The sequence below is a fragment of the Muscardinus avellanarius genome, assembly GCF_963383645.1.
Source record: "Muscardinus avellanarius genome assembly, chromosome: 3".
Taxonomy (NCBI): Eukaryota; Metazoa; Chordata; class Mammalia; order Rodentia; family Gliridae; genus Muscardinus; species Muscardinus avellanarius.
In genome coordinates this window covers 111,477,716-111,538,663 of record NC_137788.1, presented here as the reverse complement: position 1 = coordinate 111,538,663, position 60,948 = coordinate 111,477,716, and the positions used below count along the sequence as shown (strand labels likewise).

General features: G+C 51.3%; 2 protein-coding genes across 3 annotated transcripts; both read left to right on the top strand.

Annotated features, from left to right (window-relative positions):
* Window positions 1-2,497: 2,497 nt before the first annotated feature.
* Window positions 2,498-34,751, top strand: CADM3 (cell adhesion molecule 3; the record flags this gene model as incomplete). Of its 2 annotated transcripts, XM_080691974.1 has the most annotated exons (10): window positions 2,762-2,837; window positions 21,281-21,382; window positions 23,746-23,886; window positions 24,960-25,112; window positions 26,138-26,275; window positions 26,585-26,755; window positions 30,135-30,225; window positions 30,470-30,636; window positions 33,467-33,592; window positions 34,633-34,751. In XM_080691974.1, 10 exons carry the CDS (start codon window positions 2,762-2,764, stop codon window positions 34,749-34,751), a joined length of 1,284 nt encoding a protein of 427 aa, XP_080548100.1. The 2 variants fall into 2 exon arrangements, with proteins under 2 accessions (XP_080548099.1, XP_080548100.1); XM_080691973.1 differs by lacking the exon at window positions 21,281-21,382 and having other exon boundaries at window positions 2,498-2,837.
* Window positions 34,752-39,048: 4,297 nt separating this feature from the next.
* On the top strand, window positions 39,049-40,953 carry ACKR1 (atypical chemokine receptor 1 (Duffy blood group); the record flags this gene model as incomplete). The annotated part of the gene is made up of 2 exons (XM_080691547.1): window positions 39,049-39,069; window positions 39,961-40,953. 2 exons carry the CDS (start codon window positions 39,049-39,051, stop codon window positions 40,951-40,953), a joined length of 1,014 nt encoding a protein of 337 aa, XP_080547673.1.
* Between the last annotated feature and the right edge of the window lie 19,995 nt (window positions 40,954-60,948).

Genomic DNA, 60,948 nt, shown 5'->3' with positions numbered 1-60,948 from the left:
TCCCTCATCTTCGTCTGTCCACCCGCACTGCCCGGCCCAGCCGCCTCTCCCCCTTAGCCCCAGGTCTCTGCGTCCCTCTGCCACGCCACCCCCTCCATCTTCACTGAGATTCCAAGTTGTCCCTGAATCCTAGCTAAGCAGAATGGTTTGCAGTCGATGAGACGCGTCAATCGGACAAATCAGATAGGCCAGGGTAGTCAATATCATCCTGAAAGAAATCCTGATAACTACCCAAGCACTTAAAGAGTATTCAAGAGACAGGCAGAGAGAGCTTCTCTAGAAATTGAAAACTCTACAAACGGTGTGTGTGTGTGTGTGTGTGTGTGTGTGTGTGTGTGTGTGTGTGTGCAGAATATTCTCTTTTCTTTACTGACCTTTTTTTTTGGTGTGTGTGTGGGTATGGGGATGGAGCCCAAGGGCATTTGACCTCCAAGCTACACCCCGAGCCTGATATTTATTTATTTATTTATTTATTTATTTATTTATTGGTGGTACTGGGGTTCCTGGAAACCCTTCTAGTATGGGGATAGAACCCAGGGGCATTTGACCTCCAAGCTATACCCCGAGCCTGATTTTTTCTTTTATTTATTTATTTATTTATTTATTTATTTATTTATTTATGTGGTACTGGGGTTCCTGGAAACCCTTATTCCTCTGGGCTACACTCCCAGACCTATTTTTTAGGTTTTTATTTGGAAACAAGGTCTCTTAAGCCAGCACGGCTGGCTTTCAACCTGCGTGATCCTCCTGTCTCTGCCTCCCAAGTGCGGGGATTACAAGCGTGTGCCACCGCGCCCGGCTTCTTTATTTTGAAACAGGGTCTCACTGAGTTGCAAAGGGCCTCACTAAGTAGCTGAGGCTGTCCACGAACTGCGATCCTCTTGTCTCAGTCTCCCAAATGCTGGGATTACAAGCGTAGGCCACCACGCCTGGTTTACTGACCGATTTTTATAGAACTTTACAGCTATATAAACAGCCCAGGAGTTAGAAGACAGGTACACAGCTATGTGTGGTGGGGCAAGCTTGTAATCCAAATATTTGGGAGGCTGAGACGGGAGGATCGCAGGTTCAAGGCCAGCCTCAGCTACGTAGTGGGCTCCACTGCAATTTAGTAAGACCCTGTTTCTAAATAAAAAATAAAAAATAGGGCTGGGAATGTCTCTGGGTTCAATCCTCAGTACTGAAAGAGGAGGCGCCCAAATCCCTCACCTAAGGACAAAATACCAGCCTTCTGGGATGGAAAGACACTGTAAAATCATGCTGTTTCGTATCTTAACCAATACTTGGGTATTTTACTACTAACTCTCAGCGTAACTTTGATAGGTCAGTTAAGTGCCTCTGATGTCCCCCTAGAATTAAGGGACAGTACGTTGAGAAACTCTTTTTCCCTGTGGTACTGGAAACCCAGGAACATTCTACCTTCGAGCTACACCTCCAGCTCTATTTTTATTTTTATTTTTATTTTTTTTAAGCAGGGTCTCACTGAGTTGCAGAGGGCCTCACTAAGTAGCTGAGGCTGGCTGCGAACCTGCAATCCTCCTGTCTCAGCCTCCCAAGTACTGGGATTACAATAGTGCCCCACCTCGAAAGAAACTCTTTATAAAGTGTCTAACATTCTTTGATTCCATGATTCTAAAATGTAGCAATTGATTCCCCAAAGCTAAGTTTCAACAAAACTAACTCGGAAAGATTCTTTCCTGAGATGTATCGAAACCCTTCCAGAGATAGGTACTCAGTTACAAAGATTGGAGGTGGGGACACGGTCCATCTCCTACCTGGCCTCAGGGATCAGTCACAGACTGGCCCCCAAGAGGTTCCTGGATCCGACATTTACCCAGGGATCCTGGAAATAAACTTGAGAAGCAAAAACCAGACCTTCTGAGAGATGGAGAGAGAAGAAAGGAAAAAATATTCACTGGAAGAGGGTTGCTGCGAGTGAAACAGAGTTCAGAAGAAAATACTGATTGCTTTGTGTGTGCCGGCTGGCTTAGGCGAGGGTGTGGGTGAGTTCCTGCGTTTAGCAGGTCATGTTTTTGGCAAGGGACTGCGAGGTTGCCCTGGTCCACAAATTGTCACTGGACAGATAACTAGGAGCTCAGGGCGAAGAGAAACGAGGGATGTTCCTGATTTGGAGAATGGCCAGGTTCACTAGTCACCCACCCAGGGAGTTAACTCTGGGCACGTTATTGGCAGGGGGACCCCCGGAGGGCTCTGGGGGATCCCCAGTTGCCAAAGCAGAAGGCGGGGCTGCAGGACCTCGGGCGAGTGGGCACGCCCTTGTCCAGGCCTGCAGTGGCCTCCCTCGCCAGCTGGCCCACCGCCCTGCCCCACTCCCCTCCCTCCACCCCTGGCAGAAGAGGGGTGCGCGCGGGGTCCCGCCGCCGAGCCGGCTCCCCCGCTCCGCTCCACGCCCGAGCAGGGCCGCGGGGCTCCCGGGGGAGAGGACGGAAGGTACCACCGAGGCGCGGGGGGGTGCGCCAGGCGGGGGGAGCGGGGCATGCGGCAGCCTGGCCCCCCCACGCCCGGCCCAGCCCCCCGCCACCCCCCTCCACCTCCAGCCGAATGGTTCGCTCCGAGCGCCCTATTTAATCCCCGCAACTGCAGCAGCGCCGGCTCCCTCCCGGTCCCCGCCTCGGCCCCGGGCTTGGAAGCGGCTCGGGGGCGCCCTTTGGGCCAGCGACGCCGTCAGCCCCCCGCCCCGCCCCAGCCCCCAGGACCCCAGGTTCGCCCGCGCCCAGCCCGGAGCCGGCCGGGAAGCGCGATGGGGACCCCTCTGGTCCTGCTCCTGCTGTTCGCCTGCCGCTGGGCGCCCGGCGGGGCCAACCTCTCCCAGGACGGTGAGTGGCGGGGGCGCCGGGGCGGGGGCGCCGGACCCCGCCGGGCTTTGTCTGGAGCGGGTGGGAGTCGCCGGGCGCGGTGGTACCCAGCGCCTGTCTCCTCCGAGCATCCCTGTCTCGGAGGACCGCGGGGTGTGCCGGCGTGTGCACCCTTGCGCGCGTGTGCCTGCGTGTGCACGGGGGCTGGATGGTCTCTTCGGAGCAGCCCCCGGGTCTCCTGGACGTGTTGATGTCCGCGCGCGCGCGTGTGTGCGCGTGTGTGCGTGTGTCTGGGTGTGCGCGACTGTGTTGGTGTCTGTCTGGATCCGCGTTTCCGTGTATCTATCTGTGTGCCGGTGTGTGTGTGTGTGTGTGTGTGTGTGTGTGTGTGTGTGTGTGTGTGTGTGCTGGGCGGCGTGAGGCTGGCCCCTGCCTCGCAGGGCGTGTGTCGGGTGTTTGTGTGTGTGTCTATGGGTTTGGGTGACCAGAGCTATCACCCCCTAACTGCTGTATGCAAACATTCCTGCTCCCGCCCGTCCCCCCACCCCACCCCCGCGGGCGAGCTCCGAGTGGGCAGCGAAGGGGTCTGGGGAGGGCTGAGGGGGCGTGGGCAGAGCCGGGGGGCTTCTCCTTGTAGCAAAACAACAACACTGGGCGGAGGACCGGGTTCGGCTGCATCCCTAGCGGTGGCTGAATTTGGGCAAAGAAACCCAGACAGGAGAGGAGGGGGGAGGTGGCGGAGAGGCTGAGCTCTGGGAGGGATGAGGAGGAAGGGGAGGGGGTCTGTGGACATCCTAGCGCTTTCCCGGGCTGAACCTCGATTTCCCCCAATTTGGGGTGGGGTAGCACCCCCGCCCAGCCTGCAACTCACACCTTCTTTGGCTGGTTCTGGGGAAGCCGGGAGGAAGGAGGCGGGGCCAGGGGCGAGGGGAATTGGGGATGGGCCCCTCCCGCCCGGGGCCAGCCTATGTAGGTCAGTGCTGTGGGGGCACCCCGGCCTTCCCTCGTACCGGCTGCTGGTGGCTAATGGGGTGCACGGGGCAGCCTGTAGGAGGGCAGGAAGGGGGCCTCGCTGGAGCCTCCAGTCTCCAGAGGAGGGAGCCTGGCTGAGGGACTGAAGGAATGCTCCCTCCTCCTCCAGCTCCCTGCCTCCGCCCCTCGGAGGTGGGCTGGGCGGGGGAGGGGGCGAGGGAGCAGGACCTCTGCGGAGGGAGCCAAGTGAAGAGAGGGTTGGGGGGAGGGTGGTGGCTATGCCCGGCCAGATGCCAACGAAAAACAGAAGAACCGCAGGGGAGGAGAAAGGGGAGGCGGCTCCCGGGCTGAGGACCCAGTGGCCGGCAGGGATGGGCCCAGGGCGGGGCGGTGGAGAGGGAGGGGTGGAAGCCGGGAAGGATGATGTAGAGGATCTCTTTGGAGGAAAACAGGCGGGGAGCCAGGGTGCTGGAGGAATTACAGCTCCACCTGGCCCAGCCTTGCTGGACCTCCCCGGCTGGCCCCATCACCATACAGAAGTGTCTCCTGGTGTGGGGGCCCTGGGGATGCCCTCCTCAGAGTTGGCTGGCGGCTCTTTCCAGCCTCTGCTTGTCAAACTCCCCAGGGGGAGTTCCAGCCCAGTCACCACAGAGACAGCACCCCTCCTTTACAAGGACTCCCTGGCCCAGAGGGCTCACTGGGCGATGGCCCTGTTCAAAGGAGGTGAGACGGCCCTTGGGGGAGAGCTCTCCTAGGAGAGAGCCAGCTAAGTTCAAGGCAGGGAGGCTGCTGGGAGTTGGCACCTTCATAATGTTGCCCTCCCACTAGGCCTGGCCTTTCTGCAGAGCAGCCCTTGGCCTTCCCATGGCAGGGCTGAGCTAGAGACACGGGGTGGCCCACATCGCCTCTGTTAGGCCCTGGCGGGGCTCCTATAAAGAGAAGAGATGTCATCCCAGAGAACTTTAAGCCCCTCCACACCCGGGTATAAATACCAGAGACCAGAGTGAATCTCTACACCAGCCAAGTCTTCGTCCGCTAACTGCCTGTTCTTTTTTGGTCCTGAACTCCGGGCCCCTGTACTCGGGCTTTAAGTTGGGAGAAAGTGACAAGCTGGGTTCTCCGATTTACAAACAGGCCCTTGGGCAAGCCAAGCGGGGGCTTTGGGGAAGAGAGGCGGTAACTTTTGAATGGGGAGTCTCAGAAGAAGAGGTCAGGACATGGTGGTTGGGGGGTCTCTTTCCAAGAAAAGTGAAGCCAAGTACTGATCTCCTTGTACAAGGTCCGGCCCACAGATGCCGGGCCTCTCTCTGGCGGGCAGTATCTCAGAGGTGTTGACAGATGAGGCATGATTGTAGTATCTTCCATCTTACACTCTGTCCCTTGGTTGCTGGGTCTAAGGAGGCTAGTTCCCAAGGTGGGAGCAGCTGTGTGTATTGAATGTCCGTGGGTGTCAGTCCTCAGACCATTCTGACCAAACTCAAGCACAAGGTGTGGCTAGTGTCTGCCTTGTCCTGGATCCCCTGGGCAGAGAATGAGCTGGTCCATATCTTCATCGGTGATTCTGGACCCAGACTAGGACCAGAGAAGTGGTAGGAAGGTTTCAGGACAAATACCTTGAGGTTGAATGGTCAAGGATGTTGTCAAGAAGCTGGCTCTTTCCATTTAGAATAAAGAAAACAAACTTCATACGCTGCTGGGATCTCGAGCTCCCTGGAGTACAGCATTAATTTTTTAAGCTTCACGAAGCTAAACAGAGGTTGAAAGCTGGAAGAAGCCAAATAGCTGCTGTCTGAACCGGGCCATTAGGGCTGTGGCCGTAAGCTTGGGATTTCACCACCTGCCTTTCCTTTTCCTCTTTCGCCCCCGGTAACCGTTGAAGTTGGCAACTCCAGGTTATGAACCAAATGTACCTTGTGGTCACTGTTGGTGGGCAGCTTGACATTCAACACTGTGGCCCCTCCTTTAAAATCCTTCCTTCCCAAGTTATTTTCAGCACTCCGTGATTTGACTTAGCGTAGAGACAGATGGATGCATTGCCTTATTTTGCTCGCGACCAGGTGATAGCGATTTAACCTCATGTTTCACTGTGGCGTACATGAATCTCATTTCCTTCCCAATGACCTTCTGTCCCATGCCATCCTCTCTGCAGCCCCCTGGCCAGGTGCCCAGCAGGGATATCGTGCCCATGCACTGGAGAAGTCCAGCAGGCATTTGCGCTAGTGCTGCCCACGGATCTGCCTGGCAGATCTGCTCCATCCAGTTTCTGTTCTTGTTGCAGCCGTCACTGTTCTCGTTCTGTTTCTGTTCTCTCCCCAGTTGCAGCTCTAACTCTTGAGAAAGATATGCCCCACTTAAGACACGTGTGTCTCCAGGCGCAGAAAGTAGAGACCATCACAGAGACCCCGGTACAGTCTAAGAGTTTAGTTAAGTCCAGGAAACAACCCAGTCTGTCTGATGTGGGGCCCAGTCTGAAGTGTTCTGGTTGACATTGAGAAGTAAGATCTGTAGCCTCTGCCGCCTCCTTCCAGACTCCCTTACCCTTCCTGGCATCTTTAGGGCACACCCTGGGGTTCTGCTCTACCATTCAAAATCCTCTGACGTAGGCTGGGAGGAAGGAGCCTGCTTCATGTACCCTTGGGCTTACGCAAAAACGGGAGTCCACATCAGATTTCTAGAGTGCCTGTTCACTTGGAGAGAGTGATTCATGATTCTGTCTCCATAAAATCCTACAGATGGTATCTTGTTGGTGTTCTGGTCACTTTGAAACAGCAGACTGGGTAATCGTGCCATTGCACTGTAGATTCTTAATCCTTCCCATGACTCTACTTCCTTGTAGTTCAGATAATGGCTATAATGAGACAGGAAACTGCCTTTCCTCAAGTCACATGCTAGAAAAACTATCTTCAGTGATTACCAGTGAAATAAACCTCCTGGAGTTGTGCCTCCACATATTTTTGTGGGGTTTTTTGGTACTGAGAATTTGACCCAAAGATACTCTTTCTCCAAGCTGCACTACTAGCCCTATTATATTCCTTTTTTAATTTTGAAATAAGGTTTTGCTAAGTTGCTGAGGCTGGCCTCAAACCTGCCATCCTCCTGTCTCAAGTACTGGGAGTAGACACTAATTAGATCTGTTATCTCATTCTTAGTAAGGGAACCTCATCTATGGATGCTGATCTGGGTCCCAACTTATCCTTGAAAGCTAGCTGGGGATTGGACCAGCTTTGTCCTGACTGTTGAATGAAAACTCCAGGGTATTAGGAAGTTTGGGTAATCATTTCTTGTTTTTTTTTTTTTTCGCATTAGAATTTAGCATTTCCTGTTTGACTGCTGGCTATCAGCCAGTATGGTGGAACACTTGGTTTGGGGTCATGCACTAGATTCACCCGTCAGCTATGAGAATAACTATCCCCATGGGAATGTTGGGGGAGTGGAATATGCAAATGAATCAGAAAAGAGACTAGACAGGCAAGTCATTAAGAAAAGATTCAGGTCTCTAAGAGTTCAGCCAAATTAAAGATAAATACTATGCCATGATAAAATGGAGGAAAACAAATTTCCAGGGCCAGAGACCTGTCTCTGCCTCCAGGAGCGTCCAGCAGTGACGATTCTTTACGAGGGCAGCACCAGCTGGTGCTCAGGGCACTTCTAACTATGCAAGTAAAAATCCTATCCTGTCCTCTTACATATAACAAGGAGAGTCTGTCTCTTCTAGCTGAGAAGCAAGCTCTCAAGAGTCATGACACATGAAACTGTTGAGAGTCCTGCAAAATGAGAGGCTCGGTAGAGCTGCGTGTTCTTTACTGAAGCGGCAGGCATTGAAGAAAGAACGTTTATCCATTTACCCGCGTCCTGAGCACCACACCCTTGCTTCTTAAGAGAAGCCTGACTCCATACTTCTCCATGTATGGCTGGCATGGGCTACTTTGTGAGTTTGGGTGTGTGATCCAGGGCACTGTGATCCATCACACCATCCACCTGGTGATAATACTCACTTGGGCTTCCTCGTGCCCTAGTGCCTTTAATGGAGGAACAGACTCCATGGACCATTTCCTTCTTTAGGAGATAAATTAATATTTATCTATAATGAGTTATAGCAAAATGGAGACCCCTGCCATGGCCGCCAGTATCTAGGTATTTGACCTAACTATAAAGCCTTGTGTTCACAAAGTTAAGCGTGGCGATGCTTCTCCTGTTTTGGCACGATCCCTTAGGTACGTATCTGACAGGTTCAAAGGACCTCAGGAGGCCTCTTGGCCCAAGGGATGGGTGTGTCCTGGTCCTAATGGACACCCTGATGTCTGTTCTTAAGGTCTGTGTGCATGGGAGCTGGCTGCTTGAACCTGCATCCCGGCTTCCCAGTTCTCTGTGGACCAAACTACCTGTGCTTTGAGCTCTCCATGGTGCTGGCCCCTGCCGGAGACACTCCAGGCAGCTTCTTGCTGCTCTCCATGGTGCTGCTTTACCTCCAAGCCTCAGATCTCTCTGCTCTCCACAGTGCAGCCCTGAAAACAGCTGGCGCCCCCTTCCCCCGCACCAGGACCATGCACATGGTCTTGGTGATGGTCCTTCACCTGCTCTGAGGGGGGCCAAACCCTGAGATACAGATCTGGCGAGTCCTTCTGGACATCTAATCAACTGTAGAAGGTAATAGAAACCAGCCAGTAATTCTCAGGCTCAAAATAAAGCATGGCCAGGCATGGTGGTGCATGCCTGTAATCCCAGTACCTGGGAAGCTGAGAAAAGAAGGATCATAGGTTCGAGGCTAGCCTCAGCAACCTAGCAAGACCCTGGTTCAAGAAACAAAAGATGTAAGCCCAGCTTGCAATCCCAGTACTTGGGAAGCTGAGACAGGAGGATCGCAGGTTCACAGCCAGCCTCAGCTATTTAGTGTAAGGCCTTTTTGCAACTTAGTGATATCTTGTTTCAAAAACAAAAAAATTAAAAATAGGGTTGGGTAGGGTATAGCTTGGAGGTAGAATGCCCCTGGGTTAAATCCCTGGTACCTTAAATAAATAAATACATACATACATACATACATACATACATACATACATACATACATAAATAAAGTAGCTCAGAGGTAGAATGCCTTTGGGTTCAATTCCCAGTACCAAAAAATAAAAAAGTGCATTTGAGATGCCCAGGAAATTAGGGTCCATCGTGACCTTAGGTGGCCTCAAAAGAACTAGATATTTTTGCTATCCTTGGACCTGAAGATTAAAAGCAGAATTAGTGATAGTCCCGTGTTAGACCTAGCCAGTACTGCTGGCACATGAGAGGTATGTTTACCTAGGCGTTGGGTGTGGGGGGTACCCTTCAGCTCATGAGTGTGCGCCTCTCCATCTCTGAGCCTGGCAGCACTCCACCTGCTGGGTCCTCGTGCTTATTTCCTTTGCCCTCAACCTTAGCAAATGCAAAGACAAGCCAGGCGTGGTGGCGCACGCTTGTAATCCCAGCATTTGGGAGGCTGAGACCGGAGGATCACGGTTCATGGCCAGCCTCAGGGACTTAGTGAGGACCTTTGCAACTCAGTGAGACCCTGTTTCAAAAGTAAAGAATGAAAAATCGGGCTGGGGGTGTAGCTCTGAGGCTGAATGCCCCTGGGTTCCATTCCCAGACTCACACACACACAAAAATGCAAAGACAATATATAATAATGGGTTTTTAGGACAGATAACAGAGAAAACCAATAGACGAGAGGCAGAACAATCATGTATCAAAACCCTGACTCGTTTCTCCCAGTTTTACAGCTAACTTACACAGAAGGAAACTGCCTTAAATAAAAACATTCTGTCGTAAAGTCGGGTCCTTGGCCACACCTTGGTAGATGCCTCTTTAAACTAGACTCTGCTACTCTTTGAGGGGACCTGCCAATAAGCCGATGACGTCAAGCTTGGCGGGGAGCCGAGAACGGCCAGCCTCTGTGTGTCTTGGACCAGCCAGCCCGGTCCTCCCATAACAGCAGCACCGCAGAGCTCCTCCCCCTCGGCACTAAGTGCCCCGTGCCAGTTTGCCATGATAGTTTAGATAATAGTTAGACTTATGCATAACCTGGGCAGAGTCTAGGTTGGGAGGCAGGCTTCCAGAATGGATTTCCAGCCCCCTTTTCATTTTATTTGAAACAAGGAGCAGCTTTTTTTTCCCCTCAAGGACAGGTAATGGAAGTGATTTATCTCTATGAAGGGGCCTTCAGGAACACACGATTGGGGTTACAGGAACAGCTGGAGTATCTCGCATAGACGCCTGGCCCTGGTCCCCCGTTCTCAGAGAAGAACAGCTACAGGAAGGATTCAGATGCAGAGTCCAACATATTTTCCTCAATATCCTCCCTCTATGTAAACTTTTACCTCCGGGATGCGTGTTATCACCCTCTCGTCTCGCTCCCTCTTTCTACAGGAGAATGATTGTTAAAAAGCTACATAACATTTTTTAGAGACAGAAACGTTGTGTTTGTTAAGGATTTATTTTTCCCCTCCTCCAGCTAGACTTTGCCTAATTGTGTATCGACTGTGAATTATAAGCACCTTTAGATCATTTGCTTCCAGTTCAGGGTCAAGAGGGGTCAGGTGGATCAACTTGCCCCACGGGAAAAGAAAAAAGAGGAAAAAAGAAAAAGAAATGAAGGCTGATGTCTCAGCCTCTCATCTCTAAGCTGGCCGGACGGTCTCCCTCCACACATTCTTCTAATACCCCTCAGTGTTGGCAATGTTATTACGGGTGCTTTTGATATCGGACCTCCCCGGGAGCACACAGACCCTGGTCTCCCGTGTTTATTTCCCATCTTCCATGTCCTGGCTCTTTATTTCCAACTCTGATTCTAGAGTTCCAGCCCAGCCTCACACAGGGTGAAAGGTCCTCAAGGTCACCATTTGATGGAGTCTCCGACTTAGATGCCCAATACTTCTTGGAGACCCAGTAAGACTCTAATAAATACACTAGCGACAGATAATCTGGGTTCTACCGTCCTGTTTAATCTTCAGAGATCCTGGAGCCAAGTGCGTCCATTATTATAAAATCAGGGGCCAGTTCTGCCATCTGCTCCTAACCATTTGTCACCCAGAAAAAAAATGCAAAAATTACAGTGGGACATTGATACCCGCTGGCTCCCACGGAGTCTTAAGGATGAAATCTTTCCAGACACACATTCGATGTTTTCCCTCCAACCTCGACACTATCCATCTCATACAAATATAAAATACAACATTACTAAGCCCCAGGCCTCTCAGATTTTCACTTATCCTCAATGGCTGCTTCAAGCCAAGTCTTCTCTGTTTCCCAAGCCCTGGAGTCCAATGTCAGTGACAGATGGACTGAGCCTCAGCCCCAGGGAGAGGAGGATTTGGCCCTCTCCTGAGGAGTTTGAGCAGAAGAAAGAGCCCAAATTCTGCTTTGGGGAAAATCTCAGAATTTAAGCCATATGGTTTTCTGGAAGGAAGGGGTTCTGATTAATAGGGGCACGAGAAAAGGGCTCTGGATGTGGGTCATCATAAAAGCTATGCATTTATGTCAGCAAATAAAACAGGGTGTGAGAAATGAGAATCCGAATGTGTCGTGTGTGTGTGTGTGTGTGTGTGTGTGTGTGTGTGTGTGCGCGCATGTGTGCATGCTGCACCGTACGTGCTGAAAGAGAGGGAAGGGTAGCCAGGTTGGGAGATGCTTGCAGCCTAGAGATCGGAACTGAGCACATCCCCACATCAAAGACGAGACACTCAATGAAGGTTTAGGAGGGAGGAAGATAGCTTTCTGTCAAAACAGCATTATTTGCCATTTGGGGGATTGTGAGATCTGGAAGAATGTGTCTGTTTCACGGAAGAGTTAAATTCCCAGGAAGGTGCCAAGTAAGGCTGATGTGAATGAGGTGCCACTCTTTAAAAAAAAAGATACAGTTTTTTTTTTTAAGTTAGAAGCATAGAAGGGGAGAGGCTAAGTCTCGGTTAGGCTTGGGGAGTCCGTGTGGGTGTGCGGAGGGTGAAGCATTTCCTGCGTTTAAGAATGCTCCTACCTGGTGCCCTGCACCTGCCGTCCACACCCTTATGTGGATCACCCGGCGGAGTGTAAACAAGTCAGGGGATCGAGGCAGCAGAGGTAGATGCCACCTTCCTTGCCGTCTAGCGCACTAAACTTTCCCTGGAGTAGTTAGCCCACCACGCCAATCTCCAAGCACAGCAAGGAGCCCACAAGATGGGGATGGGGCCCATCTAGGAGGGGAACTCATCCGTGCATCGGACAGGTACTGAGGGAGGCCCCCGGGGCAGGAACCAGAGCGCCAGAGTGAGGCGTCGAAACCCGGGTCAGATCTCCCGTCCTCAGAGAATCTCTCTTCTCTTGTGATTTGCAGGCTTCCCTGCCCGTTCCCAGTGCCCCATCTCCCCAGCCCTTCCGGTGAGCCAAGGGAATTCTGCACCTGACCCCATCATGTCTCCTTTCCCGAGTATTTTCTGAAGACGGGGCAGAGTTTCCTGCGTTCCGCTACATGTGTATGAAAGCAGCAAGATAAAGTCAGGAAAAAGACATGCCCCTTGCCCCCGCCCCATTTCGTCTAACAGGACAGCTCAGGACCCAGTCTGGTCTCCAGGCTCTCGTGTATTAAGGAGCCGAACTTAAGTCAGACCTGTTATTTATTTCTGAGGCACGGGGTCACGGTGGGAAGGAAATGAGGACATGGGTAAACAGACACTCCAAAAGCTGGCTCCAGCTGCGAGCACCCCAGCAACTCAACCCCTGCACGGAGCGTGCGCTCCAGAGGCCTCCGCCGCCTTCCGAGCTTCCTCTGGTTTTAGTGCTGAAGGCTAGATGCCTGTCCTGAGCACAGCCCAGGGTCAGGAGGGAGGGCCCTGGGGATCAGAGGCCCCTCCCGCTGTCTCCCAACTACAGCCTCCTGGTTACCACTCAATATTGGCTACATAGGGGCTTGTTTTGGTTGGGGGCCCACCTGGGGGCTCCCTCCCAGGACTAATGAACTGAGAGCTCTGACTCAACAAGCAAATCAAAGCAACAGCTGTCCCCACCTCCTTCCCCGCCACCCACGGACCCAGCCTCTGCTCCAGCGGAATCTTAACTAAGCCTCTGAGCACCCCCAGCCCCCAGGCCTGCCACAAGCCCACTTCTGCCTCCAGAGTTTTCCTTTCTGGCCCAAGAACAGGACCTGCGCCCTGCTCCTTCCTCTCAGCCCCTCTACCCCCGTGTAGCCCACCTCACAGTCTGACCCCCCCTCCCCAGGGCCCTGCAGAGAGGCACAGAGCTAAACATACACAGGAGCGCACGCACATGCCCGCAGCCTGGCCTCCCAGGCCCTCGTCTGCGCTCCTGCGGGCATGGCAATGGCTCCTGCCCTTCAGCCTGCTCTCTTCGTGGGGCTGAGATAAGCCCACGAGGCCCAGGGCCTGTGCGGACGCCACCTGCTCCATCTCCAGGGTCTCCTCATCTTGCCCCAACCTGCGGGTACTAGAATACTTGCTCCCCTTGAGGTCTGGGGTCCTGGGGTTCCATATCAGTAGAAGTAAGAGGGTGAATGTCAGGCCGGGCATGGTGGCTGACGCACACTTGGAATCCCAGCATTGGGGAGGCTGAGACCAGAGGATCACCTTTTGCAGCTAGCCTCGGCTACTTAGTGAGGCTCTTTGCAATTCGGTAAGATCCTATTTCAAAATAAAGAATAAAATATACAGCTGGGGTATAGCTTGGAGGTAGAATGGGTTCCATCCCCAGTACCACAATAATAAATAAATAAATAAGTAAGTAAGTAAGTAAAATAAAATAAGCCAGGTGTGGTGGTGCATGCTTGTAATCCCAGTACACTTGGGAGGCTTAGACAAGAGGTTCACAGGTTCGAAGACAGCCTCAGCAAGTTGTGAGACTCATTAACCTATTGAGACCCTGTTTCCAAATAAGAAATAAAAAATCGGGATGGGGGTGTAGCTGGAATGTAGAATGCCTCTGATTTCAATCCCCAGTACTACAAAAATAAATAAATAAATAAATAAGTAAATAAATAAATAAATAATAAGTGGTGGGTGTCCCTGGGTGTACCCTCCACAGAACCTTAACCTCTGATTGAGCCCGTTCCCCAGACCGCTACACGGTGTGGGAAGTACAGATGACAGGGCTGTCCTGCAGCTCCACAAACTCTGTGTGTGTGTGTGTGTGTGTGTGTGTGTGTGTGTGAGAGAGAGAGAGAGAGAGAGAGAGAGAGAGAGAGAGAGAGAGAGAGAGAGACCAGGCTGAGTTCCTAAACCTTAAGCCTCTTGTTCCTTCTGTTCAGAAGAGAGAAGTTAGGGCTGAGGGTGTGGCCACACACACACACACACGAGAGGGCGGAGTGGATGTTGTTCAGGATTCTATCAAATAAGTCTGTACTTCTAAAATTCATAAAGAGGAAACTATTTTGAGCAGAACGCGGGATAACAGAAAGAGGAACTTCCTAGAGTGAAGATTCTGTCCCCACCCCAACTTACCAATGATTTCCACTAATATCCCGCAGGCCCCCTAGGAGGCAAAGGCAAGCCAGGCAAGGGGCCCCAGAGCCTGCTTGAGAAACAAGACTCCAGGAGGAAAACGCAGACAGCAACAGAAATAACAGAAGGAAGAACAAGGAGCAGCGAGGCGTCCTCGCCTGCCAGAAAGAGAGTTCTAAAGAACAAGGAGCGGGTTGGTGGCCATCAAGGAGCAGGCAACTGGGCTGTGGCTGGGTTTTTGCTTGTTTTTATTTATTTATTTATTTATTTATTTATTTATTTATTTTTGGTGGTACTGGGGATGGAACCCAGGGGCATTCTACCTCCGAGCTACACCCCCAGCCCTATTTTTTATTTTGAAACAGGGTCTCACTGAGTTGCAAAGAGCCTCACTAAGTAGCTGAGGCTGTCCCCGAACTGTGATCCTCCTGTCTCAGCCTCCCAAATGCTGGGATGACAAGTGTGCACCACCACGCCCGGCATGGTTGTGGCTGCTTGTGGGGGCAGAGGCTTGTCCCAGAGGAGCAACCGAGAAAGAAGGAAAAGACAGAGTCCCAGATGCCACAAGTGCTCCCACCTCTCCTGGCCCAGCCTCCATCTGACTAGGCTGAAGTCGCACATATGGATATCAGGGAAGGGCAAATTCAGGGAGGAATGGAGAGATTAAAGAAAGAAAATATTCTGCTGACACTCTAGCCAGCAAAGTCTTAAACTAGGGAACTGTGCAGCGACTTCAAGAAATGTGGCACAATCATGGTTGCCCAGAACAAAGTGTAGGAAGTTAAGTGTAAAGAAAGTCCTTTACAGGCCAGGCATGGTAATCCCTGCTTGCAATCCCAGCATTCAGGAGGCTGAGACAGGAGGATCGTGGTTTGCGAACAGCCTCAGCTACTTAGTGAGGCCCTCTGCAACTCAGTGAGACCCTGTTTTAAAATAAAGAATAAAAAGTAGGGCTGGGGGTATAGCTCAGCAGTAGAATGCCCCTGGGTACTATCCTCAGTACTGCAAAGAAAAAGAAAGGAAGGAAGGAAGGAAGGGAGGAAGGAAGGAAGGAAGGAAGGAAGGAAGGAAGGAAGAAAGAAAGAGACGGAAAGGAAGGAAGGAAGTCCTTTATGATTAGGGGTTTTTTTTTAATTAAAAATTTTTTTTGGCTTTAAAGTCAAAGCAACTCTCCCAAATCTTGGGAGTCATCATCTAAATCAGAATTCAGATGGAACCGGTCCAACCTCTTCCAAATGCACAATCAGACATTGACTGTCAAAGAAAAATGTGCCTCCGAGCAGGAAGCAAAGCTTCAAGGCCCAGAGTCTAACACCCATGGCCCCTCTTCTGTGTGTGTGACCCAAGAGAAGGAAGAATTCGCTAAGAAGCTGGAGTCAGGGAGAAGCCAGAGTGAGACCCAGCCAGTGCATTCCCCAATAGTGTGCACACCCTCCCAAAAGTGGGTCCCTGCAGTATTCTGGGCCACGGCCCCCAGTGTTTTCCCCTTGGAGACAGCACTCCTCCACCCACCTGCCATGGTAGTCGTGAGGAATAACAAGTAGGCCGGGTGAAGGGTATTTATAACTCAGGACGTACAGAATGCTGACTCATCACCAGCACCACCGCCCTCAATGGCTGCTTAGGACCGGTCCTCTCTATGGTCAAGGGAATGGGGTTCTGAACCCCAAAGCGCCCCAGGCCAGCAGCATTTGTGCAAAACAGCTCCTCCAACCGTCCCCAAGCTGCACCCTGCTCAGGGCCCTATGACCCATACGTTGAAGGTCTCCAAACAAGGGCAAGGGAGACGCAGAAACCCAAGCCAGGGCGGATGATACCGGCCGATTCTCTCCTAGACTTTCCTATCAGAGCCACGAGAAGGGAGACATCATACACTTTTATTCATTTGAATTGCTCACTTAGTTTATCCAATAAATATTTATTGAGCACTTACTACGTGTGAGACCCCGTGCTTGGAGTGGAAACCACTGAATCGCAGGCGCCAATCGGCGGCTGCAAAGACGCGTGTTTAGTGAGACTCCATTTCCCACATTGCTTGGAAGAGGAACAATCCAGAAAGATGACAGTGGGTGAGAGGCCACTTTGTCCTTGGAATGCTGAGAATCCTAAAGATGCCAGAACCCATGGGGACATCATGCAAGAATTAAGCACCAAAGCTTCTCCTTTGAGGGCAAAGAAGCTCATGTTTGGGGTCTGGAATGCTATGGAATAGGAGAGGAATTTGCTAGCCTGAACTAAATGTGTCTTTTGCTTGGTTAACTAAGGAGTCTCACGTTGTAGAGCACTGAAGGGTACACAAAGTAGGCCCAAAGACATAGAAGAAGACATATTAAGAAACACAATTAAATACATAATTTCGGCTGGGTGTCATGACGCATGCCTGTCAACCCAGTACTTGGGAGGCTGAGACTGGAGGATCTCAGGTTTGAGACCTGCCACAGTGACTCAGTGTGACTCTTAGCAACTGAGCAAAACCTTGTTTTTAATTAAAAAAAAAAAAAAGCCGGGCATGGTGGTTCACCCTTGTAATCCCAGCATTCGGGAAGCTGAGACAGGAGGATCGTGGTTCGCAGCCAGCCCTTTGCAACTTAGTGAGGCCCTTTGCAACTCAGTGAGACCCTGTTTCAAAATGAAGGATAAAAAATAGGGCTAGGGTGTAGCTCAGAGTTAGAATGCCTCTGAGTTCCATCCCCAGTACTGCAAAAAAAGAAAAAAAAAAAAAGTAAAGGGACAGGGGCCTAAATCAGAGGTAGAATACTCCAGGATTCAATCCCCAGTACCAAAAATATTTTTTAAACATGATCATAACCCCATCATCACAAACACTCACCTGTAACTCTCAACTTGCTAGTTTGTTTGTTTGTTTTTTTTAAATCACATTTCTGGCATGTATTGTTAGGTATGCCATCCCTGGCTAGCAGTGGCAGAAGGGATCTTCCCCCTCTAACCCTAACCCAGCCCCTCACACACAGAATATGGAAGACAGGATACTGGGGAGACGCAGAAAGCCAAGGACCTGTGGGCAGAGACACCTGTGTTCAAAGTCTATCCCATCCCAGTAATCACCCAACGCGTTATATAGACAAAGTCCCTACCTGAGCTTTAGCATGTATATAACACCTATTCAAACTTGGTCTGGAATTATACACATGGAGCACCTATCTTGCATCTTGACATCTAGAAAGTGCTGATGCATATCAAGTGCCTCCTGTCTTGTGGGGTTCCAGAGCCCCCGTCTACGTAGTCTACCCTCTTCTTGGGCGGTTTCTTCCTCTCCTCTTGGGTTTGGGTAGATTTTGAGCCTAGGCTCACAATAGAAGATGCTAAATGGCTAATTCACTTAATAAATTTATTAAGCACCTTCTACATGCAACCGGCTGCATCAGGGCCAGTGCTGGACCCAAAGATGACTCAGATATCAAGCCTGCTCGCAGAGCTTCGTAACGTAGGAGGGAAGCCAAGCTCGTGGCACAAAGTAGAACATGAGCCATCACTTAAGAAAAGCAGGTAAAAGTGTCAGAACAGCCGGGTGTGGTAGCGCACGCCTGTAATCCCAGCACTTGGGGGCTGAGACAGGAGGATGGCAGGTGCACGGCCAGCCTCAGCAACTGCAAATAGTGAGGCCTCTGCAATGTAGTGAGACCCTGTTTCAAAATAAAGGAGTAAAATAAGGCTGGGGTGTAACTTGGAGGTAAAATGCTCCTGGGTTCTATTCCTAGTACCACACACACACACAAAAAGTGTTAGAAATGGGATAGTCTTCCCATCTGCAGCCACCTGGGATGAATTCATGAGAGAGTCCACAGGAAGGAGGCTGGAAAGATAGACAGGGATTAGGCAGTCAAAGATGGGCAGACAGAGCCAGGCATGCTGGCGCATACTTGTAATTCCAGTACTCTGGAGGCTGAGACAGGGGGATTGTGCGTTCAAGGCCAGCCTCAGCAACTTAGCGAGGACCTCAGAAGATTGCTGAGACTTTCAAAATTAAAAATAAAATAGATGGGGGTATAATTTGGAGGTTCAATGGTCTGTGGTTCAGTTCCCACTTCCAAAATTGAACAAGTTATTACAGAAAGGGTAAAGTGGCCAGAGGAGAGCCAAAGGGCTTGAAAGTCAGAGTTCCAAATAGACCCGAGTCTGGAATACAGGGTGAGTGCAGTGTAGACAAGACGAGGTTGAAAGGTGGTTGGCATCAGACTCCACAGGACCACCAAAGCCAGTGGGGGAAGCCGGACGCGGGGGCATGCACATCATCCCAGCACTCGGGAGGCTGAGACCGGAGGATCGCAGTTCAAAGCCAGCCTCAGCTACCTAGTGAGGCCCTCTGCAACTCAGTGAGACCCTGTTTCAAAATAAAGAATAAACAATAGGGCAGGGGGTGTAGCTCGGAGGTAGAATGCACCTGGTCCCATCCCCAGTACTTCAAATAAACAAACAAACAAACAAAAAACGAGTGGGGTTTTTAAGCAGATACAACCAGACACTCATGGCTCAGGCCCCTGGCCCACCATTGTTTACCTGCACAGCAAGGGCTTCCCCGGCGAGTGGTGCAGTTGTGGTCTCAAATGTCTGACCTAATGGCAGAAGCTCCTGGAAGGTCTTTGAAACCCAGTTCTTGCTAAATTCCACTGCCCTTTCGGAGGACCACTCCTAAATTTCCCTCCCTTTCTCAGCTGAATTGTTTGCAGGAAAGCTGAGTGATGTCATAACCTAGCGGCACAATCTGAGTCCAGCGCAGGCAGAATCCTTTCAGAAGCCAGTTCATCGTGTTGGCTCTTTACCCGCTCTGCTGTGGGTAGCGTTCAAATCACTCCCTCACTCCCGGGGGCGTGGCCACCCTTAAGTGATTCTGATGGGTTCGCTATTTTATAAAAACAACAAGGAAACTTTCAGGCGTAACAACAGACAGTTCTCGAGAGGAAGCGTGAGATCATGATGTTTCAGAATTAGAGGGAGAAATGTCTGGCGCCCCGGGGTGGGGAATGGGATTCCCAACCATCTCTTCAACGGTTTCTGAAAACACTCTCCAACCAGAGCAAGCTCCCTGCAAACCTGCAGGCGCAGTAGATCATGACTATCCCAAATATGCCACTTATTGGAAGTTATTTGATTTGAATGATGTACGTCACTATTTCATGCATTCATCCCAGGTAGAATAAACACCAACAGACAGCACGACCCAGGCGGAGAGGGGAGGGATGGAAGATATATGAGCCGGGAGAAAAGTGGCTAAGGAGGGCGCAGGGAAAAAGCAAAGGCCCGGGGAGAACAGGGGACTGTGGAGCAAATATGGTGTGTACAGGGCACATCCTCCATGGCTGGCAGGAGACACAGCCCAGGGCCACGCGAGCCGGGTGGATCCGAGGGTGCTGAGCACTGGCCCTGGCTGGCTTCTGTCTGTCCCTGGCCGCCTTTTGCCCTAGCCCAGCCAAAGCGGCTCCCTACCGTGTACTGATGGGGCACGCCCTCCCACAGACACACAGAGAAGTTACGGGAAACACCGACTGCAGGTGGCTGCCGTCTTGACCGCCGCAGAATGCAGCAGGTGAGGGCCAGCGGCCAAGTGCAGCCTCTGCTGGACTGGACCCCGCTCAGCCCTCCCAGGCCCCCTTCCCCTCGCAGGGCCTATGTCCTGTCCCTCTCCCCTGCCTACCTGGCTCTACCTGCTCACAGAGTTTCTGATTTCTCTGCCTCACTTCATTTGGGCAGGAGAGAGTAATTTCTCCATTCTGAGCAAAGAGTTGCCCCGCAGGGGCTGCTGCAGGACCTCTGGGGCTGTCTCCGGAGCCCACTCTGATGCTAGGACTCTGCTACCCCAACTTCCGTCCTCTTCCCCCTCCTCTCTTTCTCCTCTCCCCCCTCTTCCCACTTTCGCTGCTCTTCCCGGGTCCCCAGGGGCCTGCGCCCCACTTACTAGGGTCTGGACTCCCCCAAACACACCTGCTCTCTGGGGGTCCCAGCGCCCCTTCCCTCCCTACCTTATTTTCCGCTGGCGATTCTCTCCAGGGACTGCAGGATACAGGCAGCGGCTCGGGCTCTGCTCAGCAGCGGATGACCTCACTGAATTGCTCACACGTGATTGGCTACTTCAGGGCTTTGGCGGGAGATACTGTAAAGATGCCCGGGACCCGTTTCTTTGTCCCGCCACCTTTTCAGCTTGGGTTGCAAAACAGCCGCTAAAGTTGCTGTCCTTTGTAAGAAGAGTTAGGAGCTACCAGCCAGGAAGAGAGGGGGTGGCTCGGGGGCGGGGCGCAGGGGAAAGGTGTTTCCTGGTGCCCCAGGAAGAAGCAGGGTCAGTGAGCCACTGGGAGTGAGGGCTCAGTTAGAAAACTTAGCCCGAGTACTGCACCGAAGGGAACACCCTGGGAAGGGGCTGCTCGGCTTTCAACTCTAACCCTCGTCTCCTCCTTCAACGACGAGGGTTGGTCTCGCCTTGGAACAGCTCGGACTCTGGATTTGGAATCGGGAATTTAATTTCCCGCTTTTGTTGGGTGTATCTGACCTTAGGCAAGCCCTTGCATTCTGCTGCAAAGGAGGACTAGCGATGCTGGCAAACTTATTTTCCCGGTTGAGTAAAAGATTTAAGTGAGAGAAAGTTGTTTTCTAATTATTAAACCTGTAGTTACCTTAGTAAACAATGCGGTTTAGCCCAGAGAATCCTGGAGGAAGAATCTTTATTAGTTCTCTCTCATATTTCTGTAGCGACCCCTCTCCCACCTCTCCCCGTTCTCATTTATTCTTCTTAGGATTCATCGTCCTCCCCTGCAGAATGGGAACGCCGCCCGGAGGGTCTCTAAGATCTTCTGTTGTTCTGTGATTAACCCGTGACCCTCGGCATCTTCCTCTAATTGACTCCTCACTGGCCACACTGATTCTGTTTGGGGGCTCTAGTTAACATCTCCCTTTTCTCTTGGGTGCCCTTAGGAGCCACCTTCCCACAGGGGCCTAGCTTCCCCAGCACCCCACAGTGAGAGGGTAGACCCGAGCCGTAGCAGTATGCGCAGGGCTCATCCTTGATGGAGATTCTCTTCCCAGGCTTCTGGCAGGAGCAGGATTTGGAGCTGGGAACTCTGGCTCCGCTCGACGAGGCCCTCAGCTCCACAGCCTGGAGCAGCCCTGACATGCTGGTCAGTCAAGGTGAGAATCCAGGCCCTCCTCTCGGTGTCTCCAGACCCCACGATCACCCCCATATCATACCTCATGTCGCCTTCACCCCATCTCCTCGCTCCCCATCACCACCACGCACCTCCTCCTCCCATCGGCATCTAGTTCTTAGTTCTGCATCACCCGGTTCACGCGCCGGACAGAGACTTCTGTGCCCCTCGCGCCTCCTCCCCAAAGCAAACAGATTCCCGAAGGATAGATTTCTCAGAAGCAGAAGGCTCTGGAGAGACCCGGTCCATGAAGACTTCTGCAAGAAAGAAGCCAGAACTGGAGGGATGGCTAGCTAGAAGTCAGCCCTGGCGGTGGTAAAGGACAGGATCCCCCGAAACTTCCGCTGAAAAGATACTCAGAATATCGCTCACTTCCCAAGCCATGGGGCCAGCTCGGTCCCCTGCACAGGATCCTCAGAAATGTAGTTTTGTCAAGTCAGGCCATTACCTGGAGGAGCTACGAGCCCCGTGCTGAGGGACTGAGGAACAGGGCCCTAGTTCTAACTAGGATCAGAATGGCCTCTACTGTCTCGCTTCTGTGACTGCAGGACGGAGGCACAAGATTCCGTGACCCTTCACGACTCTCTCGGTTCTAGTTCTTAACCATTCTAAAAGAAAACTGGCCAGGTAGAGTGGTGCACGCCAATAATCTCAGTACCTGGGAGGCTGAGACAGGAAGATTGCAGGTTTGAGGCTGGCCTTAGCAACTCTGTGAGACCCTGTTTCCAAATAAAAACAAATTAAATAGGGCTGGGGTGTAGCTCAGAGGTAGAATACCCCTGGGTTCAATCTTCAGCATTATATATATATTTTTTAAAAAGAAGAATTAAATAAAATGTAGCAAAACTAACCACCAGACTTCGTCCTCTGAGTTGGAAACCACCACCATGAATGGCGATGGATTCTTGGTATCCATTGGGGCCCGTGTCTGCCCAGGGCCTCCTTCCTGCTAGGAGCGCTCGGGATCTGTCTCTTGGAAATGGAGTTTGGGTGACTAAGAAAGAAAGGAATAAATGCAAAGGGTAGGTAGGGGGTAAGGTCCGCACCAGAGGGAGCGTGGGAGTGTTCTCAAGTGACCCACGGAGGAGCTTAGGAAGGGAGTTTCTTGGTTTGCAGTGCAGACACCGGGACAGTGTGGGTGATGTAGTTTTTCTGCTGGAGAAGTGGGCTTTGTGGAGTTTGGGGACCAGAGCCAGAAGGTGTTGGCTTTAGGTTAGTTCTGTGAAGGCCAGGACGTTGGGGTCATACATAGTCGGTCTGCGGTAGAGATAATGCATACTAGGAATCAGAACCCATGTTGGAGGTGGCTGGGGACCGTCCTGGTGGGAGAAGCAGGCGTCAGATCGGAGGGGCTCACAGCTAGGCACATTTGGGGTTCATATGGCTTCTCCATAAGATAACTCAGAGGGGTTGAAAAATGTGTTTTCATCAAATGAAAGGTGGAACTTTAACCTCCCCTTTTTTGGATACTGGGGATGGACCCAGGGACATTCTACCTCCAAGCTTCACCCCAGCCCCTTTTTTTAAAATATTATTTTGAAACAGGATCTAAGGTGCAGAGGGTCTTGCTAAATTACTGAGGCTGTCTTTGAACCTCTGATTCTCCTGTCGCAGCCTCCCAAGTAGTGGAATTATATAGATGCCCAAGGCTGGTCCTTCACTCTTAAAATGTTAACAGAAGGGCGATTTGGGTTTGGACCTTGGGACACAGGAAATATTAATACTGCAGGGACCACGTTAAGGGGTTTGATGGGGAGGAAGTTATTGCCAGAAGAACTGAGAATTGTGTCAGAATGCCTCGGTTCTTATTTTTCTGTCTTGTTTGCAGTCTCATTAGCTATCTCTTCTGTAAATGAACGCACACCCAAGGGCTGGTCTGGCCTTTTCTCCCACCGCAGTGTTGGGATTATCAGTCACAGCTGCTTCTCCGGTTTTTACCGTCCTGCGTAGCCGGCAGCAGGGAGGTCAAAGTTAGGATGTCAGACGTGTGTGTGTCTTCAGAGATGGACGGCATAAGCGTATCAGAAAAGACACGTGTGCCGTAGCGTGTGCGGATTGGGGGTGCTTCTTTTCTATTGATGCCGGTGGCTCTGTCAGTCCATTTAGCAGACGTGCAACGATCAATTTTTTTTGGTGTATTCAAAGTAAGAAAAAGTGAGGCCCGACTTCCTCCTCCGCCCACTCTGCTCCCCCCCCCCCCGCCCCATGGCGTCTTAAGAGCACCCGGGGACCTCGCGCACACCCAAGTCTTTGGGTAGATTGAATTAAACGAGGCCGACTTTGGCCCCGGAGCCGGTAGATGTGCTAAGGGGCCCTTGGGAGACTAACTCTGCTCTCTGCCTGCAGACAGCCAGCCCTGGACGTCCGACGAGACAGTGGTGGCCGGTGGCACAGTGGTGCTCAAATGTCAGGTGAAAGAGCATGAAGACTCCTCTCTGCAGTGGTCCAACCCTGCCCAGCAGACGCTCTATTTTGGGGAGAAGAGAGGTAGTGCCCCCCACCCCCGAGTCATCTCTCTGCTTGGGAACTGTGGGCCGGGGAAGGAACAGCAGAACCCAGGGGGAAAAGTCCCTGTAGTCCAGAGGCTAACATGGAGATGTGCTGTGTGAGAAAGCAGCGAACCAGCTGGGCGTGGCGGCGCACGCTTGTCATCCCAGCATTCGGGAGGCTGAGACCTGGAGGATCACGGTTTGCAGACAGCCTCAGCTACTTAGCTAAGCCCTCTGCAACTCAGTGAGACCCTGTCTCAAAATAAAAAAAATACTAAAATAAAAAATAGGGCTAGGGTATAGCTCAGAAGTAGAATGTCCCTGGGTTCAATTCCCATACTGCAAAAAAAAATAATAATAATAATAAATAAATAAATAAATAAGAATAAAAAATAGGGCTGGGGGTGTAGTTCAGAGGTAGAATGCCCTGAGTTCAATCCCAGTACTGAAAAAAAAGAAAGAAAAAAAAAAATAAAGGAGGGCCGGGCGTGGTGGTGCACGCTTGTAATCCCCGCGCTTGGGAGGCGGAGACAGGAGGATCATGCTGGTTTGGAGCCAGCCGTGCTGGTTTAAGAGATCCTGTTTCCAAATAAAAAGTTAAAAATAGGTCTGGGAGTGTAGCCTGGAGGTAGAAGGGCTTCCAGGAACCCCAGTACCACCAAAAAAAAAAAAAAAAAGGAAAGCAACAAGCCCTGAAATCAGATTTCTCAACCTGATTCCAGAAAAACACCACTACTACAGCTCTGACCTCATCTCTTAGGGTGCTGGCAGGGCTTCCTTCATCCCAAAGGAGCCCCAGCAGGCCGCTGGCGTCAGTGTGCTGAGCCAGCAGGCAAGGAAGCGTGCACGGCCCAAATGCCTTTCCTGAGTCTCTCTTAGTTACTATGCCCAGGAAAAGCCACTGAGTGACTTAAAGTCTGCTCAGAGTCTGAGCAAATTTGTGTCCCCCACTCCCACTCTACCTTGCCGGGCCCCTCCCTCCAAAAATACTAGCCCGGGATGGGAAGATAAATGGCAAAAAAGGGGTTCCATAGGAACCAGGCCAGCTGGCCACTCTCTCCATCTCCCCAGCCCTTCGAGACAACCGGATTCAGCTGGTCAGCTCCACACCGCACGAACTCAGCATCAGCATCAGCAACGTGGCCCTGGCCGACGAGGGCGAGTACACCTGCTCCATCTTCACCATGCCCGTGCGGACAGCCAAGTCGCTGGTCACTGTGCTCGGTGAGGCTCCAGGCCCCGCGTCCCCGCGGCGCCTCCCCTACGCGGGTCCCCAGCTCCGTCCAGAACCAGGCCAACCCCCTTGAAAACTGGGGAGACTTAGAAGGAGGTTCTAAGCCTTCACGCTGGGACAGGCCACTTACGGTGTCTGAGCATGCGCTTCCTGTCTTATAAGGAGGGATGACCATGTCCACCCATCTTTCCTGCAAGGGAAGGATGAGACGTGCAGGCCCTGCATGATTATCCTTCCCAAGACAGACACCGCGTGCTTACGAGCGCTCCGCTTCACACCGGGCTTCAGCATTCTTCTCCAAGCGTCACTCTGATCCTGTGGCCACCCTGCTGTGCTGGGGGGGCCTGGCCAGGTATCAGTTAGGTCCTTGCTACCGTACTTCGTCCCCTAGGGGTCTTCCTTTCCACCTTCAGGAAAAAGATCCCAAAGAAAGATGAGTGGGGTGCAGTGGCACACGCCTGTAATCCCAGTAACTCTGGAGGCTGAGACAGGAGGATCTCAGGTTGAAGTCTAAGATCAGCCACATATCAAGACCCTCAGCCACTTAGCAAGACCCTGTTTCAAAATGAAACAATAAATAAATACATAAATGCGTAAATAAGATACCAGATATGGTGGCACACTCTTGTAATCCCAGCATTTGGGAGGCTGAGGCGGGAGGATCGCGGTTCGCGGTTCGTGGAGGACAGCCTCAGCTACTTAGCAAAGCCCTTTGCAACTCAGTGACACTCTGTTTCAAACTAAAAGAATAAAAAAATAGGGCTAGAGGTGTAGCTCAGAGGTAGAATGCCCCTGAGTTTCATTCCCTACTGCAAAAAAAAAAAAAAAAAAAAAAGCAAAGAAAAAGAGCAGGGGATATAGCCTGAAGATAGATACCCTTGCATTTAATCTCTAGCACCAAATAAAACAAAAACACTGAAATGTCTTAGGAGCCCAGGGGTCCCGCCCTCTAGAGCAGGGGAGTGCCCTCATGGAGTCTCTCCTTCCTGTCCCCGTTCTCTCCTATCCTCGTCAGGAATCCCACAGAAGCCCCTGATCTCTGGTTACAAATCCTCATTACGGGAAAAAGAGACAGCCACCCTGACGTGCGAGTCCTCTGGGAGCAAACCTGCAGCCCAGCTCGTCTGGAGGAAGGGTGATCAGGAACTCCATGGTGAGCCCCTGCCCGAGGCTGCAGGGTGGCGCGGGGGAGGCCGGGCCTGTCCACCTGTGTGCTCCAGGGTGGGGGCGGAGGAAGGTGGCCACAGACGCTCTGTGTGCACGCGCGTGGGTGTCGGGGCTCACGCCCGCCTTGTGCGGACACAGCGATTTTACAGCTCCCGCAAGTCCCACGAGCTGAGACTCACTGTTGTGTCTGTAATAGGCTCCACGTGTTACCTGTATATTAGGACTCACTCCTGTGTGTGTGTGTGTGTGTGTGTGTGTGTGTGTGCACTTGCACGCGCCTGTTTCTAAACTTCAGGGGAGCCAACCCGAGTCCAGGAAGATCCCAATGGAAAAACCTTCACGGTGAGCAGCTCCGTGACGTTCCAGGTGACCCGGGAGGACGACGGCATCGACGTCGTGTGCTCTGTGATCCACGAATCTCTCAAAGGAGCCGACAGGTCCACTGCCCAGCGCATCGAAGTTCTGTGTAGGTCCTGGGCTTGGGGCAAAGGAGGCCCAGGTGTACCCTGGGGCGTGGGAGAATGCAGGTGCAGGAGTCTGAGCAAGAGGCATCGCACGCAGATGGCGAATAAACATGTCAAGGCTGAGACTCGGGGCCTCAGGCAGCTTCCACCCCTCTCTAGAAGGGCAGACCTGGTGATAAGTACTGTCTTCTGGAAATTCACGCAGCCTCAGTCTCAGTTACCCACCTCTGCTTTGGCTGCAGGGGAGCAGCAGTACACCATACAAATATGTGAGCTGGACTGTGTTCCAATAAAACTTTATTTACAAAAGCACGCAGCTGGCAGGACTGGGCCCCTGGGTAAGCTTCCCGACCCCCAGGGTCAGGCCAGGCAGCTGGGTTGTAAATTACTGACTTGAGCCAGGCGTGGTGGGGCACGCTTGTAATCCTAGCATTTGGGAAGCTGAGACAGGAGGATTGTGGTTTGCGGACAGCTTCAGCTACCTAGTGAGGCCCTTTGCAACTCAGCAAGACCCTGTTTCAAAAAATAAAGAATAATTTGGGCGTGGTGGTACACGCTTATAATCCCCGCGCTTGGGAGTTGGAGACAGGAGGATTGCACAGGTTCAAAGCCAGCCGCGCTGGCTTAAGAGACCCTGTTTCCAAATAAAATAATATTTAAAAAAATAGGTCTGGGAGTATAGCCTGGAGGTAGAAGGGCTTCCAGGAACCCCAGTACCACCAAAAAAGAAAGATGAAAGGAGGAAAGAAAGAAAGAAAAAAAGAAAACAAAAATAGGGCTGGGGGTATAAATCAGAGGTAGAATGACCCTGGGTTCCATCCCCAGTACCACAAATAATTAATAAATAATAATAATAATAATAATAATAATAATAATAATAATAAATTACTGACTTGAGCGCAGGAATCCCGGGATACAGCTTCTGGCCTGTGTTCTACCGCCCAGGAGTTGTGCAGTATCAAGGAAATGACTTTCCTCTTCTGTGCTCGACTCTTTATTTGTGAAGTGGAAGAGATGGACTAGGGAACCACGGAGCCTTCTTCTTGGGCTAACAGCCTTCCTACCGCGGCAGGAAGGCCAGGATTGGGAGGAAAAGGCAACACCAGCAGCATCAGCACAGAGTCCAGATCGGAGTAGTCCTCTGTACAGGATTGTTATAGGAGTCTGACCTGAAATGGCCACTGTCACAATCTCCACATGGATCTACGTCCCCTCTGTGGAATCTGCATTTAGTGTGTATGGGAGCTTCTGAGGACGTGTGTGGACACCAGGAAGTTTCTCATTCGATGACATTTGGAAATTTTCCAAGAGAACTTTACCTGGGTGGGAAAACAAGAGAGGAGAGAGAGAAAAGAGAGAAGAGAGAAGAGATATCACTAAATCCAAAGGCAGGGACAGAGAGTTGGAGTCAGGCATTCCTTGTCCTAACTTACCAAAAGTGGGACAGTTTTTTAAAAAAGAAAATAACACAAGAGCCGGGCGTGGTGGCGCATGCTTGTAATTCCAGCATTCGGGAGACTGAGACAGGAGGATCATGGTTCACGGTCAGCCTCAGCTATTTAGTGAGGCCCTCTGCAACTCAGTGAGACCCTGTTTCAAAATAAAGAATAAAAAATAGGGCTTGGGGTGTAGCTCAGAGGTAGAATGTCCCTGGGTTCCATCCCCAGTACTGCAAAAATAAAAAAAAGACACAAGGTCTTAAGTGTCTTTCTGGCACATACAAGGAATTATTATTATTATTATTATTATTATTATTATTATTATTAACCAATCTCAATGCCATTGACTCAATAGCTAAACCCACTGTTCTGAGTCCACTTGGAGTGAAATGCAGGCCAACCTCACTGTGCCTTCGTTAGACACTCAGTCTGCAGGCGGTGAGAGGAGTTCAGTTCGAGCCCTTAGTACTGCCGCTTACCAGACAGGTGACTCTGACCAAAGCATTTCATCCCTTTGTGACTCCGGCTTGCTTCGCCGAGTTATTCTGAGGATAAAGGAAATGATGCCCATAAAATCTATGGGTGAGCTTCACCGTTCTTTATTTGCTCTGAGTGTGAAGGCCCTGGCCTCGGGCACCTCCCCGGAGGGCCTGGTCCCTGGCCAGGTAAGGAAGGACCATATCTGAGCCCCACAGGGCTTCTACGTTAGATGCCAGACCATCTGGCATTTTCTCCAGGCACCCCTTGGCCAACGGCAGTCGACACATGCTGGAGATGTGTTGGAGGTTTCTGCAGAGCTGGGACCCCAGATCACCCATTTTCTCACCTGGCCTGACTCTTTTTGCCCGTTTCATTGGACTGGAACACGTTCGTTAGCTGGTTGCTAAGGTTGGCTGTATCCTTCGGGGAAGCACAGCCTCTTTATCTACGGCTCTGAACCAGCATCTGGTTGTATTGTTCTAAACCACCATCTGGACCGGGCCTCCCAAGCAGCCCTTTGGCGTGGATGGCAGATGCCATTATTCCTTTGCAGAGCCATCTATATACCGTAACAGTGCTTTCCTGCAGCCAAAATATGACCCCCATCTCTCTCTGCTTCAAAGCTCTCATTTCGTGTGTGGGCTGACCATTCCAAGAGCTGTTTGGTGTTCAAACGCTGCCTCTGGTCCTGAGCTCCCTTGCAGAGTGGATGGAACTGAGAGGTTGTGAACTCAGCGAGTGTCAAGTTCAGGGTTTCTCTTCTCAGTTAAAAATATGCAGTAGGAGCCCGGCGTGGTGGCGCACACCTGTAACCCCAGTACTTGAGAGGCCGAGACAGGAGGATGGCGGGTTCGTGGCCAGCCGCAGCAGCTCCATGAGACCCTCAGCAATTTAGCGAGATACTGTTTGCAAAGTATATATTTATGAAGCCGGGCGTGGTGGCGCATTCTTGTAATCGCAGTACCTGGGAGGTTGAGACAGGAGGATCGCAGGTTCGAGACCAGCATCAGCTACTTAGTGAGGCCCTGTGCAACTTAGTGAGACCCTGTTTCAAGATAAAGAATAAAAATTAGGGCTGGGGGTGTGGCTCGGAGGTAGAATTCCCCTGGGTTTGATCCCTAGTACCGCAAATTATATATATTTATATTTATGCATCAGGTTCTGTCTGTGCACAGGCTGACTGCTGGGCGTGGTTACGTCTCTCACTCCCCTTCCAAGCTGCATGAGGACCTCTTGCGTCCCCACCAAGGGCAGGCCTTTTGTTACTGGGAGTTTGCAGTATAAGCTGGTCACACATTCCCTAGCAGCCGCAGCCGCAGCCTTGGCTCACAAGAGCCGGGTTGGGGGGATTGTCCAGAGCCTCCAGGTTCAGGGATACAGTGTGTAACCGGGTGATTGGAAGAGTCGGGGATTCTCTAAGCAGGGAGGGGAGTTGTGTGTTAACATTTTTCCTTCTCTGCAGACACACCGACCGCGATGATTAGACCAGACCCCCCACACCCCCGCGAAGGCCAGAAGTTGCTGCTACACTGTGAGGGCCGAGGCAATCCTGTGTAAGAGCACTAAGGCCCCTCTAGACTCTGGCTATTGCTTTGCTGATCCAACCTCGGCGGAAATCACTTCCTCTAAAAATGAACCAAGCGCCCATCCTCGCCCGCCTCCCTCTGGGCAACTCAGCGTTCTGCCCTCGCTGCCTAGGCAGCTTTGACTTCCCTACTCCCAGACCACTCTTGCTCCCCCTTTTTAGTCCCCTGGCCTTACGGGGTCCTGAATGCTCCTCTTTTCCCGTGCCGACAGACCCCAGCAGTACCGGTGGGAGAAGGAGGGCAGCGACCCGCCCCTGAAGACCCAGGACAGCGCCCTCATCTTTCCCTTTCTCAATAAGAGTGACAGCGGGACCTACGGGTGCACAGCCACCAGCAACATGGGCAGCTACACGGCCTACTACACGCTCAACGTCAACGGTGGGTGAGCCTCCTCTGTGCCCGCGGGCTCCGCTCACTTCCCCAGGGTGGCCCTCACCAGGCTGGGGAGCAGAGAGGAGGACAAGCAGCTTCCATCACAGGTCTCAGGGGCTCTCTGCAATGGGCGACACTGAGGGACCCAGAAAGGGATTGCCCGGGATGGTGGGCGATCTTTCCATCTTTGCAACAGTCGTCCTGACAACGAGGATAACAATTGTGCAGCCCCAGGCTTCCCGAGGGCCACTGTGCACACCTTTCCTAGCCAACGGGCTGTCCCAGGCACCATGGGATGCCTGATGCTGAGGTCACTCCCTTTTGTGAAGATGTTGGAAACACTTTACAGGGGGAAGAATGCTGAGAGACAGTCAAAATGTCTTCTCAGATGCTGTATCTGCCAGAGGGATCAGGGGCTGCTAAAGCCGGCTTTGACCACCAAGCCCAGCTTCAGCAGAAGCAGCGGGAGAGCCAGAGGCTCATTTGTGGAAAGAGTTGATGAGGGTTTTTTTTTTTTTTTTTACAATTTAATTTTTGGCACCAGCTTGTAATCCCAGTATTTGGAAGGAAGATTGTGGGTTTAAGGCCAGCCTCAGCAATTTACTGAGACCCTGTTTCAAAATAAGAAAGGAAATCAGGGCGTGGTGGTGCAAGTTTGTAATCCCAGTGCTTGGGAGGCTGAGACAGGAGGATCGCGCAGGTTCGAAGCCAGCCTCAGTTACTGAGTGAGGCTCTCAGCAACTTAGTGAGACCCTGTTATCAAATAAAATATAAAATAGGTTTGGGAGTATAGCCCGGATGTGGAAAAGCCCCTAGGTCCCACCCCCAGTACCTAAATAAATAAATAAGAAAGGAAGGCCGGGCGTGGTGATGCATGCTTGTAATCCCAGTATTTGGGACAGGAGGATCGCTGCTCATGGACAGCCTCAGCTACTTAGGCCCTTTGCAACTCAGTAAGATGTGTTTCAAAATAAAGAATAAGCCGGGCGCAGTGGGCACGCTTGTAATCCCCGCGCTTGGGAGGCTGAGACAGGAGGATCGCGCTGGTTTGAAGCCAGTGGCACTGGCTGAAGAGACCCTGTTTCCAAATAAAAAATATAAAAATAGGTCTGGGAGTGTAACCTGGAGGTAGAAGGGTTTCCAGGAACCCCAGTACCACAAAAAAAAAAAAAAAACACCTCAAAATAAAGAATAAAAATAGGACTGGGGGATATAGCTCAGGAGTAAAAGGACCCTGGGTTCCACTCCCAGTACTAAAAGAAAAAAAAAAAAAGGAATGGGTTCCCAATACAGAAAAAGGAAGAAAATTATTTTTAAGGTCCCAATGCCATAAATTCTCCTTCGTTTTGAAAGTGCAAAGGCTCCTTTGAATACAGCCTGTGTGGGGGGCTTAAGGGGGAAGGGGATGCTCACGGCCAGGCTCCCGGATAAGAAGCCTGATTTTCGGGACCAGATTGTGTAGACGGGAGATTTGATTCCAGGAACGACCTCAGAATGTGGGGGCTGCCTGGGCATAAGAAGACAAGATATTGTAAGATTCCAGGAGCAAATAGAAAGCCCTGAGCTCTTCTCTCTTCTCCCAGCTCTCTTCTGACCAGCTTAGAGGATGCTTGGCCAGAGAGGAAATTCTGGAGCCAATCGGTCAGCATCTTGCTGGTCTCCCCTCTGCCTTGGGCTGAAAAGCTTAGCGGAGGGGTCCAGCTGGACTCCCTGGCGCCTGGTGCTGACACCTGCTGGTGGAAGGGGTTACTGCATCTCTTTCAGTGATACTGGGCTTTTCTTTTTTAATTAGCGGCCCTGAGGTTTGAACCCAGGGATGCTCTACCATTAGGTTACACCCCAAGCCCCTTTACATTTTGAAACAGTGTCTTGCTAAGTTGCCGAGGCTGGTCTCACTCTGGCCCTCCTCCTGTCTCAGTCTCTCCAGTCCTAGGATTACAAGCATGCACGACCATGTCCGGCTGCACTGTTTTTTTTTTTTTCCCCACCCACAGGATGTCAGTATATTATTATTATTATTATTTTATTTGCAAGGAGCTAGCCACATGCTTCAAGGTCCGTCAGCCTTCCACTGTTCATTCATATCAGATCTCAGGATGGTGGGGAAGTAGGCTGCAAAGCCCCCCAGGAGGAGCAGACTCTCTGCTAATGCACAAGCATGAGAGGGGGGGAGGGAGGAAGGGAGATAGAGGGACAGAGAGAGAAAAAAGAGAGAATGAGAGAGAAAGAGAAAGGGAGAGAGAGGCAGAGAGAGAACGAGAGAGAGAGAGAGAGAAAGAGGAAGGGAGAGAGAGAGGAGAGAGAGAGCTTGATTACAGGCATTCACGTAATGATCTCAGATCAAGGTCAGGCTTTGGTGCCAAGAAAAAAGACGGTGGGGTGTGAGCAGATTTATTTACTTACTCATGAATTTGTCAATTTGTTTCAACAAGGACCATATTCCAGGCAAAGTATGAGGAACTCAAACGCAAATGAAAGGGACACCTAGCCGGGCGTGGGGGCATACGCTTGTAATCCCAGCATTCGGGAGGCTGAGACAGGAGGATCAGGGTTTGCTGGCAGTCTCAGCTACTTAGTGAAGCCCTTTGGAACTCAGTGAGACCCTGTTTCAAAATAAAGAGTAAAAAAATAGGGCTGGGGGGTTAGCTCAGAGGTAGAATGCCCCTGTACTGCAAATAATAAGAATAAAAATTTAAAAACTAAAGGAGACTCCCTTCGATGGGTGCTGCTCCTCAACCCCGCAGATGTCAGTGCCTGTTCTCTGCCGGGTGAGACCTGGGGGCCCAGCCAGCATGCTGTACTAGGCACCCAGGTCTGACCGCCGCCCCCTCCGCAGGCCCCAGCTCCGTGCTCTCCTCCTCCAGCACATACCACGCCATCATCGGTGGGATAGTGGCTTTCGTGGTCTTCCTGCTGCTCATCCTGCTCATCTTCCTGGGGCACTACCTGATTCGGCACAAAGGTCAGAGACGTCCAGAGAACTTGGGGAGGGTGGGGTGATGGGTCGGGGCAGACCGGAGGGAGATGGCTGCCGGAAGGGGCTTCCTTAGGGTGCTCAGTGCCTCCTGCCATGTTTGAGAGAGAGAGAGAGAGAACTGCAGCCAACACCATCAGTGCTGGTCCTGGAACACCCGAGCATCACCTGAGTGTCACCAGAGCATCACCACCTGCACAGGGCCGGGTCATGTGGCCGTAACACCGAGCCCTGCCACCCAGCAGCTCTGTTCTGCTCTCCTTCTTCTGGGCCTCTGCTGCAGGACACAAGGCTCCCGAATCGAGCGCTCGCTCTCTCTCTCTCTCTCTCTCTCTCTCTCTCTCTCTCTCTCTCTCTCTCTCTCTGTGTGTGTGTGTGTGTGTGTGTGTACTGGGGATGGAACCCAGGGGCTTTCCACCTCCAGGCTACACTCCCAGACCTATTTTATACTTTATTTGGAAACAGGGTCTCACTGAGTTGCTGAGAGCCTCACTAAATAGCTGAGAGACTGGCTTTGAACCTGTGCGATCCTCCTGTCTCAGCCTCCCAAGCGCGGGGATTTACCCCAGCTTTACCTCCTCTCTTAAGTGAACGGCACCTCTTATATTCCTTACTCTCAGATTTCGGGCGGTTGTCACTCAGCAGCCTGGGCTGGTCCTCCGTGGTGCCAGGTCTCAGCTGGTCCGCCCTTGAAGCTGATGTAGCAGTTTTTCCAACATCCATTTATACACACGTGTACACACACATACACCACCTGTTTTTTTAATTTTATTTCTTGCCTGTATTATAGATGAGATTCTAACTCATGTGGGCGGGCATCATTCATTATTCACGTGGGTGTGTCCAGGTGAGGGATGCTGGCAGGGAAACCCATACTAAGTTAGGTGGGGCGGAAGAAAGCTCTAGGCATCTGCAAGAGATTACATAAGCCGGGTGTGAGTGGGTGGGCGGGCTGGAGAGTGGGCAGGGTGGATGGACGGGAGGTTCAGAAGCAGCTCTTGAACAGAGGAGTTTGGCTGTCTCTGCAGGAACCTACCTGACGCACGAGGCAAAAGGCTCAGACGATGCCCCAGACGCGGACACCGCCATCATCAACGCAGAAGGTGGACAGTCGGGAGGAGACGACAAGAAAGAGTACTTCATCTAGGGCCACCTGGCCGCCTACTGCGCCCCCCAGGGGCCCCGCGGGGACTGCTGGGGCTGTCACCAACCTGGACTTGTACAGAGCGACCCCAGGGCGGCCCCTCCTGCTTGCTCCCTGGCCCCCCCACCCCCCTGTACAGAATGTCTGCTTCGGGTGCGGTTTTGTACTCGGTTTGGAATGGGGAGGGAGGCGGGCGGGCAGGGTGGGGAGGGGAGGGTTGCCCTAGGCCCTTCCTGTGGCTTCTCTGCGTTTGGGTTATTATTTTGTAACAATCCCAAATCCAATCTGTCTCCAGGCTGGAGAGGCCGGCCGGCCGGGGGCCCTGTGGGTGGAGAAAGTAAGACAGCCCGGAATATTAAGAGAAGATGGAGGTGGGGAGTAGGAGAGGAAGATGCTGAAGAGGGGCTGGTTTGGAGGTGTAGGGGCCTCTCCTCGGCCCTCCCCTCATTTTCCACAGCAGAGCAGTCTCCCGGAGTTCTCCAGGATCCCAGGGATGAAAGGGCTGGGAGGAGAGGCTAGCGGCCGCTTTTCCTCTGCTAGCTAGATATCAGGAGCCAGGATGATGGAGACAGGTGTTCCCTGGCATCTCATCCCATCACAGTGTGGAGGGGCGGATGGGAGAGTCCTCCGGGCGGAGACACATCCTGCAGAGGATACACAGCCAGCCACGCGGGGACCCGGGGCTTCAACCCAGGGAGGACGTGGGGGTCCTGCAAGGAAGGGCAGATGGAGATGGGCCCACGTACCCCACGGGGAATGAAGCCAGGCCCGTGTCATAGAAACTGACCTTGGGGGCAGCGGAGCTCGGTGCCTCCTGCCTCCAGCAGCCGTGGGGCCTGCGCCGCACCTGCTTCCCGGCCAAGGGGCCCTCACTGGTACCCAGGACCCTGGACTGTTGCCTGGCAACCCTCCCGGCCTTGCTCAGCAACTCCACCTTGTGCTGTGCCACGCCTCGTCCCCATCACTCTGCTGCCAGCCCTCTGTCCCTCAGCAGCCAGGCACACAAAACAACAAAGTACTGAAAGGAGCTTCACTGCACTGAGAGCTGTTTGCTACCCAGACTAAGGAATTAATGTGAACTCTGTGTGTACATGTGTGTGTGTATGTGTGCGTAAGTGTGTATACGTGTGTATGTGTGTGCGTGTGCATGCGTGTCTATGGGAGTGACTCCCCCCCCAAAAAAAAAGATGGAGGAGGCAGGCCAAAGGCCAGAGGTCCCGGGCAGGTGGATGGGGCGGGGCGCAGGATTCTCAGTCGGGTCTGTACCTCTCCCTGGATGTCGCCCATCCTGGTCTGGCCTCTGCCACCTCCACTGCCCACCTGTCTTGGAGGAAGGGGTCCCGGGATCTGCGCAGTTCATCTCCCGCTGAAACCGAGCATCCGGCCCCTCCCTGGACGTCCTGCCTTGGGCTAACGCTATGCACCCCTGAGTCCTCCTCCGCACTCCTCCGGTACCCGGCACTGCCCCTGGATTTTCAATCGGCGGCACCCAGTAGGGCGGGGTTCCCACCCCTGCTTTTTGGTTTCTGTCTTCCTTCTTGTGGCCAAGCCAGTTGCTGGGAGAGGAAGCTGCCCCAGCCAGGCAGGGATGCTCCTGGCACAGCCCTCCCCTCCCCCAGCATGTCCTCCCAGCCCCAACAGTGGGCAAGCAGAAAGGGCCAGCTGCCATCCAGCACGCCTGCCCCTCCTTCGGTTCAGGTAATTCACCTTTGTGGATTTTCCAGCCCCCATTTTGAGGCCCTGGGTCTGCAGGCAAGGGGGGTTCCCCTCGCCTGAGCCAGGACCCCATCCTCTATAGCAGCAAAGGAGCCTCGGGCCCCAGCCTGGGCTCCTTGTCTCCCGGCACCTGCTTTTGGGAAATTGACTTTTCCTCTTTGAGCTGAACCACTCTGTCCATATTACACAGAAGCCATATTTGTATGGGGAGGGGGGCGGGAGGGGAAAGGGCCTTGTGCTGTGTGTATCTGTCCGTGGGGTGGGGGTGGGGGACAGGAGCAGAGAGGGGATCGTGTACCTTTATAATCTTTCTAACTCTCCTGTGCTGATCTCCGAGGGGGTCGCCCTCAATATATCTGATTACCCGTGTCTCTCGGCTGCCTCCTTTCTGCCGCTGCTGGGCTGTGTGTAGAAGGGCCTCTGGGGCCCCCAGAGATGCGGTGGACTCTCCCCAGAGCACCTGGTATAGAGACAGGTGTCTTCAGCCCCTTCAGCGAGGTCCTTGCCTTCCAGACAGAGGTTTGGGGTGAGGTAGCGATCGCCCCTCGCCCTAGCACTGCTGAGATGTGTGGAGGGGAGCAGCCCTCGGCCCTGTCTGCCCAGGAAAGGCGGCAACTAGGCCTTTTCCAGAAATCTCCCAGCCCTCCACATCTGGAATGAAATTCAAGCTGGTGTCTCTGGAGGCTGGGGCAGGGGTTTCTGCAAGGTACCCATGCAACTGCCTCATGGTCTGAGATGTTCTGCCCCAGACACCCTGATTTTTTTTTTTTTTTTTTTTTTGTGTGTGTGTGTGTGTGGTAATGGGGATGGAACCCAGGGTCATTCTACCTCCAAGTTGCATCCCCAGCCCTATTTTTTAATTCTTTATTTTGAAATAGAGTCTCACTGAGTTGCAAAGGGCCTCACTAAGTAGCTGAGGCTGGCCTAGAACCAGGATTCTCCTGTCCCAGCCTCCCGAATGCTGGGAATACAAGTGTGCGTGAACCACATAAAAAGCATCTCCTAATTGACTTGGACATGCTATGGCCCACTCCTCCCAAAGCCCACGCTAAATCTATCTTCCCAGCAGAGGAAATAAAATGCTGAGAGGAAGCTGGGTGCAGAGACACACGCCTGTCACCCTAGTGCTTGGGAGGCTGAGACAGGAGGATAGCAGGTTTGAGGACAGCACAGGGTAACTTGGAGAGACCCTATTTCAACATAAAAAAAATAAAATAAAACGGGCTGAGAATAGAATGCCCCTGGATTCTATACTCTGTACCAAAAAAAATGCAGATAGGAAAAAGGAAACATCATAGACCCCGGTGCCTCTAGACAACCAAGGAGAGCCAGGCACGGTGGTGCATGCTTTTGTATTCCCAGCATTTGAGGCAGGAGGATCACATTTGCTGACAGCCTCAGGTAATTAGTGAGGCCTTTGCAACTCAGTGAGACCCTGTTTCAAAATAAAGAATAAAAAATAGGGCTGGGGGTGTAGCTGAATGCCCCTGGGTTCCATCCTGAGTACCAAAAGAAGGGGGGTGTTGAGACCATAGCTCAGGGGAATGAATCCTGGGTAGGGTAGCTGTCCTGTTTCAGTTGCCAGAGAAATAGCGTTTCTTCCACCACCACCACCACCACTCCATCAGAAACTTTACACATGGCCAAGATTTCAGGCCAGTGTTGCAGTTCCAGAACCTTCCTGTGCCCCACAGAAATGCAAAAAAAAAAAAAAAATACATGACCCCACGGGCATCAGTCCCGGTTTAAAATATGCCGCCCTGCTGTCCCCAGAGCCTGCCTCACTGTGCCAGGCCGTGCGTCCTGCTTGGTTTAGAAGTTGCATGTACTGTGCCCCTGGGTGGCCCAATCACCTAGGCTGCCCCCCATCCTCCCTCCCACACCCAGCTCTAGAATGCACACCCAGGCCTGCTCAACACCTAACTAGCTGTGTGCACACCCCTACGCAACACACACATGCACATACACACAAATAGGCACACTCACCTCCCACTCCGGTACACATGAGGAGCCCCTGCCAGTGTGCACGCCCCCCCCCCGGGGGGTGGTCAGACCCACCCACAGCACGCCTTCCACACACACAGGGCTTCCCGGTTCTACCCCTGAATCCCGTTCAAAGGTCTTGGGGTCGGAAGCAGCAAAAGCCATCCACTGAGTTTACTCAGATGGGCCAGCACCTTTCTTATCGCAGCTTCACAAGTCATTCCTGCCTTTCCTTCCTTGAACTTCAAGAACCCTCCTTTGCTGGAAAGCCCCTGTTTTCTTCCTTCCCAACTCCGGGAAAATGGCCCCTTTCTGGCCCCAGCCTTCTTTATAGTTTTGTATATATATATATATATATTTTTTTTTTTCTTTGCCTAAGACAATTCAGACCTCCAACAGGAAGCCCCGGGGCCAGCACCACACACGACCTGGCACTGAAGCAGGCTCTGGGCGTGGGGTGAGGCTTCCTGAGCGCTGCCCACTGGCCCTGCCCAAACCAGGGGCCTTCATTAGTCCTTGGTACTTATCTTGAGGCGACAGCTGCTGACAGAGCGCCCCAGCCCCTGGCTCTGCCCACCCAGGCCAGCTCGCAGCCAGCACCATGGGGAACTGCCTACAGCCGGTGAGTGTGGCCCGCCACCCTTGGGCCTCTGCTGCTCCTCTCCTCCTGCTCTGTGGACCTTCCTCCTCAGCTCCTACTCCTTCTCCATTCTGTTCTCACTTTAAAAATCTACTCAGCCAGGCGTGGTGGCCCACACTTGTAGTTCCAGCATTTGGGAGGCTGAGACAGGAGGATCGAGGTTCGAAAACAGCCTCAGCTACTTTTGAGGTCCTTTGCAACTCAGTGAGACCCTGTTTCAAAATAAAGAATAAAAAATAGGGCTGGTGGTGTAGCTTAGAGGTAGAATGTCCTTGAATTCCACCCCCAGTACCACAGAATGAATAAGTAAACAAAAAATAAATAAATAGGTCTGGGGGTGTAGCTCAGAGGTAGAATGCCCCTGGGTTCCATCCCCAGCACCACACACACACACACACACACACACACACACACACACACACACACGCGCGCGCGCGCGCGCCAGGTGTGGTGGCACATGCTTGTCATCTCAGCATTCTGGAGGCTGAGACAGGAGGATCCCGGTTCATAGACAGCCTCAGCTACGTAGTGAGGCCCTCTGCAACTCAAGTGAGACCTTGTTTCAACATAAAGAATAAAAAAATAGGGCAGAAAGTGTAGCTGGGAGGTCAAATGCCCCTGGGTTTCATCCCCAAACCCGAAAAAAAAAAAAATCTATCCCCTTTCTTTGTTCTTTACCCTGGTTCCCTGTCCCCATCCCTCCCTCTCTGTCTTCCTGCAGCTGGTCCTGTGCAGATTCCTGATTGACTCCAGTCTCACCCTTCCCTGGCTTGTCCATGACTTTCCCCCTAGCTCCGACCCTGCCTGGTCCTCCCCACTCTGGCCTCCTCGGTACCGGGGCTCTGATAGCCCCCTCTGGCTGTGTATCCCCAGGTGGAACCCTCCTCCTCACTGAACAGGAGCAAAAGCCAGTCAGGCCTTGAAGACTTCAACTGGGCTGACTTCTTTGAGAACATCTCCTACGAGTCTCTGGAGGACTACGGCAACCTGGATTTGGCAGCGCCCTGCCACTCCTGCGGGCTACTGGACGCCTCCTGGCTGCCCTTCTTCATCCTCGCCAGCATCCTCGGCATCCTGGGTAGCGGCACAGTGCTCTTCATCCTCCTTCGATCCCTCTTCCACTGGCGGCTCTGCCCCGGCTGGCCCATCCTGGCGCAGCTGGCCGTGGCCAGCGCCCTCTTCAGCATCGGGATGCCCATCCAGGCACCAGGGATCAACAGGGTCCCCAGAGCGCCGCTCTGCTGCCTGGGCTACTGGGTCTGGTACAGCTCAGCCTTTGTGCAGGCTTTGCTGATAGCGTGCCACGCCTGCCTGGGCCCCAAGCTGGGCGAAAGCCAGATCCCGGGCCTCCACCTGGGGCTCACGGTGGGAGTTTGGGGAGCAGCTACCCTGTTAGCGCTGCCGGTCACCTTCGCCAGTGATACATCTCAGGGTCTCTGCACCTTGGCATCCAGCCGGGGCCTGGGGGCTTTGTATTCCACCCACGCCGCAGTGTGTTTCGCCATCTTTGTCTTCATGCCGCTGGGTTTGCTGGGGGCCAAGGGGCTGAAGAAGGCTCTGGGCCGGGGTCCAGGCCCCTGGGTCAGCATCCTGTGGGTCTGGTTCATTTTCTGGTGGCCTCAGGGCTTGGTTCTGGGGTTCGACGCCCTAGTGAGGATGAAGGTCTTACCGCTGCAGACGTGCCTGGCTCAGCAGGTGCTGGACCTGACCCTGCAACTGGCCGAAGTCCTCGCCACGCTGCACTGCGTGGTCGCGCCCCTGCTCCTGGCCGGGTTCTACCACCGGGCCGCTCAGGCCTCCTCGCCCTTGCTGCCGCTCCCCGCGAGGCCGGCTCCCCATCTGACCGCCCCAGAGGGCAAATCCTAGCTCTCCAGAACCTGCCAGCCTGCATTAAAGTTCGCCCTGCTTGTATGAAGCCGGTGGTTTCTGCTCTTGTCTGGGGAGGAAGAGGAGAGAAAGGAGGATGCAGAGAGAGAGAAGCATTTTGTGGCAGGTTTTCCTGCCAGCGTCTGTTTCTCTAGCTGGCGGGGGGGAGAAAAGGAATCATACGTAAACATCCTCAGGGGACACAGATGTTCTCTGGAAGTGAGACTCCTGGCTTCTCTAGGAGGAAGAGAAGATGTGGCCGATCAGGTAAGTATAGAAGAGAAGCTACCGCAGAGAGCCGGCGGGATGGGAAGAGAAACCAGAGAAACAGAGGCGAGTGATAAGACCTGCCAAACTTCCCCTCCGGCTTCCTGTAGGGATCGGGGCATAGCGGGCCATTTCCTGGCCCAGGGTATAAACCAAGGGAATATAATAAGCCATTTCTAAGAGTCACGTCTCACAGGCTTATTTCTCTGCATGATCCAGTGGGTGTGTGCCTGCGTGCAAATCTGCCTCTCGATCCGTCAGAATTTGTGTGCACGGTAGATGCATGTATGTGTTAACATGTCTTTGTGTGTGCATCTGGTCAGCATCCGTTCCCTGCAACCCAGCATATATGCACCAGCCTTTCCCAGACCCCTTCCCCACAAATTCTCAAGGGACATCCTGTTCCTGGGGTATAGAAGCAGGTTCATGACCCACATCTGACCCCAAAGAGCTTTCTTTACCCCCCCCTTTTTTTTTCCAGTACTGGAGATTGAACTCAGGGGCATTCTACGTCCGAGCTCCACCCCCAGCCCTATTTTTATTTTTCATTGGAAACAGAGTCTCACTGAGTGGCAGAGGGCCTCACTAAGTAGCTGAGGCTGTCTGTGAACAGCGATCCTCCTGTCTCAGCCCCCGAATGCTGGGATGACAAGCGTGCGACACCACGCCCAGCTTCTTTACCCTGGTTTTTATGCCCACTCTTTTCTGGGTAGAATAGATAGAGGAGAAGAAAAGATAGAGATATTCTGTAGAGCGTAGAATTTTGTTTCGTTTTGTTTGGGTACTAGGGATGGAAGTCAGGACCCAGGGACATTCTACCTCTGAGCTACACTCTCAGCCCTTTTATTTTTTATTTGAAATTTTATTATGAAGATCTCTCCAAATTGCTGAGGCGCTCTCTTAAGTTGTTGAGGCTGGCTTGAACCTGCGATCCTCCTGTTACATCTTCCCAAGTATTGGGATTCCAAGCACGTGCCACCATGCCCGACTGGAGTGAGAAATTTCAGTGGGGAGGCCCCAATCAGACCCATCTTCTGTTTGCAATCTTCGACTCTCCTATCTCACCTCCCCCAAGGCTGACAGGCATGCACCACCATGCTCGGTGAGGGATTGGTTTTTTTTTTTTTTTTTTGGTGGTACTGGGGTTCCTGGAAGCCCTTCTACATCCGGGCTACACTCCCAGGCCTATTTTATATTTTTATTTAGAAACAGGGTCTCCTAAGCCAGCGCACGCAGCTGGCTTTGAACCTGCGCGATCCTCCTGTCTCTGCCTCCCAAGCGCGGGGATTACAAGCGTGCGCCACCACAGGGATTTTTTTTTAACCCATACCCAGCCAAGTGTAATAGGCGATGATTGGAAGGGAAGTCTATTCTCACAGGGGCACAACCTCTACTTCTAACCAACGCACCCTCAACCCAAAAAAGGCACAAAGAATTTCTTCTCCCATCAACTTGACTAAGTGCTGGGAAGCACCTTGCATCTGTCTGAATCCAGTTACAGTCTTTATTTTTCCCCCCAAGAGGTTCTTACCCAAGCTTCTTCCCTAAAATGTTTCTGCTTGACTCTCTGGGCTTGGGATAAACAGGAGCGAGCAGGAGTACCTCAAGAACGTCTCAGGTAGGAGCCTGCAAAGGGCTCAGGATAGTTTCCTGGGCAGGTGCCTCCACAAAGCCTCTAAATCTCCCACCTCCTGTCTCTTAGCAACCACCAGGGTTCGCTCCTGATTGGTGCATCCTACACCGAGAGGCGGGATGTAGGGACCGACTGAGACGCGGGGGACATTCTGAAACAGAGAGGAGAGAGAGAAAAATGCAGAAAAAGGAAAACGTTCTCAGGCGTGCTCAGGACTCCCACCAGGGCTGGCGAACGTGTGTTAGTGTTGTTTTTGTGTTTTTTCCTATTCCCCTTCCGGCCTCCTTCCCCAGTCCCTGTCCTCTCCCCTTCCCGGACCACCACTCCCAGTCCTGCCAGATGCTGTGCTGCCCTCCTCCCTCGCCAGCTGCTGGATTTAGATGCTGACCTAGTTGTAGGGGAGTCTGTATTTTTTTTATTTTATTTTTTGCCATACTGGGGATGGAACTCAGGGTCATTTTACCTCTGAGCGACACCCCCAGCCCTATTTTTTATTCCTTATTTTGAAACAGGGTCTCACTGAGTTGGAAAGGACCTCATTAAGTAGCTGTGGCTGGCCACAAACCACAATCCTCCTGTCTCAGCCTCCCAAATGCTGAGTTCCAAAGGATCTAACTTAGTTGGAAAGGCCCTCGCTAAGTAGCTGCGGCTGTCCACGAACTGCGATCCTTCTGGCTCAGCCTCCAAAGTGCAGGGATTACACGCCTGTCTTGGGAGTCTGGTTTTGAGTCCCTGGGTCTTCCAGTGTCAATTTGATGCAGGGTGTTTAGTTTATGACTACTAGGGTGGTCTCATCCACCATCTTTACCTCCAGAGGGAAGTCCCTTTTCACTGGGTCAGGTAGAGAGAAGCCAGACTCCTAGGTAACAGCTTGGCAGCTATCAGCATCCCTCACAAAGAAAAGGCAGAGACAGAAGGCGCAGCTGATAAGAGGTCAAAGGGCCCGGGGACGAGCATCCTCAGCCTTCAGTATCTCCTCCGGTCCCCACCCTCCGGCCTTGCCCTGGCGCTTTGGGGCTGTCCTCTTCCCTCCATTATCTGTGAGACAGCTGGCCCGTTCTCCCATACATCTAACCCTGACCTCAGTCCTTTCTTGACAGTCTTCCTGGGGACCCGCCGCCCCTTCCGCTTAATTCTCCACAGGCCACCAAGCACTCTCCCGCCGCCTGCTCCACCACTCTTCAGGAATACAAATCCTGTTTCCTTAGAACCCTTAAGAATTTAATCTGAGGGTTGGCAGGGACTTTAGCTGTGTATGAGTTATTGGGCCTTTTGGCTAAGGGGAAAAAGAAAATCCTCTCAGAAAGATGAGAGTCAGAAAGACAACCTCTTGGGAGCACACGAAACCCCAGGGAGGCTCCATTTGCATTAAGGAGAGAGTCTTATTTCTCTAGGGAAGTTTGACCAGCACACTGATGCTCATAATTCACAGATTCCGGGCAACGGCCCCTCCATTTGTGGTCCTCACGCCCTTCTATCCCCCGCCACTTCATCCCCATCCTCCGGGCCCACTGTCCCTCCCTCCTGGAGCCAGTCCCAGGGGAAGCTGGTAGAGGATGGCACTGGGATTTCAAAGCCGAGACTCAACGCCAGCTCTGGCAGCCAGGGATTTGCATAGAAACCATTGGATGCGATCTAATTATCCCGACAAGAGCGGCCTACCGTCTGGGCACAAGGAGAATCGCGGTTTTAATTAACAATAATGCACCTTGAAGATGAATGTGGCTGTTTAGGTTAATTAACAAGTCCAAGTCCTTCTAAATCATCTCTCGATATGTAGGTGATTTGGGCGGGGGTGGTGGTGGGGGCTTTGGGGCACACAGGGGTAGGGAGCGCTGAGAAATCAGCTCAGCAGAAATGAGTGGTAGCTTTCATCTTTTCCTAGAACTAGTTGACGAAGGAAAGAGAGAAACTCCAGGAGGCGGCCTCTGGAAAATTGGTTTAGGGGACCTGGGGGATTCCACTTCAGAAGGCCCCGTCAGACATCTCTGTGTTACTCTTAGATTCAGAAAGTCTTCGAGACAGAAAGTTTCTGTAAGGGAGAAGGCTGAGTCCCCTCTAAGTCACCAGTGTGTCTCCTCACCTGGGCACCCCACACCTCCGCTCTGGCATCTGGGGTGCTCGGAGACCCTGCTCCTGGAGGCTTTGAGGTGAGGGCTCAAGTACCAGCCTTGCTCCCTCCAGGGCAGTGTACTTAGTTCCTGGGTAGTTGTCCATGTCCTGGAAGAGAGCGTCCCCTGTAGCTCCAACCCACACTTTCCATCTTTCTAGACCTTCTGACACCACGGGTCATGACTTCTCTCCCTAAGTCAAGTATCATTAACGCTTGGGAGTAGAGGAGAGGGGGTTCTACACACCTCTTAGAAAATCCGGTGGAAGTCATGAGGTCTCTCTTTGAGAAAATGTTTTATACCCCAAATCTAGCCTACCCTTACAGTTAACCCCAAGGGCTTCGCGCGACCTCACAGGACACCCATAGTCGAGCTCTGCCCTTGCTTCCCCATGGATCACTAAGATTTATGCTCAGGGAAGACTTTTCCCTTCTCTGAACGGGTTCACTTCTCTCTTCTAAGAGCATTTCTACCTTTGAACTACACCCCCAGCCCTTATTTTTTATTCATAAACAGGGTCCCCCTAACTTACTGAGGTCCTACCTAAGGTACTAGAGGACTCCCTTAGTTGCTAAGGCTGGTTTTGAACCTGTGCTCACCCTGTCTCAGCCTCCCAAGTACTGGGATCACAGGCATGCGCCACCACGCCCGGCTTCCTGTGCTCTTCTTGTGACCACAGATGTCTCAGTGCAAATTAGACTCCTCAAGGGCTCAGCTCCCCTGACACCTGGTGGCCCCGGTCGCCGGAGCATCCTCCCACCCTCCGTCCAGCTACTCCAGCTCCTTGCACTGCAGCGTGGATCCGTGCTAAAATTGTCTTGCTTATTATTGATTTATTGGCTTAGCTGGTTTGTTGCTTGCCCCTCCCCCACTAGAAAATCAACTCCACGAGAGAGCGGGACCCTCGCTCTTTGGTGGCTGGCGCCCGTGGGATCTGAGTAAACATTTAATGACTACCTTAATTAATAAATTACTTAATTAATTTCATATAAAAAAACAAGGCTACATAACCTGGAAGGGTCACCGTCTAGCAGGGAGGAGACACAAACCAGCAAATCTCGCCACAGAAGATGACTTTCTTCCCTCTCATCCGCTGGGGCATATCTCTCTCTCTCTCTCTTGCGCGCGCTCTCTCTCTCTCTCTCTCTCTCTCTCTCTCTCTCTCTCTCTCTCTCTCTCTCCAGGGTCATCCGGTCATTTGGGGTAGAGGAGACTGAAGGACCGTCGGGACACTGTTTCTGCTCTGTGAACCAGTTTTCTGTGTCAGTTTACAGCTGATGGAGCTGAGCCTTTGCTGAAGAAGGGTCTTTCCTCTGAGAGCTGGGAAGGGCTGTCCTGTCTCAATTGTACTTGAGAAGAAGTCAGTCGGAGGAGATGCCCCCCAGTTCTAGAAGACACTGTGATCGTTGTCATAGGTTGGCTCAGACTCAAATTCAGAGTCCAACTGTCTCCTCAGCTTTCACCACCTCAAGGAGAGCCAGACTCCCCGGGAACCAAAGCTCGGCCATTTCTGGCTCCATGTCGATTTTCCAGTGTATTAGTTCATTGCGAGTAGACATCAGCTCGAGGTCCAGTGGGACACAAAACATAAATGCACAGCTTGTCCTCGCACCCTCTAACCTTCTTCCTCCCGGTACACGATAGGATAATAATTCTACCCAAGTTGCCATAGTACTTGGACAATTTCTACCCTCAGCCCTCCTTTCACCTGCCCCCAGCCCCTTCCACCAGTCTCTGGGTTCTTCTCCACATTCCTTACAGCCCCTTATGGTTTTTTTTTTTTTTTTTTTTTTTTTTTTTTTTTTTTTTGCCTTTTTTCTCCTTTTTAGTTCCAGCCCCCAGCCAGCTCTTCCCCTGTGGCAGCCTCTGGTCTCTTCTAGCACCTCTGGCCTCTGCTGCCCCCTTGTGGCATTTCTTCAGTTCTGGGTACTTGGTAGCTTAACCCTCTACAGCACTTAGGGGTGTATAGAATTCGTTTCATTTACAGACCCCATGGCTCGTGAAGTTCAAGATGTTGTGTGAGGTCCTGGTAGATGGAGATTCTAAAACTCAGCATCTCCCTGAACCTATCTTGTGCTCAGGTCCTTCCTTCCTTCCTTCTTTCCTTCCTTCCTTCCTTCCTTCCTTCCTCTCCTTCTCTTTTCTTCCGTTCTTCCTTGGTTTTCCGGATTCCCAGTTCTTTCCTAAACATATTAGAATCCCAGGACACACAGGAAACCCCCAAAGCCCACAGTCACCTACGCTGCCCAGACCTCTTTCTTTCTTTCTTTCTTTCTTTCTTTCTTTTTTTGGGGGTACTGGGGTTCCTGGAAACCCTCCTACCTCCAGGTTATACTCCCAGATCTATTTTTATATTTTTATTTGGAAACAGGGTCTCTTAAGCCCGCGCAGCTGGCTTTGAACCTGCACGATCCTCCTGTCTCCGCCTCCCAAGCGCAGAGATTACAAGTGTGCACCGCCACGCCCAGCCCAGACCACTTTCTACATCACAGCAGTCCCGAAGCCCCTGGCCAGCCCCTGCCTGGGTGCACGTCCAGGCATCAGTGGGGGCGCTTGTCCTCACACCCTCCTCTAGGGCTAGGGCGGCTATGCTAATTCTGGAAGTCCATACACCAAAACACAATCACTCAGAGGAGAAGAGATAAATTAGCTGCCTCAGGGGGCATGGTGGAGTCATGCACCTGTAATTCCAATACTTGGGAGGTTGAGACAGGAAGATGGCAGGTTCGAGGCCAGCCGCAGCAATTTAGTGAGACCCTTAGCAACTTCACAGCTCTATTAATGATGATAGTGATATCTGGGAGTGTAGCTCAGAGGTAGAATGCCCCTGGGGCTCCATCCCCACTACCACAAATAAATAAATAAATAAATAAATAAATAAATAAATAAATAAAGCTCAGAGGCAGAACTCCCCAGGGTTCAATTCCCCTACCCCCCCCCACAAATAAAATAAAATAAAAATAAGTAAAGCTGGGTGTGGTGGCCCACGCTTGTAATCCTAGCACTTGGGAGGCTGAGACAGGAAGATCCGGGTTCGCAGACAGCCTCAGCTACTTAGTGAGGCCCTTTGCAACTCAGTGAGAACCTGTTTCAAAATCAAGAATAAAAAATAGGGCTGGGAGTGTAGCTTGAAGGTAGAATGTTCCTGGGTTCCATCCCCAGTACTGCAAAAATAAATAAATAAATAAATAAATAAATAAATAAACCAATACAAATAAACTAGTTGGCTCACTCTTGCCTGCACTATGAGATAGAAGTATGGAAGTAGAGCATCTCTGTTAGTAGCCTGGAAGCATCCCAAATCCATGACCATCCGTCTACCTGCACCCCGTATCTTCTGTAAGCCCTGGAACAGGGCTGTTCCCTTTGGAGACTTGATTGATTGACACAGGAATTCCCTGGAAATGGAATGTCTCGGGGAATGGGAAAGGCACAGGAGGAAGAAGAAAGGTCCCTGGGCCAGCAAAAGTTGCGGAAATTAAAGAAAACAACAGAGATAAGCGTGAAGCCTATGTCTAAACAGATCAGTTGCGTAAGACCTGGCTGGACAGAAATTCTTGTTAAAAAAAAAAGATTTAGAGCTTGCACTTGGCTGCAAGTTAACAATGATTGAACAGTGTGCGCTGCAGCCAAAAGCTGATGCAAACGCAAGCTTCATTAAGAGACAGAGGGTGCAGGACGAGGGATGGCTGAGCGCCACTCCCAGCTGGACGGGATGCAGTTAGACCAGAGGGCTCTGCTCCCGACTCGTTCCGTTCTTGCTAAATGGTGGCCACGGAGTTAATAACAACCTGAAGGCCACCCTTCTCTCTAAGGAGGGGCCAACGCTGCATGGGGGAGCTCTAAGGAAGAGCAGAAAGGACGGAGCGGTCTTTAAATCACTGGGGAGTCAGATGAGTCATAAAAGAAGCATAGGACACATGCACGTCCAAACTAGAAAACACTGACGGGAAGAAGGAGTGGGGAGAGGTTTTGGCTGAATGTTACGAAAAGAAAAGCTTTTCACAGTTGAATCTGCGCCACCGGGATGGGAGGCCGTGACATTCTTGTGAATGGAAGTAGGGAGGGCAGGGGGCAGGGCTGGGATCTACAAGAGGAGCTTGTATTCCATACTGGTCTGTGTTCTTGTTGTACATCGGTGAATGAAGCACATGTGGGTCTTGCCTTAGTGAATTTTGGAGGCAAATGAGAAAAGCAGAGATTCAACACATAAACAAACCAATAGGTTACAAATGTGGTTGCTGGGCATGGTGGCATGCACCTGTAATTCTAGCACGTGGTTGGCTGGAGACAGGAGGATCACAGGTTCAAGACCAGCCTTGGAACCTTACGAGACCCTGTTTCAAAATAAACAAACAAAAACTTAAAAAGAAAAAAAGAGCTGAGGGGTGGCATAGCTCAGAGGCAGAATCCCTTGGCTTCAATCCCCAGTACCATACTTAAGAAAGAAGAGAGAGAGAGAGAGAGAGAGAGAGAGAGAGAGAGACTTACAAATGTTGCTATTAGCAAAAAGAACCGCTGTGCATCCAAACAAGAAGAGAAGAAGGTAGAAATCATTTGAGTTATGGGCTCACAGCTGCAGAAAGGATTCCCGCTGAGGCAGTGCCATAACAGATGGTCAGAGTGTATATTCTGTATATCCTGTGCCCTGGGATTTGGTCGGGGCCACCCCAGTGCCTTTCTCTCTAATGGCGGTGAATTAGAATTACCTGGAGAGAGCTTTACAACAGTCTTTGACCCAACCCAAGATATTCTGAATTAAGATATTTGGTACTAGAGGCTGTGAATCCCTGTGATAATATATTAAATGAAAGCGCTAGATGAAAACTATTCTCTGATTCTGGTTGGTATCTGGGTCTCTTACGACCATTTTAATCTCTTTTGCTTGGATTCTGGAATTAAATGTCTCCGATTCAGAGTTCAAATACTTTGGTCTTTTGGGGACCGGGCTTATAGAATGATGAAGGAATCTGTAGCCAGATAGGCACCTGACCTGAATTTTCCTCCTGGAGAGGTGGGCACCGTTCCTGGCTCCATCCACTGTAGCCAAGTGTGGCTGGTGCCCGGGCTCCCTCTAGTGGCCAGAGGCTGCTACTTCAGCTCCCACTTCTCGCTCAGACCCACTTGGGCTCAGACTAGATTTAAAGGAGGTTAAGGGCTACACATCTTTAAAAAATTTATGGGCGTAATCATACATCGTAATGTATGACTTATAGGCACACAGTGCTTCCTCTGGTACCCACCCCTTCCTTTCTCTCTCCTCGTACACCATATTGAGACTGGTACTGATAATTTTGTCTATGGACCCAGCGTCATTTGAAGTGTTTTTCCTTATCACCCCCCCCCACCCAGACCCCCTTCGTCACTCCACTGGGGTGATAAACAACTTCTACAAACCAGAGAGACAATTCCCCAGAATCTGAAGCCATGAATCAGGGATTCCAAGAGTCATTTGCATTCCCTGAGAAAACACATATCCATCAGTCCTGTGTGGTTGGACAGAGCCCAGGGTTGAGTTGGGAGATGTGGTCCACGCATGCGTCTTATCTCTCACCGACTTCCTGGGTTTCTGATTTCTTATCTGAGGAGGAGCAGGTAATAACCCTTGCCCTGCTTAGCTCACAGGTGTGATGTCCAGATCGCATGAGTTGACAGCTGTGGAAGCTATAAAATGGGTTACAGCTGGGAGGAAACATAACAGCAAGAAGAGTTTTCCCTGCAAGCAACTCGTAAACTGCCCCTTGTCTTTTGGGGAAGTTTTCTCAAAGGTAGGAGCATATTGGAGCTGGACCATCTCTGTCTTTGGGTCTCTACTCAGCCTCCTGACCAAAGGGCTCACAGAACGTCCCTGAGACAGTCACTAATAGGGAACTCTGAAGCCTGGCATGGCGGCACACACCTGTAATTTCAGTACTTAGGAGGCCGAGGCAGGAGGACGGATCTCAGGTTGAAAGCCAGCCTCAGAGCGAGGCTCTCAGCAACTTAGCAAGACCCTGTTTCCGAATGAAAAATAAAATCATTCCGGGGTGTAGTTCAGAGGTAGAATGCCTCTGGGTTCAATCCCCAGACACACACACACACACACACACACACACACACAACCCTAAGGAAGCAGTTCTTCAATGAGCCAACCTCCAAAGGACTTGTATTGATAGTGGTGGACACGTTGATGGACTTTTTTTTTAATTGACGCACTACAGTTACGCATAAAAATGGCGTTTGTTGTGATGTATTGGTACATGCACATTGCAGAAGCTGGCTGATGTCATTCCTCAGGACCTCCCTCCCCAGCCCACCTCGTTCTCCTCATCAACTCATCTCTCTTCTGTTTTTTAGACATTTTTTTCTCTCTAGCTTTCACTTATGAGAAAAAAAAATATGGCCCTTGACTTTCTTTTATTTGTTTGTTGCTAGGAATTGAACCCAGGGCACTCTCCCTCTGAGCTCTTCCTCAGCACTTTTTATTTTTCAGCTTGAAACAGGTTGTTGAGGTCTGGGTAAGTTTCCGAGTCTGGCCTCAAACCCACCATCTTTCTGTTCCAGCCCCCGCTACCACTACCAAGTGCTAGGATTACGGCAGGGTGCCGCCTCACTCAGCTAATCACTTTAGCTGATGGACTATCCATTTTAGTGAACTTACTAGGTGGTCACCGTAAGTGGGTGGGACATGGCTAGAGGGGGTAGATTACTGGGGGTATGGCCTTGATGACTATGACGGTCCCTTACCCTCTCCCCTTCTTGCTCTCTCTGCTTCCTGGATGCTCTGAGGAACTTTCCCCTGCCAGACCTGCGGCCACCATGTTTCTGCCTCGAAGCAAACCACGGACCAAATCTGGAACGATATATCTGAATGATCGTTTCCTTCTCTAAGTTGTGATTGTCAGGTATTTCGGTCAGAGTGACAAAAGACCAACATACTTGCCAGTCAGACGTAGTGGACAACTTACCCCACACAGGCCACCTTCTCTGGGGCGTCCATGTTTTTACCTGGGGCTCCTCCATCATCCTGGGGAACAGCCAACTGCTCCCCTTTGTCTGGCTGATGTCTACTTGTTCTGCAAGACTTAGCTCAGGTTTCCCCGGGACCCGCAACCACCCTGTGTCTTACAGGCCAGTGCTTTGAGTTAGGTGTGCTTGCTGCATGTTCCCAAAGCAACAGTTTTTATTTTATTTAAAAAAATTTTTTTTTACAGTACTGGGGATAGAACCCAGGGGCATTCTACCTCTGAGCTACACCCCCAGCCCTACTTTTTATTCTTTATTTTGAAACAGAGCAGCATCTCAATGAGTTGCAGAGGGCCTCACTAAGTACCCGAGACTGTCTTCAAACCACGATCCTTCTGTCTTAGCCTCCCAGATGCCGGGCTTACAAGCATGTGCCACCACGCCGGGCATTAAGCAACTTTTCTGAGCCTAAAGTTAGAAGCCATAAACATTTAAGATCCAAACTCAAGTCTGTGCTCCAGAAACATCCGGAGGCTCTTGTTCTCATTTCCAGCTGGTGGTGAGTCATAACCACTCCATCAGCCCCGCTGCTGTATTTCACATCCTAAACTTCAGGCATCCCGCTCCAACCTGCTCAGGAGGGACCGCAGAGCCAGTCAGGTGGGGCTCTGTGTCCTACAGATAGTGGCAGAGGTGCAGAGAAGCCAGAGGTTCCCACAAGACCACGTCCAGAGCAGTGCTGGCTTGTCACTGGCCATGGTCTGGGTCAAGGTGGGATGGGGGCACTGGGGAAGAGGAAGGGACTGGGATCAGTTGGCCTGCCTTCCCTAAAGGAGAGCGAATTACATCAAGTCAGAGTCGACGAAGGTGCCCTCCCCGCTCCCAGCTATGGCAGGAAGATGGCCAGGAAAACCAAGCTGCCCTCTCAGCCAAAGGAGAGAACTGAACAGGACCCATCCACCCCGTGGAGCCCACTTGCTCCAGCCCCCAGCAAGGGGGACGGTCAGATAGAGAAAAGGGTTTAAGCCGGGTGTGGTGGTGCACGGTTGTAAACCCAGCATTTGGGAGGCTAAGACAGGTAGATGGAGGTTTGCAGACAGCATCAGCTACTTAGTGAGGCCCTCTGCAACTCAGTGAGACCCTGATTCAAAATAAAGAATAAAAAATAGGGCTGGGGGGTAGCTCAGAGGTAGAATGCCCCTGGGTTCCATTCCTGGTACTGCAAAAAAAAAAAAAAAAAAGGCTGCACGTTTGCATAAATTTGCATACATTTGCATATCCACACAAGAACATGTAGTTCATTCTCAGGCACTTTTCAAGTAAATGTGATTGTTACCACCCTCAGGTTGTCATGGATAGACTTGTCTTCTCTTGCTTTCCTCCTCGCCCGCCCACAGCCCTCAGCCCTGGTTCTGTATGCAGAAGGATGCGCCGGTGTTGGGGAAAGGTGTGAGCACCCAGCACCCAGCACCCAGCACCAAGGACAGGCAGGGGCGGCCAGGGTGGCTCGGGTTGTCTCTGCTCCTGGGTTGCCTCTGCCCTGCTCCTGCTAAGATGACAGCTGCCCACCTGGACAGAAGCTCCTCTGGTGCACAACGCGGTAAATCGGAACAAGCTTATCAGTGGACGCCAGCAAGCCGGACTTCAGGCTCCCTGCCCGTGAGAGTCATGGCTGTCACCCCAAGTCCTCTGGCCTCTCAAAATCACCCTTTCTGCCTATTTAGCTCCAACTGGGCTTTCCCGATAGCTGTGTTGGGGGGCAGGGTGCTGGGGATTGAACATAGGAGTGTTCTACCTTTGAACTGCATTCCCCAGTTTTCTTTTCTTCCTCTCTTTCTCCCCCCCCTCTCTCTCCTCTCTCTCTCTCTCTCTCTCTCTCTCTCTCTCTCTCTCTCTCTCTCTCTCTCTCTCTCTCTTTTTGCAGTACTGGGGATGGGGGATGGAACCCAGGAGCATTCTACCTCCGAGCTACACCCCCAGCCCTATTTTTATTCTTTATCTTGAAACAGGGTCTCACTGAGTTGCAAAGGGCTCACTGAGTAGCTGAGGCTGCCCATGAACCACAGTCCTCCAGCCTCAGCCTCCCAATTGCTGGGATTAAGAGTGTGCGCCACCACGCCCGGCTCTCATTTTTTTAGATTTTGAAACAAGGTCTCGCTAAATTGCTCAGGTGCTGGCTGGATTGCCGAGGCTGGTCTCCACAGCCTGCGGTCCTTCTGTCTCAGTCTCTCAAACACTGGGATCGTAGGCATGCACCTTTCTACCTGGCTTCAATTGCCTTTTAATGGTCAGGGTCTCAAAACACCATTTGGTTTTTAGAATGTCAGTGTGCAGGTGCTGTTCAGAGAAGATGGGCACTCAAGGACAGCCTGGTGCCAAGCTGTTTCCCTTGGTCCTAGATGCGTCTGCAAAGCAATAGAACATCAGGATTTTTTTTTTTTTTTTTTTGGTCCTGGGGATGGAACCCAGGGGCATCCTGCCTCTGAGCTACACCCTCAGCCCTATTTTTAAAATTCTGTATGTTGAAACAGGGTCTCACTGAGTTGCAGAGGGCCTCACTAAGTAGCTGAGGCTGTCCGCGAACCACGATCCTCTGGTCTCAGCCTCCCGAATGCTGGGATGACAAGCCTGGCTAGGAATTTCTTCTTTGAGTGAAGAGAAAAGAGGAACCCGAGTGAATACCCAGAGAGTGTAGAGAGGGAAGGAGGGCTCGAGCTGGTTGTGAAATACAGATTCCCGCCCGCTGAGGACGGCTGCCCAATTCACAAATATCATACTTCTGGCTCCAGTCTCCTCACCTGGCCAAAGAGACCAGGAGCTCACTGGTATCTCTTTTACAAACCAACTAATCCCAAACTTGAATGTCCCCCAAGGCCTCACCTATTGGGGTTGGGACATAGACCCCCAGTGTCCAGCAGCCATAGGGAACAGAGGTCCAGATGTCAGAAAGCAGAGCCGATGACTTAGGCCAAGTCACAGAACCTTCTGAGCCCCAGTTTCCTTTGAGAGCAGACACGTGGCATCTACTACTGAGAGTCAGCGGCAGACTTCCATCAGCCGGGCCTGGTGGCGTGCGCTTGTAATCCCAGCTTCTGGGAGGCTGAGACAGGAGGATCGCAGTTTGCGGCCAGCCTCAGCTATTTAGTGAGGTCTTTGCAACTCAGTGAGGCCCTGTTTCAAAATAAAAAAATAAAAAATAGGGCTGGGGGTGTCACTCGGAGGTAGAATGCCCCTGGGTTTCATCTTCAGTACTGCAAAAAAAAAAAAAAAAAATTCCATCGACGAACGTGTAAAGAACTTAATGCATTACTTGGAACTCAGTCAGCTTTCCAAATGTTAGCTAAAATATAAGAAAGACATAATTAAGCCCCAAAATATGCGATTTAGAGTTGTACGACTTTTAAAATTAGACAAAAAAAAAAAAACCACCTCAAACGCTCTGTAATCCAATGTTTCTCAAATAATGGTCTGTGGACCATTGCCAGTTTGTGACTATTTTTTTTCGGTTGTTGTTCACAGTCTGTCGCAGAATGTAAAAACAGAAAGGCAGCCCCGCAGAGCCCCCGTCTCCCAGCCGTCCAGCCCCCCTTCTCATGAACCTGCGAAGGGCAGGGCAGGTGGTGGGATTGCTAATCCTGAGTCCTTCCTTTAGATGGTTGTCATTTTGTTGTGAGATTTAAGAGCTAGAGACCCAGGGCTCTGAGAGAAGAAGCCTTCTGTGCTCTCCTCTGGATTCCATTTGAGCCAGGGTGTGGGGAAATTGCGTGTGCTGGGAGCTCAGAGAGAGATGCAGGAACACACCCAACCCCCTTGGGCGCGACTGGCCTGAGGGTCCTGGAAGATGGCACACGGAGAGGGCGCAGCCTTGGGTGTAGACCCCCTGTTCTAGGATGCTGGTCTCCTGCTCTAAGCTAGCCCTGTGCACCACTGAAGGATGCTGGGGGTCGGGGAAGATGCTGGGTGTTTACACGCACTCTGCCAGGCGTTGCTGCACTGGCTTGTCGAGACGAGGCTGACCCCAGAGGGTCACCCTCCAGTTCCTTCCGCACCTCTGGTCTTTGCTCCTCCACGGGGATCAGCTATGGTTGAGCGGTGCTCCCCCACGAAACATTTCAGCCAGATCCCAGCAGAATCTCCAGTAGCGGGGCGAATTGCGGGCCCGGCTGGCCTTTGGGGTCTCGGCTTCTGTGACTTCCTCCGTCACATCTTCACGCCTTACCACTCTGCGTGTTTCAATCTCGGCCCAAAAGAGACTTGATTTTTTTTTTTTCCTGGCCACTACACAGCCCTGCAAGTCCTGGAATAGCTAATATCTTGAAACAACTAGAAGCTTTGTTCTTTTTATTTTGGCTACAAGATGATGGCAGTGTCTAAACTAATTTACCAACCTGAGAACTTTCTCTTTAGAGAAAGTGGCAATAAATAAGTGTTTAACAGGGTCGCTTTTCCTTTGACATCTGTTTGTATTTTACCACCTATTTTTCTACTTTGTTAATTCCCCTCCTCCTCCTCCTCTTCCTCTTCCTCCTCCTCTTTTCTCTTTCTCCTCTTTTTCCTCCTTCTTCTTCCTTCTTCTTCTTCTTTTTTTTTTTTTTTTGTGTGTGGTACCAGGGATAGAATCCAGGGGCTTTCTACCTCTGAGCTCCATTCTTTTTTTTTTTGGTAGTACTAGGGATGGAACCCAGGGGCATCCTACCGCCGAACTACGCCTCCAGTCCTATTTTTATTCCTTATTTTGAAACAGGGTCTCACTGAGTTGCAGAAAGAGCCTCGCTAAGTAGTGGCTGAGGCTGTCCTCGAACCTCAATCCTCCCGTCTCAGCCTCCCAAATGCTGGGATTACAAGCGTGCGCCACCAACATGCCTGGCAGTTTTTTTATTCTTTATTTTGAAACAAGGTCTCACGAAGTTGCGGAGGGCCTCACTAAGTAAGTTTAGACCAGCTTCTTTGGATTCAAACGTCAACTATTACTTTATTATTATTATTATTATTATTATTATTATTATCATCATCATCATCATCATCATCATCATCATTTTACTTTGGGCCAGTAACTTAACCACTTTATTTCTTATGTCTTTTATCTGCAAAAGGAAGATAAATACTACACACATTTCATCAAGCTGCTCTGAGGAACGAATGGGTCAGTGTCCACGATGGTGCTGAGCTCGGCGCCTGCCGCAGCACCCTGAGCATTAGCTGTCCTGTCCTTCCACGACCCCGCGCACAGGCTGCGGGATCCGCTAGGGTGTGCCCTCCTCACTCTGCCTTCTGTGCAGGTCTTTATTCAATCAGAGAGCTCTTTATGAACCCCGAGGGTGTGCGCTGCCTTCTCTATTTTCATCAGGATAACTCATGATTATTTTATTGGAACGCCATTGCTCAGAAGGGCCCATCCCATTAGAAAGCAGCGTCTCTCTCTCTCTCTCTCTCCCTCTCTCTCTCTCTCTCTCTCTGATTATTTGCATCTCGGGTCACAGAACTGTCATCCTTCATTCTGGAGTTTTAGAAGTAGATGCTCTGACTATCCGGGTTACCCTGCCCTGCATATTTTAATGAATCGATTCCTACACTACCTGTTTCCCCATAGGAATTAAGTCAGTTGCCATATTTCTTTATAATTATGAATGCTTTTGGGAAATGACTGTCACTTTTGTTTTAATCAGGTAAAAAAAACACATTATTACCCAGGTCCTCATTACTGGTCATAATTGAGTCTTATTAATTAATTAATTAATTAATTAATTTTTTGGCGGTACTAGAGATTGAACCCACCGGCATTCTACCTCCAAGCTATACCCCCAGCCCTATTTTTTTTTCTTTTTTCTTTTGAGACGGGTCTCACTAAGTGTCTAAGGGTCTCACTAAGTTGCTGAGGTTGACCTCAAACCTGTGATCCTCCTGTCTCAGACTCCCAAGTACCAATGTTGCAGTCATGTAACGCCACACTCGGCTCTCTGACTTTACTTCTTTGGGAAAGATACTGAGAAGTGGTACAGCTAGGTCATATGGTGGCTCCACTCCTGGTTCTTTTTCTTTCTTTTTTTTTTTTTGGTACTGGGGATGGAACCCAGGAGCATTCTAACTCCGAGCTGAACCCCAGCCCTACGTTTTATTCTTTATTTTGAAACAGGGTCTCACTGGGTTGCAAAGGGTCTCATTTTGAGGCTGGCTGCTAACTACTATCTTCTGCTCTCAGCCTCCAGAATGCTGGGATCACAAGCGTGCGCCACCACGCCCAGCATTGTTTGTATGATTGATGACTGCCATTCTAACTGGAGTTTGATTTTTTTTGGGGGGGGGCAGGTCTAGGGATGGAACCCAGGGGCATTTAACCTTCTAGTTACACCCCCTGCCCTATTTTTTATTCTTTATTTTGAAACCGGGTCTCACTGAGTTGCAAAGGGCCTCACTAAGTAGCCGAGGCTGTCTATGAACCGCGATCCTCCTGTCTCAGCCTCCCGAATGCTGGGATGACAAGCGTGCCCACCACGCCCGGCTTACCACACGATCTTGAAAATGTTCCCCCATCTCCTCTAGCAGGCTACAGAGTGGCCAGATCTGCTCTAAAGCATCTCTGGCTTTGCTGGAGAAATTTTATAGACCAGTACTGGAAACAGGACACAAAATTTATGACGATGGTTCTGTAGCTGATGTACTTTGGACTTCAAGCAACTGACTGAAAATGAGTTTTTGGAGGAACGCTCTAATTTGAGGACTGCCGTTCCTCTCCTCTAGCACTTCCTTATTTCCCCCTCAGGTACAATTTCTTCATGAATAGAAGTCTTGCTTGTCCAAAAAAAAAATTTTAAGAGACTACCACATAATGATTTTTATTCTGTGGTAATACCTGGTAGAGTTCCAGGAGGATTTTCACCTCTCAGAATTCACCTGGGCTGTTATTGTATGACAGCTTTCTGCAAGGGCTTAATTTTTTTTTTTTTTCGGTACTGGGAGGCTGTGGGTGCCGGTGAGGCCTGGAGCTCCAGCCTAGCAGGCTAGTTCTGCGGGAACAAGACGTTAGAAGGGAAGCAGCGTGCCAGGAGACCACGGACTCGAAATTAGAAGGCCTGCAACCCACTCTGGGCACATGATTCTTGTTTGTTTGGTTGGTTGTGGTGCTGGGGATTGAATCCAGGGTGTTCTACCTCCAAGTTACACCCAGCCCTGGGCTGCAGAGAGTGGAGCTTCATTGCAGAGACCGGCCTCAAACGTGGGATCCTGTCTCAGCTGCCCGCGTACCAGGATGGCAGGTGTGCGCCCACATCCGGCTGTCATCACCTTAACTGGGTGGCCTTTGACAATGGCACAGCTCCTCCCCCAGGCGCGGTCTGAGGGGTCATGGAAACACCTGTGCAGCCTTGTGAAAGTCGACGGCCTGCGGTGGGCCGTGCCGTCGTCTGAAACACTGCAATGCACCCACCGATTCACTTGATACTCACAGTTACCCCATGAAGAAGGTACTTTTATGTGCCCCTATTGGGGGAGGAGTATTGGGGATTGAGCCCGGAGGCATTCTATCTCTAAGCTATAACCCCAGCCCTATTTTATTTTTATTTTGAAATAGGGTCTCAGTAGGTTGATGAGGGTCTCATTACCGTCCTCCAACCCACGATCATCCCATCTCAGCCTCCCATGTCCTGAGATGACAGCCGGGGCCCACCATTCCAGGCCTTGTTTTCCCCTTGTTTAGTGGGCATCGGCAGAGCACTAGTCAGCATCCTGAGGTTGAAGGTCACGCAGCAGGAGGCGGAGGAGGAGGCACCAAGTCCCGATCTCTGGCCCTGACCATCACGCCCTAGCACCACTCTGCTTGCAAAAACACTTTGTAGATTACCGCGTGGTATTAACACGAACAATAGCGTTGCTTTAATAAAGGACACAGATGTCCAGACAGGAGGTAAGTGGAGGCCATAGCCATGAGGTGGGGAAAGGTAAACATTCCGTAAACTTTAAACATGGATCCGGTCCTCTTCCAGTAGCTTCTCTTTTGTGTTGAGACGCTCGGGAGATGTAATCACAAATGATTTGCAAATACCGAAGAGGAACTCAGGGATTTCCCAGCTCCGACATCTCATCCTGTAACATTGAAGATATGCCCCAGCAGCTGAAGTGACTTGACTGGTCAAGCCATCAGCTAAAAAGAGAGCGAGCTGAACACTAGATAGTACGGGGAGAGTTCTGAATTACAAGACAGGACCATCCTTCGGAGCCAGTGCCGTCCAGCTTCTGTTGACCGACAGGCTGCCCTTCTCCTTCAAAGTGCATTTCTCAATCCCTGAGCTGCGCCTCTCTGTCAGTGTTAGACACGTACACTCTTGGTTTGAAATTCCTCTTGCAGATACTGGCAGAAAAAGAGAACTTTATTGCTGTACTCATGACACAGAGGTCTAAAAAGATATCTTCTTTTACAGTCACAACATTTTAATTAATTAATTTATTTATTTATTAATTTTTGTGGTACTGGGATTGGAACCCAGGGGCATTCTACCTCCAAGCCACACACCCCCCGCCCTATTTTTTATTCTTTATTTTGAGGCAAGGTCTCACTGAGTTGCAGAGGGCCTCACTAAGGAGCTGAGGCTGTCCTTGAACCACAATCCTCCTGTCTCAGCCTCCCGAGTGCTGGGATGACAAGTGTGCGCCGCCGCGCCCGGCTCAGTTATGACATTTTAGAAATATCTACTTCCTCCACACATACAGAGACATGTCCCTGTGAGTGGATTATGTTTTGCCATCTCATTCAAAATGTATCTGCTTTTTGATTAGGAAATTTGGCCCATTCGCAAAAGTTCTTTTGAATGTTCTTCCTCTTGGAGTCTGCTAGTTAGATATAAAATGTCCCCTAAAAGGCTCCTTTGTTAATAAAATGTTAATAAAATGTCCCCTAAAGGGCTCCTTTGTTGATGTATTGTGAAGTCGTGAGGATTGTGATTCCAGCAGTGGATTTATTCATCCTAATGGATTTATGGAGGTGGGGCTCTGGGCCAGCAGGTGTGGCTGGAGGTGGGTCCCAGGGGGTGCAGCCTTGGGGATTAT